This window comes from Rhamphochromis longiceps, linkage group LG10, assembly GCF_057381845.1.
Source record: "Rhamphochromis longiceps isolate RC_006_pf linkage group LG10, R_longiceps_female_GT1.1, whole genome shotgun sequence".
NCBI lineage: Eukaryota > Metazoa > Chordata > Actinopteri > Cichliformes > Cichlidae > Rhamphochromis > Rhamphochromis longiceps.
This window is the reverse complement of record NC_140566.1, coordinates 4105697-4177785: the sequence shown is the minus strand read 5'-3', so window position 1 is coordinate 4177785 and position 72089 is coordinate 4105697. Positions and strand designations below refer to the sequence as shown.

Sequence of the window (72089 nt, the reverse complement as noted above, 5' to 3'; positions counted from 1 at the left end):
TCAGACTAATATTGACATTCTTTTCATTATAAGCCTGACATTAAAATTGCTGGTGTGCAAATACTCAAATGGAGCAGCAGCATATGGCTGTATGCTTCTAACCTAGAGGGAATGTTTATTTGTCACTTGTGTTTTCAATACCAGAAGAAAGAAATGACATTTCACAATATCAAAATATCACAGCTTCAAGTTTTACAGGCTTTTAAATACTTTTTTCATTAAAACAAGTTTGACTCACAAAGGTTGATATAGTCTAAATGGTAACACAGGAAAGGCAGTCCTAATAGTGTATCAATCTCTGGGGTTATCGCATACAAAGAGATGAAAGAGGTAAAACCATGTTGTTTATGCATAAATTACAGTGGCATAGTCAGGGGGGTGAAGTGGGCTGTGGCACAACACTGGAACACAGAACTAGCTAGCCCTACAGAAGAGGAACCAGTACAATGGCAGTAACATTTTTTTAAGTGTCAGGTAATTTAATGTTTCTCCCTGCTCAACAAATATCAGCAAACAAACAAACTTTATATGCAGTTTCTGTCTACTGGCTAAAGGTACAGCTGCTGTATTTCCCAGGGAGAGAAAAGAATGAGAGCTAACGTCATTCAGAGATGGAGAAAGATAAGAAAGACAGGAGAGGATTGCTCAGTGATGTTTGAAAAAGTTCACATGAAAGTTCTCATTCTTTAAATCAGATATCTGTGTATGATGTGAGGTTACGTTTTATTTCATGCTATGAAATTTGAGAGTGGCATAAGACACAGCAAACCTTCAGGTAATGATACCTATTGATGTGCTATCCTGGGGGAATCGGACTACCTGTGCAGCCTCTGTAGGGTCCGGGTATTGCCCAAAGCTACCAGTAGTGACACTGACCCAAATCCAAAAGTAGGCCTACACCTGAAAACCACTCCTGTTTTGGGGCCTTGTCTCATTGTTGCCTCTGTAGAGCACCAGTTGTTGATTGATTAACATCCCCCCTCTGCTACTTAACTGACCAACTAAGTTGATGCTCTTTAAAAAGTTTATCAATATTTTCTGAGCAGCATCTATGAACATCATTAAATCGTTCATATTTAAAGGTATATCAGGCATATAACAATGGATAGTGGTTAAATGTTAAGCAGCTAACAATAGACTCTCAGCTATTTGCTGGTCGGTTGCTGGTGAGTGAGTGGCTGGATGTGTCTGCCTAGACCTCAATAACATTTTTAGGAAACATGCTGCAATATGACAGATATGTTTATACTCACAGTGTAAAGCATTAAACACAAAGGCTGCTGAAAGATGATAACAAACATGAACCAGCTGTTTTATGCTCTGCTAAACGAATTACTGATAAAGTAAGGACGCCACATTTTGACTATCTATTCTGACAAAATGCAACAACGAATATTAATACTTACAACTAGAACATTTCAACAGTGGTTTAATGACTTTTGCAAATAGGAATAGAAATCTTCATTGTCTGCATTGCTTTTGTCTAACCAGCTAGACGTGCATTAACAGCTGTTTTGCATTAGAGTCACGTTCTGGTGGTATAGTAGTGCATTGCATACTGCTGTAAACCGGTGAAAAGAACAGATAAGACATAATTGCATAAACTATTTGATTTTTAAAAATTCATAGCTGAAAATATTTGAAAATGTGAAAATCATGAGCATCCCTAATGGAGCTGTAAATAAATGTATAAAAATCTTATTCTGCAACCATGTCAGAAACCAGCAGATCACCTACACACAAATATATTTACACAAACTCAAACAGCATAGGGTGAGAAGGGTTTGCTTTCACTTCCACAGGGTTCCCAGAGGTTCCCAGGTTTAAGTGAACAGGGCTGTGCTCGCAAGATTAAAAGGTTAGAAAAGACACAGCAGCTGAAACAGAATGCTACACTCACTCAGTGTGAGTCCCAAAGATGAATAAAGAACAGCCTCTTCATGTATAAGTCATGCCGTATGACACGTAAACACTGAAGGCTATCACTGCAGCTCAAGAGAGCACGAGAGTCTGGCTGAGGAGAATAGTGAAGCAAGGAAAAAAGAGCAAAGGCCTTACAGAGAGAGACGTTATAATGTGCTTCAAAACATGTCCAACAGCATTCCTCATCCCAAGAGGTCAAGGCACGATTCTGAAAGCCAGACAGGCTCCGCTGCCATTGTTTCAAAAAGAACAGGTGTTTAAAGACTTGGCGGAGTAACTTGCACCTCAAAGCTAAAACCTGATCTGATTAAAGTCTCACAGTCAAAGTCAATATTAATTAGTTACTAATGAGTACTAATAATTAATTAAACCAATAAATGATAGCATGGTTTTGTAGTTTGTTTTCTTTATAGGAGCTCATATACCTTCAAAAAGACCCTCCTTTTAAATAGCAGTGCAGGCACTACGATATATTAGAGCTGAACATAAAACCATGATCTCATAGATAAGCAGGTATGCAGTAGGCATACTGCATAAGTGGGTGCTGATAAAGCATGGCAGAATGTATTTGGTTTTAGTAGCTGGATAATTAGAATAATCTATTACCAGTAAAGGCTCTGCTGTCATGGTCTCGGGGCTTTTGTGCTTTTTGTGCGATTTGTTTTTTCCGAGATTCTTTGGATTTAAATTTCGAGTTTCTTATACAAGTTTTCTAGATTTCCCCAATGATTACCTTAGTGTTTAGGTGTGTTTCTAAAATTTTAAATTGTTAGTTACATCCTCTTTTATTTTGCTCATCTTTATTCCCTTGTGTCTTTTATTTTGTTTCACTTCTCCTTGTCTCATTACCTTGATTGTTTGCACAAGTCAGTTTTCTGCATCTGTGTCCACGTCCTGTGTGTATATGCAGCTTCAGTTTTCCTTTCGTTCCTTGTCAGACTGTGAGCCTTCCGTGTTTTCCTGTCACTGCTGTGGGTTTCATTTAGCTTTCCCTTTTGGACTTTTTGTTTTGCTTTCCCCTTTGAGCACTTTTGCAACAGCCTAATAAAAAAACCTCCCTTGTGTTAAATCCTGTCTCCTTTCCGTGTCTGCATTTGGGTCCTCAATCTCACACTCCATGCATAATATGCAGATTGTGAGGTGTGCTCCAAAAATCACAGTAAAAATGTACTTGAAATATCTTTTCATTGTAAAAGTGGAACTCTGTATTACGACGTTATGCCAGGTATCATGACGCATCTTTGTATGTGCTATTTGTCAAAAAATCATTTGAGTACTTTGTAAAGAACTGTTATAAATTGCAAGTATTATGTTGGTTAGAATTAATTAAATACCAGAGGGTGGCTGCTCTTAGGCACTCTGGGGATAAAAGCTCGCATCAGCACATTTTACTCACAGTTACTTCACTTGAAGGTAAAGCCACATTGAGGTACCCTGGGCCCTGGGATCCACGTTTTTCAGAGACCCCCTCATTCTCTAACACTGCATGACCAATGCGGACCCAAGTCTAATTTACTGATACATAAGTCTACACATACATAAATATACACAGCTATCGTGCTTTGGGATGCTCATTCAGATATCCTGTAAGAATGCAGACAGACCTATTCAAACAACTTCAATTTTCTGTCAATCCACAGATTTTTAGGCATCGTATTAGTCTGCAAAGATGTTTTAATTAATTGTAGCAAAGTGTAAAGTTGTAAATAGTGCCTTAATTTTGTGCTTGTGTGTGTGTGTGTGTGGGGGGGGGGGGGGTGTTTTGAGGAGGAGGATCAACTTTATTTTGATCTATCTTTCTAGATTCAGTGTCATTCAGCTTCATTCTCTTCAATACTCTTTGTAAAACACTGTGAATTAAAGCATACAAGGAGAGACTCAATATACATAAACAGTGTTCTGTAATTTTGGAGAGCTCCGTGTGAGTGCCTCTGGCAAAGGCAACCATTCCTATTACGTGTTTTTTTTTTTAATTCCATAAAGGAGAGTTTCCTCTTACTTGGTGTGAGATTAGTATTTCTCGCCATGCTGTGTCAGTTCATCTGCACAATGGAAAAATACAGAAGAAGCTTCCAGACCGCACACTTTAGAATAATCCTAACTTTTCTGAGTCTCTGGGTAAATTATTGAGCTTGCATGATTCCATTTCTCAGTTATGATCTAATCATTCACAACTGCACTACAGACCATGTTTCCATCGATTGCATTCCATAACACAGATTTCTTTCAGGGTATTGACTGTTTTAAGACCTTCACCTTGAACCATCCTCCACTGCTATCATATTGTTAGGTGCTGAGATGCTCATACCAGTTATATTTTAACTCCTTTATTTGAATCATGTAGTTGTGTAATTTATATTTTCTCCCAAACATCCATAGCAGTTAAAATAGTAAATAATATCTTTGTGAAGTAATCCATTGTTATTGAATGCATTTGTGTTTTCTTTCTTTGTGTATGAGTAGAGTAAGTAAAGCTGTCTGCTGTAATGTCTGATGGAAGGGCATCAATTGTTGACACGAAGCTTCATGACTGATATTTCATTGGAGCCATCTGGTCATTATTGTGAGTACAAGCATGTTTGACATGAGGAGACACGTGTGAGCAGCAGAGAAGAAAATGGGTCACCACTGGTGAAGGAAAAAATGTCCATCCCGGTTTTCCCTCCAAGGCACGAGCGATAAGCAGAGTTCTGTCCTTTCCTTATAAGATTCCTAATTATTTAAAGTAACACTCAGGTATGCCATTCAGCTGGGTTAGTTACGACGTCGGGAGCAGCTTGGGAGAACAAGGAAACACAGACTGCTTCAGGTTGTCTTCCCAAATCGACTCAAAGGTTTATTTAGTACATAACAGCTTATATAGAGAAAAAAAGGTTCGTGTGTCAGCAAGTTCTCAGTTCAAACCAGTACAGACCAAATAAGGAAACGTCTTCCTGCCTTGTGAGCAAAGAAGTATCCTGTGTGTAGTTTATCAGTTCAGCTACAATTTATGATCATCCCAGCAAAATACACAGAATACAGAGTTCTTTCATTAGTGAATTCTGAAACAAACCACCTGGCCTTTAACGAGCCTTTTTCAGGAGATAAAGAAAAAGGGAGGATGGGAGTAAGGAAGTGGTCTCGTCTCTGTGGTGTTTTCGACCTTGGGGTACCAGCTTGTGAGTCTTACACATTAATTCTTGGGTCACAGAGAAAGAGAAAAACAACTATTAAATGGGCCTTATTGAGTAACTCTTTTCTGTATAATATCACAATAAAACAATATCCTGTAAATGCTACCATGGTATCAAAATATCACAACAACTGGGAAGAAGATTTTGTTGCAGCATACACGCACAAGGACGGGGGAAAGAGCCATGGGGCATCGTCTTGTATGTAAATGCTTCTGCACTTTTAATGACTGGTTTATATACTTTGGATACTGGATTTCCCAGTAGGAATATAAGATAAGATACGAGATAATTACATTCAGACAGCTTAGTCAAACAGCTTTGCCATGGCCAGAAGTGGTTGCATAGACAATATATATGTGAACACTGCAACTACCTATATGGTAACTGAGTATGTTTAGTGTTCATGATTCAACAAAAAAAAAAAGAGATTTCAGACATTTTTTGAAGATGTTCCACCTCTCATCATAGAGGCTTCTTTGGCTCTAAAACCAAAAGGTGGAGGTAGAGTGCAGGTATTTAAACCCTAGTGGAGGTTGAGGGGGAGGTGATCACTGACACACTATTAATCATGCTTGTAATCATGGCAGTTGTCAGTCCTGAGAAGGAATCTCAAGACTGTACTGTATGTGGCAGACAGTTGGTGTCATATGCCACCACCTCTGTTCGCAGTGGCCTATTTTTTATTCTTCTTTCACACCATCTGTCTTCTCAGTCCAAAATGTGAACACTGGCATACTTCAGGTACAGATGTACATTTGAGTCTTGTCCTGTCAAGGTGGCTCTTCTATGTTGTGCCATGCATTTATGGGGAGGCTGTTTGGTTTCTCCACTGTAGAGGTCCAACACAGTTTATGTTTTACAGGTCTGCACTGCACAGCATAAACTATGATCCTAGCTTGTCTTTGATAGAGCATGAGCAAAAGTGGAATTAATGGAATGGTTCCAAGGCAAAAACTGCTGACCACAAAGAACACAAATGATTGTCTTAAATGATTTTCCAAAATGTCCCTGAGACTTTTGGGAAAACATTTTGTGGAGTGATGGACTTTCTGGAAGGTTTGCATCCTGTGACATCCTATGTGGTGTAAAACTAACGTAGCATTTCAAGTTCAACAGTCAAACATGGTGGTGGTAGTGTGAACGTCTGGGGCTGCTTTTCTGCTTTATATTTCAGGACCTGGATGGATTACTATGATTGATGGAACCATGGAGAATATCTTACCATAAGTTCATTCCCTGATGCTCAAGTGCATTTCTATTATGCAGCAGTGCAATGATGAAAGTCCACCTCTAAATGGCTTAAAAACAAATAAAATGAAGATTTTGTAGGGGCCTAGAAAAAGTCTGGATTTAATCCAAGTAAGATGCTTTGATATCAGCTTAAACAAAGTCCTTCATGCTCACTGGTAGCTACAGTTATAGCTGTTTTGTATATATCCCTCTTTATTGAATATATTTCTCCTGTTTGCTATTTATTCCTGTTGTCTACTATTTATATTTTACTCTGGCACAGTTGGTGTGGAGCACCCACAACTTCGTTGTACATGTACAATAACAACGGCTATTCTATTCTATTCTATTCTATTCTATTCTATTCTATTCTATTCTATTCTATTCAAAAAACCTCTTCTTTCCTCTTTCTTTGTTATCATACCATACCAGCTTTATAAAGCACTTTAACAGAAAACCAGGGTTCACACAGTGCTGTACATATACAAATAGCATAAGCAAAATAAAATAAAATAAAATAAAATAAAATTGAATTAATTCAAAAATGCAACAAAGAAAAATGGGTCAAAATTCGACAATAGCGATGTGAAAAACTTGTTATCGGAAATCTTAATTGTAGTTCTTGCTGCCAAAGGTCGGACAATCAGTTATTAGATTAAGGGTGACAATTAGGTTTTGACACAGAGCCAGGTGGGTCTGGGTAGGTTTTTTCCCTTAATAAATAAAAACATTTGAAGTATCTGTATTTGCTCTGCTGTCTTTGTCTAATATAAAAATTTGTTTCATGATGTGAAACATTTAAGTGTGACAAATATGCAGGACAAAAACCTAAAAAACTATAAATAAAGAAAAACATTTTTACTGCACTCTAAATACTACAGGGTTAAAATATTCCATTCAGGTGTGATCGGCACACTTTCAGGCCCTGGAAGACTCAGATGCACTTTATGTTTCATGCAATATTTACATATTGAGAGAAAGATTTTGAGAGTAATGGTGTCTTAGAATATCACCTTTAATATTTATATTAACGGAGTGTCATGATGCTCTTGGTTCAACGCACGCATGTCCATAAGAGATGCATGAGAGGGATCATATTTTGCTGCTGCTTTGCTCTCTGGGGGTTTCCATTCGTGCCACGATTCCTTGCAGATGATAGAAAAATGCGAGGCATGTAGAGACATGCTGATTGTGTTTGCCATTTCTAAAGCTTTAACAGCATGGCTCTTCCAGTACCTTAATCCAGTATATCCCTCTGACGCACAAACAGTGAGCTTGCTCATAGTCAATCTCTTGATTGTTCTGTGACCTTGAACAAACAAATAATAAGAGTGCTTGGTTAGCATGAACCATTCTTTGGCAGAGCCATGTCAAAGAGATGGAGACCTGAGAGGGAAAAATAACTGCCTCATTAAAAGTAAAACCTGTAGATTAAATCAGAGAGGATGTAGAAATTAGCAGGAGCCAGAGTATCTGCGCTATCCAAAAGCAGCATGAATAGAGAAAACAAAAACAGCAGCAAATACATTTTTTCATAAGTGGCCATTTTTAACTACTTGGGAAGTCACATGGTTAATCAGTGGGCCCAACACGGGGGTAAATAATGAAGATCATCAAAAAGGGTGACATCATTCTCAGAAAAAAGTGATTCAGAAAACCCTTTAATGAAAGGAAAAAAAATAAATGGACGATATTACCCAAAATAGGGTTACCAGGGCCCCACCCTGGAGCCAGGCACATGGGACCCAGCCAGGCTTGCCCTCCTGTAGGCTCACACCTGCAGGTGATGCCACAGAAGTCAGGAACAATGTGTGTCTGACGCAGGGCTGGACTGGGACAAAAGCTTAGCCCGGGCATTTTGACTAGAGACCGGCCCCCCATAAAGCCTTTGAATGAAAACAGACGCTGTTGTGACAGTGATGTACAGTCTTGCTGGTATATGTATGATTTCTATACATTTTACGTCAGATAAAAACTTTGGTTCTAATCTTCAGATAATTATAGAATAGAATAGAATTAGAATAGAATAGAATTCAACTTTATTGTCATTGCACATGCACAGGTACAGGGCAACGAAATGCAGTTTGCATCCATCCAGAAGTGCTTTAGTGATATAGATATATTACAATATATATTAGCAATAATATAGATATGTGAGTATATTACAGAAATGGGTCTATTATGATATGTTATAATGTACACGGTATGAAGTATGTTGTGAATATTCTATAACTATAAGTATGTACAGGCTGTAGTGAGTACAAGCTATGTACAGGATATGAACAGGATATAAATATGAAAAACTATACAGAATATGAAATAAATAACTTTACAGAATCTGAGATATACAGCTATACAGAAATGGGAACTATGCAAGTTGTAAACAGTTGTAGGATTAAAGATTATCGAATGTACAGAAAGATTATTACAGAGCTATACAGTAGTGCAGTTAAGATAAGTGAGGGTGTAGATAGTTTCTACAGAGGCTATATAAAGTGCTGGTGGTTGTGAGTGGTGGTTCAGTCCATGTTATTATTGTGTTTGAGGGTACAGTTGTCCATTGTGGGTGTGTGTATGTTCAGTCCATGAGTTTAACGTGGGTCAGATGTCAGGAGGCAGAGTTCAGGAGTCTGACAGCTGTGGGGAAGAAGCTGTTCCGGTACCTGGTGGTCTTAGTCCGGAGGCTCCTGTAGCGCTTCCCAGAGGGCAGGAGGGTGAAGAGTCCATGTGATGGGTGACTGGGGTCTTTGATGATTTTCCCAGCCCTTTTCAGACACCGCCTCCTGTAGATGTCATTTATGGCAGGAAGTGGTTCTCCGGTGATGCGCTGGGCAGTTTTCACGACCCTCTGCAACGCCTTCCGGTCCGAGGCAGAGCAGTTCCCAGACTGTTATACAGTTGGTCAGGATGCTCTCGATGGTGCAACGATAGAAGTTCACCAGGATGTCTGAGGACAGGTGGTTCTTCCTCAGAGTCCTCACGAAGAAGAGGCGCTGGTGAGCCTTCTTGACCAGCTTGGAGCAGTTGGTCGTCCAGGTGAGATCCTCGGAGATGTGGACTCCCAGGAACTTGAAGCTGCTCACACGCTCCACAGCCGTCCCCTTAATGTGGATGGGTGGATGTGGGTCAGCATTCCTCCTGTAGTCCACGATGAGCTCCTTGGTCTTCTCGGTGTTAAGCAGCAGGTTGTTTCTGTCGCACCACTCAGCCAGACGATCCACCTCCTCCCTGTAGGCGGCCTCATCGTTGTCACTGATGAGGCCAATCACCGTGGTGTCATCTGCAAACTTAATGATGGTGTTGGAACCATCAGCAGGTCTGCAGTCGTGGGTGAAGAGGGAGTAGAGGAAAGGGCTCATCACACAGCCTTGTGGTACACCGGTGTTCATCGTGATTGTAGATGAGCAGCGGTTATCCAGCCGGACATGTTAATTATTTAATAAAAGCGAGACATTTTAAATGAGAATAAGAACGTATATCTTTGTGCCCCCCTTTTCCCTGTTAATGCCCTACCCGGCCCCCTGGCAAAACTTTGCTAGACCCACCCCTGCACAGTTACCAGCTGTAAGCGTAAAAAAGGATCCTGGTGTTATTTGTCTCTCAGAAACAGTTCATAACTTCCCTTCAACTCATTCATGTCACCTAAAAGGTAAACCTGTTTGTCCATCACCTGTTCAGTTCTGATGATTCAGTAAGGACATCTCCTGGGACCAGCAGCTTAACAGCTGTGGCTCCAGCAAACATTCCCATATGGAAAAGATATATATAAATCTTATAAAGTTTGTATCTGTCTTGTGTGAAACTTGTATTAAAAGCACATACAAGAGTGAAAACACATGTAAGATCCCTTGAAAAATTATATAATGAAACTTGTATGTTTTGGATACTTACTAAAACAATATATGAAAGTAATGAGAAAGTGGCCACTTTCATGAGTAAATCATATAAGTTTTTACTATTTCTTTTCCATATGGGTCAGCTGATACTTGAAATTTAAATATTAAATATTAAATTAAATAAATTCTAACAACAGCTGATCAAGCTTAAACGTGCTGCTGTTGTTTAACGCGACCTCCGCTGGTTTCCTCTTTCTGGCGCAAGGTGGGCGATAAACAAACAAGAGAGAAAAGCTGATCAGTTGATCATTGATCATCTTAATGATCATGTTTATTGAAGTAGAAACAGGAGAGGGAGGGGAAAGAATGAGCGAAGAAGAGGCAGCTGACAGCGTAAAGACAGAATAACTCCAGCTTTGTGTCTTTTTTCATTCTAGCTGAAGTACGGGACAAACTGTGTTCCTTTTCACCTCAATACGAAACGTGTAATATTTTCTCTGAATGCGGGACGATTCCGTCTTTTTACGGGACGGTTGGCAACTCTACTAACGAACCTTATGAATAAAATAAAGTTCAACATCAGTAACATCATAGCACGCAACCAGCAGTATAGAAACTCCGTCATGCTAGCTAGAGTTATTGTAACTGACTGTAAAAAGTCAGCACAACGAAAATAAACTCCACCTAAACTTGGTTTATATCTGACCCAGATAGATTGCAGGTCATAACTTCTTACCTGAAGTTCAGTTCACCTGACACTCGGACCGGCAGCCGCCTCGGGTCTCTCCTCCTCCTGCCTCCCCTTTCTCTCATCCACCTGCTGGCCTCCACCACTTGCTAATGTTACTGAATCTGTGGAAGTATTTTTACACACTGGCCAGCATCTGACCAATCCACCACCTTTCATTGTTTATACCGTTACCAGAAAAAAAAAAATCATTGGCCCATAAAAATGAAAAATCACCATCGGCCCACCGGGCAAATGCCCGGTATGCCCGATGGCCAGTCCAGCTATGGTCTGACGGCAATCAGGGGTGGAGGCCCTAGTGGTCCAATCATTAGCTGTTGAGAAGGGCTACTGTGACATGGAACATCACCACTCCGGTAGAGAAAGAGTCTAAGCTGGTGCATGAAAGTTAGATACAGTCAGACTCAGCGTAACGCACAGTGTGAGCTCTGGAACCACAGAGGGGCTGGATTCTGTTCAGTCTGGAGTTGCCATCAGTGAGAGGAGGCGGATATTTGTGAGTATCCATGTATCCCCTCAGCTTATTGCCTGTATGTGGGGTTTTTACTGATGATGAGGGTGTTGCGAAGCAATAATGTTACCAACAGTGAGACCTGGTGGGGCATAAATGGGAGGAATAGTCTGTCTGATCTGAACCCAAGCGGTATTCTGTTATTGGACTTTTGTGCAAATCAAGTGAGCACCATGTTCAAACATAAGCGTGTAGGTCATCAGGAGATCCTAGATTGATTTTAGAATTGCATCATCAGATCAGTGGCCCTATGTTCTAAACATGTGGTGGTTAGCTGGATCAGATGGTAGGAGAGGATGCTTACAGGTCTGGTGCTGCTGACTTCAGCTAAGGATATAGACATGTCTTTTGTAGAGAAAGCAGGATCCGGGGACACAGGAGACAACTCGTCCATCACTGGGGGCGAGATTGCTGACGTAGTTCCTTGTTGACGTGGCATCTGGGGTGGAGAATATTTGCCTTGAGTTCTGTAAAGTCCATGATGTTGCAGGTCATCTTGGTTGACATGTCATATGGAGATCTGGGGAGGTGCCTCTAGATTGGCAGACTTGGTGGCATTGCTTACTAAAAGGAATTTTATCAATGTGGAAAGGAGATCCCACTGTGGGACCATTTGAAAACGCATGGCTGGTGGAATTGTGAGTGCTAACTTGATTGGGTGGTGAAGGCCAGAGGGGGAATCCTATTGTGTTCTATGAAGTACGTAAGTATTACAATGTCAGAGTAAATGGCATAGCTGTGGATTCAAACAGATCACAGACAGCTGCTACTGATTATGACTGAGACCAGGCCCTGCAGGTCTGGCACTCTCCACTAGTAATACAGAGGGAGAACCGCAGTAAGCCTGGGCAGGTTGCAAGTCAACTTTTCTTACAGCAAATGATAAAATAGGGATTTCATCATACATAGTGCTGTGATGCATTTTCAATCATGCAGAAAGGGTTAATAAAACAGAAGATATTATGAAGGAGTGGTGAAGTATGAAGAAAAGCTAGATAGTAATGCTTATATAGTTGTTAAATCGTGAGAAAATCAAATTCCTTTGTCATTGTCTTGTTATCATTCATAGGAAAGAAGAGTTCTTGGCACCACGAACAGTGGATAGATGGGGAACCATCTGCATGAAGAATCTGCCAATACTGGTTTATCTTCATAGAGACACATTCTGCCCACAAATAAGAATACCAATGCAAGTTGTAGCAGAGAGGCTCAAAAGAGATGCTGGCATGGTTATGAGTGTGAGAATAAAAAGTAGTGCAAACTGTTTCAATCCTTTGCTTTATTTCTTTGTGTACTGGTGTAACACAATTTTTGTCCCTTGTGGGGTTTTTTTTAACATAAACTTGCTTCTTTCAACCCCTGAATTTAAAAAAAAATGAAATAATATTCTTTGTGGTGACATTTGAATGACCAAATGTAACCACTAGATTCTGTGATTTATTCTTTTCTTATTCAACTTTAACTCACAGAATATATTTGATAGGTGAAACATTGGTGAGGGAGATTTAAAGGCACAGCATGGCACTGTTTAGTCGCTCTTGTGAATTCAAGCTTTAGCACCCCATCTCTTGGCAGAAACCACTGTGAGGCCCTTATGAGGGAGTCGGGGCAGATGGCAACATTTCTTCCTGCCCAGCTATAACCAAGCTTGTAGAGGATAGTGCTTGCAAAACATTAAGCCAGTGAATTCAGCTGCTCCTGCATTCACCACGTGTACCTAAAATATCACAGGAAAGAAGACAGGCAGATGTTTTGGTTTTTGAAATCATGATAAGACTGCAAACTGTGTGTTTTACTTCCTTACACTGTATATAAAACATATGGGTGTTCACTGATATAAGGCAGAGCTACACTTATAGATACAAGTTAACTTAGCTTAGCATGAGGACTGAAAACAGAGGGAAACATGTAACACTTCACAAAAGAAACTGGATCATATCAATTTTTCTCCAGTCTGTAATTATGCAGAGTATGTTTCAGCTATATTTGACAGAAAGATGCACTATTCTGATTTTGTATTAAAGACGTCAGGCTGTATTTTAATGTGCATCAGTCTTAAGTGCATCTTCTAAAAAAAAGCAATTATATGAAAAAGAGACTAGAGATAAGATTTTCCTTGTTTTCAGTGCTATATAGACCTTGGCAGGTCAATTTCTTTCAAAAGAAAAAAATAAGGTTAGGGATGGGAACAGGTAAGAATTGTGCAATTCCAATTCGTTTACCAATATCACAATTTGATTTCTTATCAATTCTCGTTGGGTTCCAATTGGCTCCGCTTTGAGAGTTACCATCACAAGCAGCATATCAAAGACTTTACATTCATGCAAAGTAATTGCATGCTGGGGGTCAAAGGTTTGTGCATTTTGTTGTGATCAGTGTTGGGGTCATTACTCAAAAATAAGTCACATTTATACATATTACACGCTTTTCTTTAAAGTAATACAGTATGTTATTTAATTACTCCAAGGAGAAAGTAATTAATTATATTAGTAATTACATTACTTTTGTAATACTCTGTGAAACAGATGAACCCTATGGTCAGTAACACTGAACTAAACACAGTTAATTCATGATTTAACAAAGGGTGCAAATACATTTTCACCAGGTGGGGCCAGGTAAGTGTAGATAGCACTTTGACCTTAATAATTAACCTCCTAGGACCTGGCGTCCACATATGTGGATGTCACATTTTGGGTTATTTAGACTAAAATATTCAATTTTGCTCTACATGGGCCTGATATCCACTTACAAGGACATTATACTGCTACTGTTCTATCAAAATTTTAAACGAATATCCTTATATATGGCTCTTATTTTTCTAAAAAAAAAAAAAAAAAATCTGGTAATTCTTTGTTTTTACATTCATCGGGCCCCAATATGCACAAATATCAAAGAGAACTGAAAAATGCATGTTGTGGAAGAGTTCGTTAAAAATAAATACATAAATAAATGGATAAATGAACAACATAAAAAAATAAATAAGTTCAGTAATACCCATGTGTCAAAAGCTTCGGCATTAGACTCGAAACGCTCAGTTTAAGGCCCCTTCTTTTTGCTCTTGGATATAGCTGGATATTGCTAATATTGACATCTCAGGCTTGCAGCTTTGCTTGTGAGTGCAGAAGCCTCAACAACCTGCTGTTCACATCTTCGGTTTGTGATTCAGCCAATCAGATAAAAGCTGGCTTAAAAGGAAAAGAGCTGAAACAGCTTCTTTTAAATAAAGGATGAATTGAGGGGCCACACCAAACCACCCACTATAAAGTAAATAAGAATTACTTTGACCTATGAAATATCTAGTCCAAGAATAAAAACACGTCAATAGAAAGGACCAGACTAGGTTTTATTTTAAAGACTAGGAGGGATAATATACCCCTTATGTCATACCAGTGATTTATGGTCCACTGTCCAACTTTTTATGACTTAGGAAGTAATAAATGTTTACGACATATTATAATTTTTATGAAAATCATCAAATTATGATAAGTCATAACTTGGTAATAATCAATGATCACATACCCAAAAAATATGACCATGAAAATGTGTGTGTGTGTGTGTGTGTGTGTGTGTGTGTGCGCGCGCGTGTGCAAAATCATACATAACAGTCAGGTTTACGTATAAATGTCGCTTTCCAGACTGATCATTACACTGTAACAGTATAGTTCTGTACGAGTGCACGAGTAAGTGTTCTGTGTACCTGTCAGGGTTTAGCTCTGTAACTACCCTATGCCCCAGATGCATATCTAATGTTCACATTTATTTTCCCACAATTTTCCTGAAAATACCGTACTAGCATAATAGTTAGAATTCAGAAGTCCGTCATCTACAACACATGCTTCATTAACTCAAATTCTGGTGAAATTTATTATTTAATATATAACAATGATGTAAATTTAAATTTTTTTGGTTAAAAAATATTTTTAGCCCTCCAACTGTGGTACAGAGAGTTTGTGTATCAGTTATTATATGCACATTCCTCACTTTGCTACTGGCTTTGTTTTGATTCAGCATTACAGTTCTCTTGCTGGCTATACTTAATATACTGGCAAGTCAGTGGCTGATCATTCGTCAGTAGGTCAGGCAGCTGAACATGAAACTGAAACAGTCAGGACTTGAATATACTGTTTCTTTTAGTATACTTCAAAGTATTTATTCCATTAAGCTTAGATGCTTCCTGCAGTGGAAATGGCCTCACCAGCGTCCGTGAGGAATAACAAAGCTGCTTTGTATAACAAACTTTGCAGTGTAATATGAAAATCCAACTTTTCATTAATGTTTACTAGTCCTCGCAAGCTTGCTTCAAGCCCCATGTTAATGAGCTCTGGAAACAAATCTATACTGTTCAATTTATATTCGTGCTGTCTGAAAGATCTGGCTGCAGTGGAAACTAGATGTATAATGTTAAAGTTTGAGCTCAACCCACACATTGATATTCACGTTGGCTGACTGTTGAGGTATAGAGAATTAGAAGAAAGAAACGTAGGGGAGAAAAAAAACAAGTCTCACATGAATCATTTTAAAGCAAAGACAGCGAGCTCTGATGCAGATACACGAGGAAGATGAGGGGGAAAGGTGGATGTGCAACGCTTCAGTGGGATAGAGCTTTCAGTTCAGACTTGGAGATAGGGAGCAACTATGTAGTCCTGTCAGGGGTGGAGAGGTCATTGCACTACTGGGAACACAGGGAAAAGAGAGCCGAGGTGCTGAATTCAATATGACGAACCGTGGAGACAGTGAGCGGGGGCTGAAATGGAAGAATTTAGTGTGGATTAAAATGAGACAGGCTGCAGCCTTCTGTATGAGTTGTAGAGGCTGGAGAAAGGTCGGCCGGGAGCTCAGCCAGGAGGGAATTGTCGTCACGCAGACGAGCAGTGGTTGCACAGTGTGTGAGTTCACACCAAGATTATTGCTATTCTGAGCAGAAGAGAGTGTGGAGCTGTCAGTGAAACGGCGGTCTTGTATAGGGATTTTAAAAAATTGTCTTGGATTGATGTGTTTGGCAGATATCCAGCTGTAGATGTTCACCAAGCAGAGGTGCAAACCTTAAGATGCGAGTTGATAGAAGAAAAGAAGAATGTTCTTATCATGCTGTCAGCTATAAACATAACATATTTCGTTTTGCCATGTTTTCTCTGTCATGTACTGTTACAGTCTTAGATCCATCCATCCATCCATCTTCTGCTTCCAGGGCCAGGTCCCAGGGGTAGCAGCCTAAGCAGAGAAGCCCAGACTTCCCTCTCCCCGGCCAGCTTCTCCAGATTGTCCGGGGGAACACCGAGGTGTTGCCAGTGCAGCTGAGAGATATAATCTCTCCAGCGTGTGCTGGATCTGCCCCAGGACTCCTACCGGTGGGACACCATGAACACCTCACCCAGGAGGCATCCTTGTCAGAAGACTGAGAGATATAATCGCTCCAGACTTCAACTGTCCAAATTCTGTACATCAAAATTATGAACAGAGAATTGACAAAGGGCAGCCCTGGCATGCTGGTTATGCAGACCAAGCTCTTGCAAATGTTGTATAGGTGTCGAATGGCTCGTAGCAACGGGCCAGGTGCTCCATACTCCTGAAGCACCTCCCACAGGACACTCTGAGGAACATGGTCGAATGCCTTCTCTAAGTCCACAAAACACATGTAGTCTGGTTGGGAAACTTCCGTGCACCCTCACATATCCTTGAGAGGGTGAAGAGCTGGTCCAGTGTTCTATGACCGGGACAAAAAACACTTTGTTCCATAACATATACCACAGACTTCTGCTGTAGCCATTGTTACTGTTGATGCTTCTGCTGTCAGTACTCATAAGCACTCAAAAAAATTGAAAATGCCATGTAAATAAGACAGCATTTAAATGTTTTGCTGGTTATTTTTAATGGCAATTTATGTAGTATCCAAACATTTTGGAAACAGGACTGTATTTCTGTTTGAGACATCTACACCAACAAGTGCATTAGCTGTGCTCAAAAGCACATGCTGTTGCAGGATTTCTCGAATCCTGACATTTAAAAGAAAGGGTGGCCTTAAGAAGCCCAAGGGTACTATTGCCTCGTTTAGACTGAACTGAGTAAGATTTGTAAGGAAGGAGTCATAGAATTGAAAAGTACAGAGCTGAAGGTGCGCTTACTAATTCCGTTTGCAATTTTATGTCACAGTGGAGTCAAGGAGAAGATGAATGCGAGTGGATTCTACAGCCCTGGGATAATGTGTGAAAACATAGACCCTGGTGAGGGCAGATTAGGAAAGTCAATCGAAAAAGATTCTTTGGAGAGCAAACATGAAAAGGGACACTTGAGGTTAATATGGTTCAAAGCAAAAACAGCCTGAGCTGAGGTCACTTCTGCAAGACATACTTCTCTTACATAGACAGCTCCAACTTGCGGATAACATTTTCTTCAGACCTGTGAACCTGATGAGGTGGAGGTCTACTGCTGAAAGCAACAGTAGGGGAGACTGGGTGGAATAGTAAGAGGGGGCAACTGTAACACACTGTATTTGTCTGTGACTTTTGCACTTTCAGTTTTTTATTGAACATTTCTGTTTTGAGCCTTGTACCTTTTTTTTTTTTTTTTTTTTTTTTTTAGAGATAATTATGGGTTGGTTTCTTCATATTTATATCCTGAGGTTTTACTTTAGTTGTAGTTATCTGGGTTATTTTCATTGTTGTATGGCTGTATTGTGTTCCTTGTTTCCTGTGTTACTGGTGTCAAGTCTGTTTCTGTGTCCCATGTTTGGTTACTTCCTGTTTTATTTTGCTAGTCTCTAGTCTTGTGTGCTTTGATTACATTGCTTCCCCTCTGTCTCATGAGTTTGATTTGGTTCACCCTTGTCTTGTTTTACTCAGCTGTGTTCTCGCTCCCTAATTGCCCCGTGTGTGTATTTAAGCCCTCAGTTTGCCTTGGATTTTGTTGTGTCATACTCAGTGTTGGGTAAGTTACTTTAAATTAGTAACTTAGTTACATTACTAGTTACTTCTATCAAAAGGAACTCAGTTGCTTCAAGTTACACGTTACTTTCAAAGTAACTAGTTACTAGGGAAAGTTACTTTGGTTTTACTCAGAATTCTCTTGTTAATGTGTTGCTTCCGTAACTGGATACCCAGCAAGATTTCCAGTCTTCTAGCTTGCTTACTTGCCACAGTGCACTGTGCCACCTACCAATAGAAAGGAAAAAATAAAATACATATTTCCAAGAGAGAAATCCCACACCTGGACCGTCATTGACCACCAACATGATTCTAGCCTACGTCACAGCGTCATGTGTGCTTTTTACATCCAACACGAAAACTGCAGTCGTGGTGCTTTCGATTGTACTCAGAACTCGGAAATTCTGTCTTTCAAATAGGAAGATGTAGGTAACTCCAGACTGCAGATGAGCTGCATACAGAGCTGGACTGGGACAAAAATCAGCCCGGGCATTTTGACTAGAGACCGGCCGCCATTATAGGAAAAAACAAAGCCTTTGAATGAAAACAAACGCTGTTGTGACAGTGATGTACACTGTTTTGATGGTATATATGCATCAATCTATCAATCGTTTGTTGTAAGATTCAGATAATTATTTTTTAAAAGCTAGATATTTTAAATGAGAATAGGAAAGAAAAGTATATCTTTGTGCCCTACTTTCCCTGTTAATGCCCTACCTGCCCCCCTGGCAACACTTTGCTAGACCCGCCCCTGCACAGTTACCAGCTGTCAGCTGCTTAGAAAAGGATCCTGGTGTTATTTGTCTCTCAGAAACAGTTCATAACTTCCCTTCAACTCATTCATGTCACCTAAAAGGTAAACCTGTTTCTCCATCACCTGTTCAGCTCTGATGATTCAGTAAGGACATCTCATGGTTTCATCTTCATGTTTCTCTCTCACCAGATAACCAAACCGACATCATGACCAGCAGCTTTACAGCTGTGGCTCCAGCAAACATCAGCTGATACTAGAAATTAATATTAAATAAATTCTAACAACAGCTGATCAAGCTTAAACATGCTGCTGTTGTTTAACGCGACCTCCGCTGGTTTCCTCTTTCTGGCGCAAAGTGAGCGATAAACAAATGAGAGAGAAAAGCCGATCAGCTGATCATTGATCAGTTTCATGACTGAAGTAGAAACAGGAGAGGGAGGGGGGAGGATGAGAGAAGAAGAGGCAGCTGTGCAGCGTAAAGACAGAATAACTCCAGCTTTGTGTCTTTTTCCATTCTAGCTGAAGTCTGGGACAAACTGTTCCTTTTCACCTCAATAAGAAACGTGTAATATTTTCTCTGAATACAAGACGATTCCATTTTTTAGAGGATGGTTGGCAACTCTACTAACTAACCTTATGAATAAAATAAAGTTCAACATCAGTAACATCATAGCACGCACCCAGCTGTATAGAAACTCCGTCATGCTAGCTAGTGCGCAGTTCATAACTTCTTACCTGAAGTTCAGTTCACCTGACACTCGGACCGGCGGCCTCCTCGGGTCTCTCCTCCCCCTGCCTCCCCTTTCCCTCATCCACCTGCTGGCCTCCACCACTTGCTAATGTTACTATCAATCTGTGGATAGCCATTTACCATATATATATATATATATATATATATATATATATATATATATATATATATATATATATATATATATATATATATATATACACATATATACACATATATACACATATATACACACATATATATATATATATATATACATAAAAAAAATTCCCCACTCGCCCCTGTGGGCGGCCGATCATTCAAGCTCGCAGTATCTTAGCTGTTCCTAGGACTTCGCTCTTCTGGACAGAGATCTCCGCTGCTGTTCCCGGGATCTGCTGGAGCCACTCGCCTGGCTTGGGAGTCACCGCACCTAGTGCTCCGATTACCACTGGGACCACCGTTACCTTCACCCTCCACATCCTCTCGAGCTCTTCTCTGAGCCCTTGGTATTTCTCCAGCTTCTCGTGTTCCTTCTTCCTGATATTGCTGTCATTCGGAACCGCTACATCGATCACTACGGCCATCTTCTCATGTTTGTTCACCACCACTATGTCCGGTTGGTTAGCCACCACCATTTTGTCCGTCTGTATTTGGAAGTCCCACAGGATCTTAGATCGGTCATTCTCCACCACCCTTGGGGGCATCTCCCATTTTGACCCCAGGACTTCCAGGTTATACTCGGCACAGATGTTCCTGTACACTATGCCGGCCACTTGGTTATGGCGTTCCATGTATGCCTTGCCTGCTAGCATCTTGCACCCTGCTGTTATGTGCTGGATTGTCTCTGGGGCATCTTTACACAGCCTGCACCTGGGGTCTTGCCTGGTGTGATAGACCCCAGCCTCAATGGATCTTGTGCTCAGAGCTTGTTCTTGTGCTGCCATGATTAGTGCCTCTGTGCTGTCTTTCAGTCCAGCTTTGTCCAGCCACTGGTAGGATTTCTGGATATCAGCCACCTCCTCTATCTGCCGGTGGTACATACCGTGCAGGGGCCTGTCCTTCCATGATGGTTCCTCGTCTCCTTCCTCTTTCTTGGGTTTCTGCTGCCTGAGGTATTCACTGAGCACTCGGTCAGTTGGGGCCATCTTCGTGATGTATTCGTGGATGTTCCTTGTCTCATCCTGGACTGTGGTGCTGACACTCACCAGTCCCCGGCTACCCTTCCTTCCGCTTAGCGTACAGCCTCAGGGTGCCGGACTTGGGGTGAAACCCTCCATGCATGGTCAGGAGCTTTCTTGTCTTGATGTCAGTGGCTTCTATCTCCTCCTTTGGCCAGCCTATTACCCCAGCAGGGTACCTGATCATGGGCAGGGCGTACGTGTTGATGGCCCGGATCTTGTTCTTACCATTCAGCTGACTCCTCAGGACTTGCCTGACCCTCTGCAGGTACTTGGTGGTTGCAGCTTTCCTAGCGGCCTCTTCATGGTTCCCATTCGCCTGCGGGATCCCCAGGTACTTGTAACTGTCCTCTATGTCTGCAATGTTGCCTTCTGGTAGTTTGATCCCCTCCTTTCTGACTACCTTCCCTCTCTTTGTTACCATCCGACTACACTTCTCCAGCCCAAACGACATCCCGATGTCATTGCTGTATATCCTGGTGGTGTGGATCAGTGAATCGATGTCTCGTTCACTCTTGGCATACAGCTTGATGTCATCCATGTACAGGAGGTGGCTGACAACTGCTCCGTTCCGTAGCCAGTATCCGTAGCCAGTCTTGTCAATTATCTCACTGAGGGGGTTCAGGCCTATGCAGAACAGCAGTGGGGACAGAGCATCTTCTTGGTAGATCCCGCACTTGATGGTGGCTTGTGCTATGGGCTTGAGGTTGGCCTCCAGTGTTGTCCACCACATCCCCATTGAGTTCATCTTAGCCGCTATGATGCCTGACAGGAGCTCCCATGTGGTGCTGAGGCAGGTTATTGGTCGGTAGTTGGAGGGGACCGGTTCCTTCTGGGGGCCCTTGAGGATCAGGACCGTCTGGCCTTCGGTTAGCCATTCCGGGTGTCTCTCGTTAACTAGCAGCTGGTTCATTTGTGCTGCCAGGTGCTCGTGGAGTGCAGTCAGCCTCTTCAGCCAGTAGGCGTGAACCATTTCAGGGCCTGGTGCTGTCCAACTCTTCATACTGGAGACCCTTTCTTGGATATCTGCTACTGTGATGGTTACTGGACCCTGTTCGGGGAGGTCGCTATCATCTGCCCTCAGATCCACTAGCCACTGAGCATTGCCGTTATGGGTTGCGTCCTTCTCCCATATTCTCTTCCAGTATTGTTCTGCCTCCAGCCTTGGTGGTGTTGTTCTCATATTGTTCCCCTGCCACTGAGAGTACACCTTGGCTGGTTCCGTGGAGAACAGCTGGTTTATTCTCCTGCCTTCTATCTCTCTGGTGTACCTCCTCAAGCGGCTGGCTAAGTCGTTGCTTGGCAGTTTCCAAGGCCTCAGGTATGGACAGCTTCCTGTACTTCTTAGGCACCTTCATCATGACCCCTTGTGGATTGACTTGTCTCATTGAATCCATCAGTCTAAATCCTGATTAACAAACAGATCATGTCTTAGTACTACCAACTACAAAAAGACTGTATTGTAAACACTGTAATGCTTATGGGACAGATCTTCATTGCTTCAGGTAAGTATCCAGGTGCTGTACAGATTTACTGAGGAGAGAGAATCGTGTACAAAATGGTTCAAACAGGAACATAACTGCATAACAGTGATGAGAACATGCTAGTCATTTTTGATGGAAACATTAAAATATCACATCATGGCCACACTGACACATGCTTTCCGGGCCAGAAACTGGTGTTTGAATATTCAAACAATATCAGCTTACTTTGAATGTGTATGCCTCTGGATCGTAGATGTCCCATCATCACTCTGCAGCCGGCATTTGGGTGACGACGCTGAATGTCCAGCACTTTTGCATCCAAGTCCTCATCTCCAATAGAAGAATACCTATCAGATTTTCTGCACATAATTTTTTTTTGTTTTTAGTATAACAGCAAATCTCAACAAAGTTTTCCAATTAATACTGAAAGAACCAAGGATGTAAATGTATTCTTGTTTTAGCTTTACTGAAGACACCAGAGAAAGTATGATATTTAAAATGCTGCTGTAATAGACAAAACTATTTCAATAAACTCGCTATTTAACATCAACTTTGTTATGTGTTATCAGAGAACAATCAGCTGCAAACAGCAATGAAACATTCAACTATGTACTATTTAAAGCACTAATGACCGTGCTGTCTACCAAGATGTGATAAGTAAGTAGACTGTGGAAAGCTTGTGGGTCTACTCTCTGTGTAAAAGGTTCCTACAGGCTCCACTGCCCCCAGTCTCTGAGTTAACACACTAACAGCTAACACTGCTAAACGTGTCTCAACGCCGAGATGGCGCTGATAGCTTTAGCCATAGCTGCCCCACTTATTTAGACAGTCACAATAAAAAAGCAAACGATAATATTTCAATGTCAAACGTCATAATTAAGGTCAACATCTAAATAATGCTGTGTACAGACTCACACAGGTGCTCAATTACAGCGTAAACTTACCTTAGACCTTCCTCCGTCATTCTCCTCCTAATTGTGCTCGGAGACACAGAAAACATATCGGCAATTACCCCGATGGTTATCCCGGACAGCACTAAAGTCCTGAGTGCTGCAGCCGGGATTTCAAGACGTGGACGACCAACATTTGAAGACAGTTCTTCTTCAGAGTATTCCAAACGAACACGGCGCTGAATTGATCTTAAACTTTCGACAATGTTGTCATCGATGCTAAGATCTTGAAGAGCAATTATCATCCCAAGCATTTCAGAAATATCATCTAAACGACTCAAAACAGTATCTACAGGTAAATGATCCCTCTCTATCTGATTTGCTAAAATGAGCAGAATTGATTGAAGTTCACACCAGTCCGCCATCCTCCGTGACTTTTGACCTAGCACATTTTTGCAAGCTGTGGTAGCTGTCCGCGGAGCAGGTATCCAGGAAAACTAGTCGATGGTAAACGATACGCCAATAGGCGCAAAGGTCCAGCCCACTCACACTGATTGACAGACAAAGTCATTCTGCTGAAAAGTCGCATTATGAAATAAATAGGCCACTGGGAAAAACGGGATTTTGAAATAAAGACTGACTTTGAAAAAAGTTTCACAATATCATTGTCACATCACATATATTACATATATCATAGTTATTTATTTCATCATGTCCTATTTATTTATTTAATTTTGAACACTTTGGAGTTCCATATTAATAAGCTTATCTTTTACTAGAGATGCTAGATCAGCTATCAACAGGAACTAATGTGTCCAGATTATGGTCAACTGATCAGCCACTGATTTTTCTAAGCAACTTCAGAAAACTAACCAATCATGATGATGTAGACCATGGCAACAGCCCTCCAGCATGATGAACGGAAGAGGTGTCTTTGGATCGGTTTATACTCCTCCACACTTTTCTCACCATAACTCACATCTGTCCAACATCTATTTTTTTTTTGCAAACTGGAATCAGATCATCCAGAGTCTAACTACAGCTCTGGAATCAAAGGTGACACAAAGATAAAAAGCAACCCTAGGATTTTTTTTTCATTTCTCTAATTAGTCTTTCCTCATATCCTCCTCTTTCCTGCCTGATGACCTGGAAATCAATTTCTGTGCAATATCTTAAATGATTTCCTAAAATGGACCGGAGAGAGGTGTGAGGAGGCTCGCTGGAGGACAGAAAACACACAGCTGTTTTATTCCTGTATTTATTAGTTGTTTTGGTTATTTACTGCAAAACCAACTGCATAATTAGACATTTCATTCAATGTAAATGTGAATATATAGTCACAAACACTGTTATGGTCACCTCATATCTAGGATCATAAAATACAGCATTAGGCTGTAACAGAAGAGGTGATAGTTTTAACAAATGTCATATGTCATTGACATGGTTTCAAAATGACAGCTTGGGAACAAGGATGTCTCATTTTGTAAAATTGTAAAATACCTTCTGCCTTGTCTACTATCTCCTCATGTCTCTTCCTCGCTTTAACCACTCGCATATGTGGGAGGATGGACTAATACATGAGGAGAGGCACTGAGTGAGGATGCATGAGCTGAGAAATCAGAAGGTAGGCTACAGCTCTCTTGTGCTGTTGCTAATGAAGCAATTCAACACACCTAAATAATCACCACACAAATTTCCCAAACATTATGGTGCCGTGAGAGAAGGGGAGACTATAAGATGCTGTAATTTTCTCCTTGCTATACAGAAACATCAACAAATTGCTTTTCGTAAAATTTTACTAGTGCATTTTAACAAGACGTATTGTCTGTTTACCAAATGAAAGCTGTGAAGCACAAAGGCAATTAAATGACATAGAAAATCAAATTGTTTCTCCCAAACAATCTAGAGGGCACTGTTGATAAGTGTTATGATTATGATGACTCCAGATTATGTTTGAACTCATTTTACATCATCTCACACTGAGTTGAACCTTAATGGAAAAGAAGCAGATGGGCAGTGATTGTCTGAAGGGCTGGGGGAAGTCAAGAGTGGATGTGTTTCCCCCAACTAAGGTTTGAGGTTTCAAAACCTTATAGCGGATGAGGAAAGATTGAGATCAGCACTGAAACATTCTGAATCACCGGGGTCAGAGGAGGATACAAGGATGGAGGAGAAAAGAACCCCCAGATGTAACGCATACATAATCCTTTGCCGTGTAAGAGCGGGGCAGAGTGCATAAAGGAGGAGATGGAGGCAAGTTTCCACAGAAATGCTGTTTAGTTTTTTAGGGGGGGTTTTTTTGCTGAAAATTTCCGCTGAGCCAAGCTTTTTTGCCTCTTTGTGACAGCAGCTGGGAGCCTTTTACAATTAATTTTGCAAGGTTTTCAGACAGCCAAGCTTCAGGAAGGAAATCATGACAGTGAAGGTCAAAAGAAGAACAGAGGACGGCTAATGAAGGAGGAGTGCAGTCTGTGGAGGAGTTCTACAGCCTGCAGATTCTGCTAAGGAGACGTGCTGTGAAGTAAAGCCAGATTAAAATTCTAAGTTGACACAGGAATTGGTGGCAAACTGCTGAATACAATGTCAGATGATATTTTTAATATTAATAGAAAGATGATCAAATCAAAGAAGAAAAATTAAAGACTGTGGTAAAGATGAGACAGAATGTTCAATAAATGATAGCAAAGTAGTACTATAATACTTATTCATGTATTATTTACAATATATTCATTATTGTTTTTATCCTTTCACCAAGCAGTAGCTGAGGCTGAGGTAGAGAGATGCCTAAAGTCCTGTTTGCATGTCTATGTGCCTTTCTATGAGCAAGATCATACAACGAGGCTGAATTTCATAAAACAAAAACATAATAACTTAAAAACTGGGCACGAGAAACATATGGAAAGGGAACACTCATCAGAGCAAAGGCCACGACTGTTAATGACAGTGTACCTGAATGTAGCACATATGACTTAAGCTATACATATATATGAACATTAATTTTTATGCTGGTCATTAATTCTTGTAAATAAACAACCACTCAAGCACAGGAGTAACGTTTCGAAAAGTAGGTTTTCTTGTACCTCAAACAGACAAAAATGATGTAAAATAATAATAATAACAATAACCTGCCCAAGGAAGAGAGAACTCAGTGGTGCAAAACCTTATCAACACAAAGGGAAAAACACCACAAGGACAAGAAAGTCGGCACAAAGAAACTCATTCCCCCATGCTGTCGCAGCAGATGGTTCAGGCCATTTCTCTGCATTTCAACCAGCTCCACCTCCTCTTATATTACAGTTTTTTACAGTCGCTAACAAGCGCCTACCCATACTTCAGATACTTTTTCTAAACTCTTAACACAGACCCACACCTACAAAACACAATTGGCCAAATGGATAATATCCTTCCCAAAAATACACTTTGTTAAATATATACTAACTCCTCATTTCAAAATTAGAACACATCTTTCTCTGCACACACTAACTGTACAAAAACACTATAAATCTGACTCAAAATGAAATTAGTCTGTCAAAGAATAACACTTGTTTTCACTTCACAAGGTACATGCAGTCAATCAAAGTACACCAGGTTTCAAAATACTGGCTATTATTGACATTACAAAAACTGCATAGACTTTTATGTTTCAGTTTCACAGGTATTTGCATGCGAAACATGCAATCCACCATATTGACACCAGAAATGTCTTGGTTGGTAACTGTATGTCCACATGTACAGTAATGTTCACATTCAAAAGCATTCCAGTAAAAAGCAAACAAGTTTTTGTTCCTTTACTGTTTACCACAGGAGGTACAGTAGAAACACGGTATGATAGGACAGAGAAAGTTTTACAGTATTGCTTACAGTGAACAAAATATCCATGAAACACACAAGAGCATTCTGAACAAAAAAACAACAGCAAAAAGCCAAGATAAAAAGGGGGGGAGGGGGGCTAAAAAAAGGCAAAAAAGTTGCATCTAATCTCTGCGATCTTCAGGGTTAGGACACATGTTTTCATCAACATCACATCTGATGTCAGCCAAGTCGATGCACCTGGGATAAAACCGCCTGGTATGTCGGATCCACCCTTGGCAATCGTCAACTGTGATGTCCCTGGAGCCAGCATCCATGGCTTCAAGGAGGGACATCTGGTCATGTGGCTGATGGTCATAAACCTTCCACCGCCATGCAGAAAAGAACTCCTCTATGGGGTTGAGGAAAGGTGAATAGGGTGGAAGGAAGAGACTCACCAGTCTTGGGTGGACTTCAAACCATGTTGTTATTGCTTGCGAGTGATGGAAAGCCACATTGTCCCAGGTAATTACAAAGGTCCTCATGTTTTCACCCTCCTGACCCTGCTCTGGAACCAGGCGCTGGTGGAGATCATTGAGAAAGGCAAGCAAGCGCTCTGTATTATAGGGTCCAACCTGACATTTGTGAAGGAGTAATCCTGCATTTGCAATTGCTGCACACATGGTAATGTTTGCCCCTCTCTGTCCTGGCACATCAACTGTGGCCCTTTTTCCAATTACATTCCGTCCACGTCGACGCCTTTTGGCCAGATTGAATCCTGCCTCATCGATGTATATGAATTCATGAGGGGCCTGGTTGGCCTCCAATTCCATAACTCTCTGAAACAAAGTTTATGTAAGTCATGTTAGTACTGTATACCATACTGTACTGTAACCTAGTATTGTGTAGGTTACCTACTTGCAAAGTGCAAAGCTTATAGAACTGGACATTGGATTGAATATACACTGTACCTGGACATATTGTCGTCGTAGCTCCTTGACCCTCTCACTGTTCCTCTCAAAGGGAACAGTGTAGAGCTGCTTCATCCGCACTCTATGTTTGGACAATGTCCGCGAAATGGTTGTGAGGCTGATTCTATCGATATTGTCGAATATCTCATGGTCCGCCACAATTCTGGTTTGTATTTCACGCAGTTTTATTGCATTATTTGCAGTAACCATTTCCACAATGGCAAGCTCCTGATCATTACTGAGGAGCTTTCTTCTTCCCCCAGAGGGTGGAAGACGTTGCATTCTTTAGAAAGACAGACAATTCAACATATGCATTACTGTATGACCATATTGACATGTCAAGTGAGAATAGGAACAATCCATGTAAAATGCAATACTTACCTGTTGGTTTGTTGAAAGGTGCGTATAATGGAGGCAACCGTTGACCGCCTCAAATTGGGCTGCACTCTTTCACCAGCCTCTCTTAGTGAAAGACCATGGTTGATTACATGGTCAATGATAGTGGCACGGATTTCATCACTGACTACTGTTCTTGCAGCCCTTGGAATGCCACCACCACGCATTCTTACACCTCTACCTTGCCCTCTCCTTGGGCCTGCTCTTCTCCCTGGGCCCCTTGCTCTTACTCTTCCTCGACCAGACATTACAGTGTTTTTCTTTTTTTTGTTTCCAAAAACATCACTCCTCAAGGTCTTGCCTTATAAACCCCACTGAGTCTAAGCCAGAATGGAAGAAGCTGTGGTTGGCCCAATTTACCCAACATAAATAAGCTGTGTCTCAATTATTCAGTTGTTTGTTTGTTTACAGCTGAGATATATTTTTGATATTGATATTGTTTTTGTACTGATATCATTGCAGGGGCAGAGGTTTTTATACTGTATCTACGGTTTGGAATATTGTTTTTGCTATTGTGGGATGTTGTGTGTTAACATTCGTAGATACTACAAGAACAGTCCATAGTTTTGTTGGGAGGTATAACTTGTCTGTTAAGAAAATGTAAGCATTGTGGAAATGTGTTCACTGACTGCATATTGGGTGAACACGACATGAAATGTGTGAATGGTATGGCCACAACAGACCGATCCTGTGCTAATTGTGTTTAGAGTTTTGTAAATGTGACAACTGTTTGGACAAACGCTTGTTAGCGACTGTAAAAAACTGTAATCCAGGATGGACTGATGTAGCAGGCGGGTAACTCAAAAGACAGACAAAAAGTAACTGTTGCCATTTATATCCATTGATGACATAATGGTGTAAACCAAATATGTGCCACCATTATTTAGAATACAGAGACCATAGTGAAACCATAAACCTATATGTCTGATTTATGTGCATGTAGAGGGTGAATATTATTGTTATTACAGGTTTGTGATTGGAGATACACAACAATGTGATAAAAACACAAAAAATGTCACTGTTCAAAGTAAAGCTGACTAATCTAAGTCACAGAGACTGAACAGAATAATGGACTGTGTTCAAATGCTGCTTGTTTATGGACCTACTGTAAAACTAAAACCATATTTTCAAAGTGGAAAACACAAGTAGAAAATCCACCATTCTGACATCGGTTTACTGATCCTAAAACTCTTCTTGCTGAATCATCTGAAATACTCAAACCCTCCATTAAAGGCAGCCACTAATCCATACTAAAACCTAAATATTTACTATGCATCTGTGCACATTTTATCCTGCTTTTTAAGCTACAGCAAAGCCATTTGCATACACAAATGCTTCCCTACAAGACTCTGTTTCAAGTACCTGTAAAAAACAAAGATTCCATGATTGTAAAGCAACAGCTTCAAATTAAGACTTAACACTGCTGTCTGTTTGAAAAAGAGGAATGGCAGTGTTCTAGAACAGAGAGCCAGAATTATAGGATAGAGCAGAGACTGAGGCATTGTGCTGCAGAGAGACAGCAGCAAGTGTTTCTGTCTTGTCTGAGGTGATCAATGCCTGTGAGGCAGCACAGAAAGGCAGAGATGAGGGAGATGAGGGAGATGAGCTCCGCTGTCTGGACTGCTGACTGACAGCTCAACCATCCTGTCTCTGTGATGGTCTGAGTGAAAGCGAGCTGACCTTAAGGGTTGAATAAGGTTAAATCGACTGCAATGTTGGGGACAGATGGCTCTGTGTCTCAGAAAAAGCAAGCAGGGGCTGGGAGAAGAGACGGATGAGGATACTGAAAGGGAAAAAAATAATGAAAACAAGCAGGCAGACTGCCGTGGATTTACTCTGTCCTTCCTCAACAGACTCCTGTGGATTTTTTTTTTATAAGGGGGGGGGGGGGGGGGGTTGCAGCTGTCCACGCAAAGAGGACGAGTTGCACAAGTCTGCAGCTCAACAGCAGCTATAACCACAGGGAGAAAGCCTGAGATCAAGCAATATTAATGCTGATTGGAATAATAACAGGAGTGCCTGGCTCGGTGGGGGAGGCACTGTCGCTCTTTATAAAGTGGCACCTGACAACTCAGGGGAACAGCAAGCTAACGGCTTACTACAGCTTTTCCCACTAGAGAACATACCAAGCAAACAGCACGCAGTAGTTTGAAGTCAAATCAATGAAATTTTACTTATATAACACATTTAATTTGCAGTCAGCTCAATGTGCTTTACAACCAAGTGCATACAAACTGGAGCATGAGAATTTATTTAAATGACTACAAGAACAAACACCACAAATAACAACATCCTCTACAAGACACTGATAGACCGCATGGAGATAGACTTTATCTTGGATCAGACAAATAGTCAGACTCCAGCATTTGTCTAAATCCATCTGTTACACAAAGTAGGATTAAATTTAAAAGAAAATTTAAAAAACCCAGCTGAACAAGATAGACCTGCTCTGTCAAATATTTCAGCTCCATTCAGTCCATCATAATGCTTTTGTTTTCTCGATGGGAGCAGCTATTACATTTTACTGGGAAAATTGAGGTGTGACATTACATATCTCCAAGAGACATTAAATCCCAGTGCACTGCAAAATATTCTTCATCATGTTAGAGGCCTCATCATGCCTTGATGACAACAGTGTCTTAACAACTGGATGTTTCCAAAATATATAATACTGCTCTTTCTACAAACAGCCTGTGACCCTGTGGGTGATTTGTCTTCTACAAGCTGTTATAACTCATGTGTTACCAGCACTCTCATGACTGAAGTATCTGCCATTGTGTGATGGTTTGGGTGGGGCAGGGCATAGACCATATCAAAATTCCCAAATCTTTTGTGACGTGGGCAGCATGGATGCGTAGTGGTTAGCACTTTTGCCTCACTGCAACAAGGTCCTGGGTTAGAATCGAAGGTTTAAATGCACCATCAGGCTTGACCCTATCTGTGCGGGTTTACATGATCTCTCTGGGTAATTAAGTGATTTGATGCTTTCTAAGTGACTGTAGGTGAGAATGGATTTCTCTCTCTCTGCGTTAGCCCTATAATAGACTCTTACCTGGCTAGGGTGTAGCTCGCCTCTCGCCCTATAATGGTTAGCGATTGCCTCCCAAATTAGAAAAGTGGAAGACAATTGACGTCTGATTTGTAAAGCGCTATTTCAAAGATTTACAGATGACCATTTGTTGCTCTCATGTTGGTCCCCATAAGCAGTCATATTTGGGTGAGACAGTGCAATGCTAAGTTATTTGCTAAAGCTAGCCAGACAGGTTTTCAAGCTGCATTCATGACCGTCTATATCAGGGGTAGGGAAACTGTCCTGCTGGTTTTAGATATGTCCTTGATCCAACACAGCTGATTTAAATGACTTGAAGTTGTCCAGATTCCTGGTAATGAACTAACCATTTTGATTCAGGTGTGTTGACCCAGGGTGAGAGCTAAAACCTGCAGGACACCCTCCCTTGAGGCCTGGAGTTCCCCTGGTCTAAATGATAACAGACTGCATTGTAACTGCAATAAATATGATCTAGAAAAAACCAACGGCACAACAAGCAAATCATAGAGGTACTGTAAAGCCAGCAACGCTAGCAACTACAGACACCAGCATCCACCTGTTACTTAAAGGATTTCTTAACAAACACACCTCCTTCCAGTTGAAGAAGACGCTGATGTAGAACATAAATGATCTCGACAGAAAAACCATTTGTAAGAACATAAACATATTATGATGGAGGACAAGTACAAAAAAGTATTTATTAATTCATTTATTAGTTCATTTAGGAATTTATGTATTTATAATTCCTCTGTTTATTGTCAGTTAAATGATCAAATAATGAATTGGCCTACTTTATGAATGTGTAGATAACAAAAGAAAAGGTCGTCTGTAAATGAAATTGCAGATTCATATTTTATTGCATAATTCATTAATAACTCACGAAATAGCTTTCCACTATGTGATCACTTTGACCCACCTTTACTACCTTACTCGGTAACTTCACGGGTAAGTGTGGTTGTTTTCTTTACCTTCAGTCGTGAACACAGATACCGTGACATTTAAGTACTGCTTTGCTCTGCATTGTTGGTGGCAGGAACACGGAGGCCAGGCTCTGACTGTGCTGCTGTAGTGCTAGGACGTCATCCACGCTAGACTGACGCGTGAGTCACGGCAGTTCATTAAGTGCTTCAACGAGCCTAACCTGTAGGGCCACACGCGCGGGAACCACTGCATGATTTGTGCTCTGGATCTCTGAGCAATGCTGATATTGTCAGATTCAGTCCTAGTTTGTTTATTTAGACGTGGATCTGATTATTCTGTGGCGTTTTCTGAAACGTCCTTCAAATGGTTCACGCGTGGGGTTTTATTGCCCCGCCGCCCTCTGCATTGTACCTCAATATATAGTGCACTGTGGGCATGGAGCTCAGTGTATGGAGATGGGCTTCAGCATAGCCTTTGCACGCCTTTTAAGGCCCTCCTTATGTGCAGTAAAGCCTGTGGACTGCTGGACACGACTCCCGTTTGCACGGTGGAGGAGCTGTGACGCGTCCACATCACCAATGCAAATGAGACCGACTACCCCTCCTTCTCGTCCCCATCACCTCCTCTTTCTGTATCTCTCTCTCTCTCTGACACACAAGCACATACACACGTACTGCCTGCGCTTTATATCGCCGTGCCAGCCTTTCGGGGCGACGGAAAGCAGCGCTGGCAGAGAGAAAGAGAGAAAGAGAGAGGGAGAGCGAGCTTATATAACAGCTCTGGGAAACGCCGAGGACACACTCGGTGCACAACAAAGCGAGGAAAACAGCGATCTTAACGGCTATAAACTGATAAGTGATCGCGCAGTGGAAGGATGCCGCGCCGCTCCGGTGCTGAAGGTAAGCCGCATGGTCCAACATTCAATACTGTAAATGGTGGAGGCACAGTGAGGGGCTTTTAAGATGGAAGACCTCGGCTTCTTAAATAGGTGATGCGTGTTTACTCTCGCTTGTGATTCATTTGCCTTTCAACCTCCCATCCCGTTCCACTAAATCAATTCAGCCACGCGTCTTTGTTTTTCACCTCGAATACACAACCGCGAGTTATTTTACGCGTAAAAACGTGGAGTTGAACATAACTTGGGCACTTGGACATGATCGGAGACTGTTCACTGAGCAAACTGTTGCTTCTATCATAGGGAGCATCACCGCACCCCTACTTTTTTGAGGGGGGGTGGAGTGTGTCTTAGAAGGCCTGAGATGAAAAGTAGAGCTGAAGGGCATGACGGTGTGTGACGGCCACCGAGACAACGAGGCATTAATGGATCTCATCGGATGTTCACTCCACTGCTCCACTCTTCAGTCAAAGTGTCAGGCTTCAGAGAACACTGCGAACACCACAGTGTTTTTAGCCTACATATTCAGCGATCCTCAACATCTCATCTTTGCATGTTTTCCCCCACTCATCACTTATTCATCTCTCCACGGATGAGGCAAGAGTTTGTCTGCGCACACTGCTATGATAATCCCCATTTCATAAGCACCCATAATGCGCTCTCCAGACAGTTTTAATCACATGATATTTTTTTTCATTGAGATAGTTGAGATTTGGAAGCTGGGAGATAAGGTCAAGAATGCACTTTGAAACCACAAAGGTTCGGTGTCATTTTAAAATCAGGAATCGCAACTTTGGGCAGCAATATGATATAAAAACAAATGCGAACAATGGAAGCAATGGAGCAGCACCATGGGATTTGTTGCAAGACGCTGCAAGACAGAAACACAAGCCGATATGTCAACATAAGCTGTGAATCTAATTCACCAGTCGGGCTCATCTTTTCCTTTTCATTGTGCTGACATATAGAGAAATACGCTTGCATTAAATCTAGCTGCTGCTATTTTTTCTGTTTTCTCCCCCCAGCTTACACCCAAGGATCCCCTTGGAGTCACTGACCACAGCATTGGATATTAAATCTTTCTGGTGTGATACATCCATTGTTACACTGCTGATCTCAGACTCTGTGGCTCCAAAAGGACCAAGACAATGTTTGCACCTCTGCTAGATCCTACAGGTCTTGTCATTATTATGAAGTTCTAAGTAGGCTACAGATCTGCTCTCTCTCCTTACTCGCCAAATGGCCTTCCACTGAGCTGCGAGACAGTAAATGGTATAGGAATGGTGGCACCCTTCTACAAGCTGCACTGCCTCTTGAAGCGGGCTCAAATGCTGCTGCTCTGCTTGGGCATCGCCTATCTGATGGCAGGCAGCATCCTGCTTCTACAGCGCTCCAGCATCAGAGTGGCTCAGCCAAACCTGGCCAGCCTGCCCCCCCTGTGGTCCCTCTCTGCACCTCCTACTGCCCTCAGGACTGCAGGCTTGGGCATGAGGGCACGCTCCAGATGGGTTGCCATTCAGGCTGCGTCTGGAGGGGGAGCCAAGGCAGGAGGGCGACACTGGACTGCTTCCCGAAGCCTAGGGGTCCAACACTTGCATCATCGCTGGTTTCACAGTCTGCTGCCAGAGAGTCCAGAGCAAAGAGTCTCCGTCCAGAGAAGCAGCAGGCACAAAGGTAAATAACTGTGCACAGCTATGAATTTGTCTGCACATTGAGCTGACACTGTCCTGCCTCTATCACTTGTGGCTTGACAAGGTTCACTGCTGTTTTTAGTATAGCTAACTAGCCAGCAGACAAAACAAGCACTGGTCACTGCGTCGCCCTATTTAGATGTATTAGTGTGCCAGTGAAGTGTTAATGCCATTAACGTGCATCATGACAAATGCACGATTCTTTACGTGGAAAAAGATCTTCTCCAATGACTTCTGCTGAGAATGTAGAGCTGGGATTTTAAACACTCTAACACGTTTTAGATCTGCTTTTCTAAAACACCGGGACCTCTGCTATGTCACTGACTTGCACCTGTGTGGCCTTCTCACAAATCGTAGGAAGGCCACACAGGTGACCGTGGCCAAGCTTGGACAACTCTTCTGCCATTAAATTAAAAACATATATTACAAAGTCTATGAAAACACTCTGGGGGAAAAAGTGACAAAAATACCCTATGAGCATATTGAGCCGACGGATTTCCCCGTGAACAACATATCAGGAGCACATATGCATGTTTATTTTCTATTTTTGGGCTTTCTTTTTTGTTCAGATGGCCAGGGGCTGGGAAACCGCACTCTCTGCACAGGACTCACATAGTGCACTCACAACAAGCTTCATTCGACATTTATGAACAGATAATCATGACCTTAGAACATTTAGAAGAGCTTCATTATACATTTATATAACATTTTACATTTGGTTGCTTCAGATCTTGTAGATGAAAGATAGAGCTCACTGATCCTCTCGAAACCAGAAGAGTAAAAAAAAAAAAAAAGGCAGGCGAGCACTAAAGTAGCTTCCAGAAAATAAATTAGTAATTATGAAGCTAAAAAAACGATATAATTTCTTACTTGCACTCTCTGCTAAGGAGCCCTCACCATTACTTGAGTACTTTGAGATATCCATGGATGTTTACTCCATTGTTTAACTGTGCCTGTCAGCGCCTTTGCCATTTTGCTGAAATGATAAATACATTGGAATTACCTTCGGTGGAACATTTGTTCTTTCAGCCCATTCTTGAAAAGCATCCCGTAAAAGCTCTTAATCCTTTTTTTAAACAGACACTACATGACCATTCAGTCACTAAGTAGGGTAATACAGATGAAAAATGTTTGAGGCAAGAAAGAGATCAGTTTCAGTAACAGCCATCTGGCAAAGGGTCTTTTTTAAAAAGTATTACCCAGGACACAGAATTCAATTACCCAAGTCTATTGTGCCACAGGCCCTGTGAAAGTAGCCGGTTGAAGGGCTTAGAAAAAAGCGTATTTTTGACACCGTTTCTAAACCAAGTATATGCATTATTTCAGGATATCAGTCCAGATAATAATGAAGCAATCACTCGAATTCCACAACATGTATTTGACACTGAAATGAAAATCATTTACATGTAAATGCAATATTTAATAAATACATTTAAATTAAATTGTCTTCATATTGCATTAAATCGTAACAAGAGTCACCTTAAGGTGCTTTATCATGTGAGGAAGAGGCCCTCGAGTAACCCAGAGAAAACCCCCACAATCAGACAACCTCCTACACAGCAAATCCAGCATGTCCAAATTAACACTGTCGGATTTGATTTCAACACTATTAAAGTGTCTATATGGGTCCACACCAGAGAGTGTTAATTTAACTCTTTTTGGAGAGTTGGTACGTTAACTCTGATTTAGTGTTAAACACCAAATCTGTCTGGAGTTGATAATTTAATACTTGGTGTTAAGAGTTTATATATTAACTCTCAAAGAGTATTTTAGTTTAACTACGTAAGAGTTATCTTCTAATTCACTCTAAAAAGCGGGAATTTTACTGTTCTGAACTTCTAGAAATTTCTTTTGGAAATAAACATTTACTAAAAAGATGCAATGGTTTTTGAAAAACATTTATTCTGAACTGTGCACCAAGATTTCAAAACATTTTCTGAAAGACGTAACAGTATACATGTTCTCACTTTCATTAGAATTTTGTTTATCAAAAGGTCTGAGCTGGTAAATGCAAATAACAGCATCTCATCACTTATTTCTTCAATACAATATGCATGTCCTTCATTCATCCCTTTGTGGAACTTCAACGCACTTCTGCTCTCCCCCATATTCCATCTTCACAAGCATATCCTGTGCGGAGATCGAATAAAAATTAGTTGACACTAATTAATGGCACAAATAATCCAGTAAACAATTGCAGCACAGTAAAAAAAAAAAAAGGAATCCTCTTTGAGCCATTACTTGTGTAAAGTATTTTCCCAAAAGACAAGGACACAGGCAACAGGTAATACTGAACTAAATGTAAAACCTCAACCTTTTTCATTTTTACCTAAACCGTGTGCACAAAACTCTGGAGGGATCTATGCTAACGTAGAACCCAGTCAGGACGTCAGCTACTGCTGTTTGCTTGTTTTTATGGGCGATCGTTTTCAGGCTTCAAGTAGCACCATTATACCAACATTTCACATTCTAGACATTGTTTTAGGTGTATTTGACCAAAAGTTTGACTGAAAATTCACATGCAAGCTTTTTTTCAAGGCTGTGGTATTTGCCCGCAAACAATACCTTTCAGCTAGCTAAAACAGAATATTATGCTATCAGCGAGCAACATGGCTAATGCCTTTCACACAGCTTTGTCTCAACTCCAAAGAGCCACAGAAGTAAAAGCTCATAATAATAATTGAAACAATCTTTGAAAAAATGACTTACCAAGCATGGCAAACAACTCAAACATGTAGAGCAAAATGTTCTGAAACGGCTTCACTTCAGCTTCGATTGGAGCCGTGCTGGGGGCGGAGTCTGTGAATTTACTCTGTTGGTGTCATAGCCCCTGTAGGAGTTAAGAGGTCAAGAGTTAATGTTTCCATTGTAACACCTCCAGATTTGACAGAGAAACACTCATTTTTAACACTCGATTTTAACTACTATCATTTTACACCTCAGAGTTACATTAAAAGAATGTGACTCTGCTTAGAGTAAAATTAACTCTACTTTTGCAAGAAGACTATTAACACCAAAACATTTAACACTTTTGAATTTGCTGTGTATGAACCAGCACTTGGTGACAGGGGGAAGGAAAAAAATCCCTCTCAACAGGAAGTAACCTCCAGCACAAGCAGGCTCGTGGATGGACAGCCGTCTGCTGCAGTCACTTCCCACCATGACTAACACATTTTTAGCCTAGCTTAACATAAAAACCAGACGCTGGTGGGTCTTGTCAGCAGCTTCCAGCTGCTGTTGCTGGACTTTGAGGCAAGAAATATCTCACTGAACCTCTAGTGGACTGATTCCAAGAAGTCACTGCTTCTGATCAAAAGGCATTTCTGTAAATAGCACCCCACAAAGTCACCGTTTAGTTTTTGTGTTAAGCAAACAAACTCCACCATGATGGCAGATTCACACACACACAGAAAGGTGAAAAATGTTAACTGGAGACCTTACTGATATTTGGCCTTCTTACCTCAAATGAGAACCAAAGTAGCAATCTCCATGCTAGCTGTTTTTACACTAAGCTAGCAGCCTACGGTCTTTACCTTCATATTTAGTGTAGCGAGATAAAACAAGCATCACTATTTTCATCTAAAGTTCTGCAAAAGGAAAATATTTCTGCATAAACCTTTAAATGTGTCATCAAAATAATAGAAAAGCAGAAAGATGTGCTGGTTCCAGCTCCTCAAATGAGATGTGATTGCTGCTATTGTGAATGTTTGTGTACTGGACTACTTGCTGAATAAAGAAAACCTATAACAGTTAATTGACTTGGTAGCAAATGAGTTAATCAAAAGATCAAATTATAATGAAAGTAGGTACAGTCTTAGAGACAGTGTTACATCAATATCAGTTGCAGCACCATGTCTAAAATTATTTAAAAAGCACTTTCCTATTTAGTAGAATAGGCGGTGTAATGGAGAGGGGAAATGCTGCTACTTACTGTGAGTCAAGCAGTAATAAGAAGCTAAATCAAGACTATCATAAGGTGGTTCAGCCAAGGTAGGCTGCCATTAAACAGCTCTTACCCATCCAAAACAGTCTCGTTATCCAAATTTCACGGCTTAAATCTCTGGACTGAAGCCCAAAAGCTTCAGGCCAGCACACATTATCTGAATTTTAAAAATGTGATCAAGAGTTACCGTCCCCTGTTTGTATTAATCACATAATGAAAACAAATACTTACAATAAAAATCCTTTAAAAGAGATTTTTTTTATTTTAATAACAAATGTGAGGACAAGACAGGTGGTTAAACATATCTCTCTATGGTAGCTCATTTATTGGCTGTAATCTGCTGACATATCAGTCCCGCTCCGCTCTGGACTTCCAAAAAGGTGCAAAATCCCAAAAGGCATTTTCATGATTTTAGTCTTTATCCCATCTTTATTCAGTGGCTGCTCTCACACAGAGGGTGTAGCAGTAATAACATCACACAGCCAGATGGAGAAGTTTGCACATGCATTTTCAGTTTCATATATCCATGGATTCAGGAGCTCTACCTGTTCAAACATTTTATAATAAACGTCAGAGATGTATAATACTTTGTATCTGCTGCTGGAAACCCTACACATTGCAGGAATGAGTGACAAATGTATTTATATGTAAAGTACAAATAAGGAGAGATGTGTAGATGGAGATATGACAAAGTATTTGATTCTCTGGCAAAGTTTCACTCAGTGCTGTAAGTGATTTGTACACACAGGTGGCAGCGGTGCAGTGGTCTGTACTCGTGCTTCCGTGTCCTCCCAAAGCCCAAAGGCACATGGAAGAGTCCAAGTTGCCCCTTGGTTTCGCTGGGAGTCTGATGTGAACGTAATAGGTCTCTGCATTAACTCTGTGATGTGACTGGCAACTCTGAACTTCAGACAAAGAAGAAAAGCTATTTCCATCTGCAGTAATTTATATTTTGCACCATGGCTCTTTCCTGGAGCCTTCCATGCGGGTATGTGGAATGTTTGAGTTAGGCAGAGGAGCAGTTCAGAACAGAGCTGGCGTCAGTGACAACAGATATGACACCGAATAAGTCAGAAACAGAAACAGGAGATTAAGTCAGAAAAAGAGGAGCTGGGCAGGAGGTCGGTTACAAGGTGGGTTTGCAGATAAGGAGCTTAAATAGCATGCCCTCTATGAAATAACCATTTGGATATGTGGAAGTGTATCGGATGTGTGCTGCTACTGAAATCAGTTAATCTGCAGCTGAGCTTGACTCTGTGGCTTCCCTGAATTAATGCTGCACTTGATTTTGTCCTTGTTAAATGCTTTCTCACTACTGCAAACACTCGGTTTGGTTCAGGCGAGCAGTGGCGGCTGTATAGAGCGTGCATCATTCTGACACGCAGCTCCTCCGCATAATGTCTAGACAAGTTCAGGGCTGCAGTGTGTGTGTGAAAAAGTCTTAACAGTCTTAGGAGTGTTGTGTTTTTCAGCATCCGACACCCCGTTGAGATGATCCTCCTCTCATCCTGTCTCAGGTCAGCCTGTAATGCATCGAAACCCTCTTTGTTGTCCTTTTTTTATGACGCTGCTCACACTTGTGAGGGTTTTAGTATGTAGATCCAGCAGCGAGGCTATGAACCCCCTTCAGCGGACTTTAATGGTCACACACAGTTGCTACCCGTGGCAGCAGCACATGTCCTCATTCTTGGCCATCCTGTCATTAGCCTCCTCCATCCAATCCTGCGGGGAAGAATCAGCTCCAGCTCAGCCATCTGTCTTGGTGTTTAAGAAAGCAGCACAGTGGCAAGCCAAAAGTGCAGTCGTTTCTATCATGTCTGGGAATTCAGGCTGATTCCCTCCATTAACCCTGAGCTGCTATATGGCTGCCCACTGCTTCACTAAGTGAATGGGTTAAATGCAGAGAGCAATTTCCCCACGGGGCTCAATAAAGTACAATAAAGTACACACTTTCTTTCTATTGCCCGGGGTCTCTTTCTCACTTTGATTAAAACAATGACCTGCACCGCCGGGTGGCTGAGAGGCATAGGGGGGCATCACCTTGGGTGATACCATTTGAGTTTCTTCTTTGGTGGTCCCAGCCTTTCAGTACTTTGAGGCAGCAGCTACCGTTGTACTCCTGCATTTGTTTTTTGGGCGCTGGCGGCTGGTGACTCAGCCTGACTCCAGCACAACAGGCTGGACGAGCTTCAGAAGACATTGCAGACTGATTGAATCACAAATTCGATACGGTGATGCTTGGCCTGCCAGAGATTTCACAGCCCATTGCGTGTTTCTGTCTTGTCTGCTCACCTTGCTGCACATTCCATCAGTCCCCGTCACATGCACCTCCAACACTTATTAAATCCTCTCTTTGACCAGTTGGCATCGGCCTATTTCGCCGCTGGTAGTAAAGTGAAAACAGAAAGCCAAGCCCCTCGTGTCCTTAAAACCTATAAACATCGATACACGTAAATTCATGTTAGGGATTGCAAAATAAACCTAAAAGCCAAGTATGTGCACGCACTCCATCCACCAAAAACTCAGTTCCTAAAGGACTAACAACATCTAGCATGTGGCCTCAAAACATAATAGTGTCAGACTCGAGGAGGAAGATGGAAATTAAATCTGCACACAAAGAAATGCATCAGCTCCCTCGCACGCTGAAAATGAAATTTATAAAGAAAACTTTAATGTGTCAGCTGAGCAGAGTTTGATGTTGCAATGTGGCAAAGACAGGGATTACATCAAAGACTGAATCTGGGTTACATCTTATATGGTGCCTTAATCTTGTCAGCACATCATAATAGTCTGCCGTAGCCTATTATGCGTTACATCCTTCTTTCTGCACGGGTGATTTTTATTCTAGTGGAAGTAAATAGGTTCACAGTAATGCAGAAATACCAATCATCTACATTGCTGGATAAATCAAGCCTTGCCATGTTATAATTTAGTTGGATGTTATGGCTCACGATACATGCTGCTGTGCATAATAACCGTGACTAAGTGATGACGCAAAGGCTGTTTTGGTTCTGCCAGTCTTGGAGAATGTGTCCGGAGCCAAACCGAAGATGCCATATCAAGTTGCAGAGGAGTGTGTCAACATGTGTGTGTGTGTGCAACATGGACCAAACACAAACATGGACATACACAATTTGTCTCATTTCTGTTTGATTTTAAAAAACAAATGTGTTCTAAGTTTGCGAGGCACTACGTAGGACATTATTTAGTTTGTCAATGGTGCTAATGGTGAGTATTTTTATACCTTATGAGTCTGTCACTCAGTTTAATTTGGCCAATAAAGGATGATAGGCGAAAACTAAGGGAAAATTCCAAGGTCAAATCAAAGAAAAAAGAAATGCGTTGCTGGAAATCTGTCCGATTCTTGAATGACAAGTGCCCGATTCCTGTTTTATTATTAGATTTGACCATAAATGTGTACTTTTCATTCAGCTGCCTTGGTTTTGTGATTGCGCACGCTGAGTGCCACCACAGGACTTTTCTGCCTGAATGAATTTTAATTTCACATTTCTTTTCTTCATATAGGAACCTACATCGGATGCTTCCTTCACAACGCCAGCGATCGAGCCCTGGGAGGGACCATGCTTTACGACCTGCGCAAAATGACCAGTTCTTTGTGTCAAGACACCTGCTCGGAAAGGTAATGCGTTCACAGCGGGCTCCTGTGAAGGGACCACAGAAAGCTCGCTGTGTGAGTAAATGCTTTGGATCTCAGTCTCCTCCATGAATGCCTCCTGTGTTTTGAGCTATAGCGGAGAGCCAGGTGGCTGGATGACAGTAAAAGATGAGGGGGTGAGGAGTGAGAGAGGGGAGAATGAAGAGCAGGCCAGGACAGAAGGCTCGATCTGTTGCAGAAAAAGGAAGAAGGGAGGTGTTTGTGTGTGTGTTATAGAACGCTTAATGAGCTGAGTCCAGCAGTTGGTGAATAAATCAGTGGTTAGATATGTGCTTTTCCTGTGGACGTGCTGTGGTGTGGAAGTCTCTGACTGGGTCAGTGTGAGCCGAGTAATCAGCGCTGCCACATCCTCAACAAACCTGTTATTAAACATGTAGAGACAGGTGGAATTTTTCAAACACAACTCAAGGAATGACCTGCTTGAATTATTCCTTTTTATATGTTAGCAGCCAGGAAGCAGTGCATCCCCAGTGAAACGGGAACAGCCGAGGACAGATGGATGCTGCCAGGCGGATAGCTGGCGCTTCCATCTCAAATGCAAACCCGCCCTCTGCCTGTCCACATGGAAGGCAGTCTCGTTACCTGAGCGAGCCAATTACCGCAATGAGCAAAAGTAAAAAGTCAAGGCAATTTATGAGCAAGCTTCAAAGGACATACATGAAAAGGTCAGTTTTGATGAGGTCTCTGTCTTTCCCAAGGAGCCTGGATAAAGGAAGAGGAAAGGGGGATGAGTCACAAGAGCCTTGATATGTAAAGTACAGATCAGAGGTGACTGCACTGCAGCCAGAAGAAGGCATTACACAGTCAGGAGAGTGCAGAATGAAAAGCACTGATGGCTATCACGGGGAAACTGTATGTGTAAGCCCAGTAACTTTGAGTTAAATGATAAGTTTGAAATGTTATCGAAAGTCCTGTGGGAGAGCATAGCCAGAGGGCAATAGCTTCAGGTTATGGATTGCCATTGGCTAGGGCAATAACTATCAGTGTGTGTGTGTGTGTGTGTGTGTGTGTGTGTGTGTGTGTGTGTGTGTGTGTGTAGTGGTTACCAGTTTGCAGGTCTGGAGTACGGAGCCGAGTGCCACTGCGGGAATCGGATTAGCAGCCCTCGGGCTCCGGAAGAGGATTGTAGTCTGGTGTGTCGGGGTGAGAGGGGGTCTCCCTGTGGCGGCGTGGGCCGTCTCTCCATATACAAGGTGGAGGAGCAGCTGCCAGGTCACAGAAAATGTGAGTTGACTTCCCTCAGGGAAGACACGGCACCGTTTACTATTTATACCCTACACGGGCTCCGCAGATGAGTGAAGAAATGACTGAAGTTAAATTCTCAAAACACAACAACACAGAAAAGTTAAAGCTATGCACTCCCCACACCACCATCTATAACGCTGCCACATGCCGCTGTGCAACCAAAGCCTTATACATACAGCACATTTGATTCCTCTGTCCAGGAACTAACTTAGAGAAAGCGCCAACAATCAGATGACTGGTATAGATAGCAGTTGTGTTATTGTAAGGGTTGACCTTACCACATAAAGGACCTTGTTGTGATTTGGTGCTGTATGAATTCAATAGAGTTTAAATTGAACTGAATTTAGTACCACAGGATCCAAAGTTTCTACTGTCTCAACTCAACATTTTCTTCTTTGGTGAATCCAACGTTTCAGAGGTATACTGCCATCAGTTTTTGTTGTTTTCTTTTCTCTAGTGCAGGGTGTCCAACTCCCACACAGCTGAATCAAATGGTTGGATTACCTCTTCAGCATGCCATCAAGTTTGGCAAAGGCCGGGTAACTAGTCATTCATTTGATTCAGATGTGTCGGAACAAGGATGTGTCTAAAAGCTGCAGGACAGTAGCTCTCGAGGACTGGAGTTGGACACCCCTGCTCTAGAGATGTTGTCAAGTTGGTCAGCGTGTCACTTCCACGGTGCATTATTCATATTTTGTTGGTCAGTGAGGATGCATTGTCGATGCGATGAGGGAGAATTGTTTTGGAGACACAACCAGAGAAGCATCTTTCACATTCATCATCTTTTGTCTGGAACCACCCAACATTACTCATATTTTGAAGGTTTTATCGTCATTTACTTCCTCTAAATGTGTCTACATATACTTAACCATAACTTTGCTTTGTCTAACCCAGTGTTGGCCAATTACTTGAATAAAGTACTTAGTTACTAATTGTTGATTACATCTCCAAGAAAATAATCCCATTACTTTACTGATTATTTATTTTCAAAAGTAATTAGTTACTTTATTACTTAGATACTTTTAAAAAACATGATACACAACCTGAATAAGTAATAAAGCATTAGGCCTTTCAACCCAAATCGATCTTTGTCTGCATAATCCATCATATAAAATTGAATCAAATGGAAAAGTCACTTTTAAAAAATTGTTTTATTAGTTTTAAACTTTTATGCATCAAGCAAAAATTAAATTATATCCAACAGTCTCTGATTGTTGCTTATAACATTTAAACCTATTTTCTGCATTTTCCAAGATATACAATAAAATAATGTTCAGAATCAAAGATTCAGCAGCACTAAGTCCTGTCGCTCTTGAATCTATTTTCAGTTGTTTAGCAGGAGTGGGGCCTGTGGAGGTTTGCCCGGAGCCGCTGCGGTCATGTCATGGAGGGGAATGGGAATTTCACATTCCCGTGGTGGCGTGCTGGGTGCTTGATCAGATTTGAAGTTAAATTTTTCGCTGTTCCTGCCACGGACATCGCACGCTCGTACGCCATTGTCATGAGACACTTTCACAAACAAAATCATGGTTTAGTAATGCAGTAATGCAGCGTGCTTACTAGAAAGTAACAGTAATCTATTACTTTATTCCAATAGTAATCACTTACTTTACTCATTACTTGAAAAAAGTGGTCGCATTACAAGTAATGTGTTACTGCCCATCTCTGGTCTAACCTAACCACTCCGGAAAAAATGAAAGCGTCTGATATGAACCAAAGAATCAGATAACTTTTGGGATTCACAGCTAGGAGCAAAGAAGAAAGTTAAGTGAATTACAATGAAAAGCACAGCAGGATAGGATAAGGATTTGTCTTAGTGCACAGTGTTACAGAAGGAAAGGGGAAGGTGTGTGAAACGGTGGGGGCTTTATTCAAGAAAGATTATCATAAAAAGGTATATATCAGCCCGCACATCAACACGCACACACACACACACACACACACACACACACACACACACACACACACACACACACACACACACACACACACACACACACACACACACACACACAAACAGCTTGACTGGCTGAGATGTGTCAGCATTTCTTTGGCTGATGTTTAAATTGACAAATCCTTCCATCGCCGTTCCTGCGGTCATCATATTTGTCTGATGCACACCTAGAAAGCGGGCTGCATTGCTGCGACAGCCATCTGCGAGCTGTCATCTGTTGATGCTCAGACATGCATGAGTGACAAATCCTGTTGGTTCTGGTATTGTTGTAATATTTGTAATGCAAAATAATAAGAAAAATATAACACAGCAACATCCTGTTCTTTGTTATTTTTCATGCCATTGCTTCCTCTGGGAAGATGGTCTTGACAAAATTGTGTTACTGTGTAACTGGCAACTGTGCTTTGTTGTTATTCCACTCCTTTGCTTCTTTGCAGTATTATGCCAAGTGTAGCTTTACAGTTTTTGCCCGTTGCCTGAACACATTTTGCAAAACTTTGCTCATTGTGCCAAAACCCTAAACACAAGTAAACATGACACAACACTGGGAAATATACCATTCACATCTGCACCAAATTGAAACTCTACTCTCAAAACCTAAACTCTGCTATCAAAACCTAACATTCCTTTGTCAAAATGTAACTCTGTTGACAAAATGACACATACTTGCATCATATGCAAACACTTACAGAGCAGGAGGAACACACTAGTCTACTTTATATAAAGCACTGCAGTCTTTGATTTCCATTGTTCATTCAGAAGGCATATTTTCAGGAGACACATTTGCAAACAACCAAAAAAGCAAATAGACCTACTCAATATTGTACATTGCAGTACCATGAATTCAGATAAAGCAAAAAAAACCAAAACAAAAAAACCCCCATAATACAGTAATAGAAAAAACACTATACTGTAAACAAAAAATCATGACAATTGTGCATACGTGGGCTCATGGATCCCGCCGTCTGTTGGGGTCTGGCCACAGGACCTCATCAACATCGCAAGCAATGTCTTCTCCCGCTGGGCACCGGGGAAAATATCCTCTTCCATGTCAAAACCATCCATGGATTGCTGTCACCTGAATGTCGCCGCAGGCCTGTTCCATTGCCTGCAGAAGAGGCATGCAGGCATGTAGTTGGCGGTCATATACACGCCATCTCCAAGCCGAAAAAAATTCCTCTATAGGGTTTAAAAATGGTGAGTAAGGGGGCAAGCATACCACTTCAAGTTGACTTTGGTTGGAGAACCAGGCCTGGACCAGAGCAGCCCGATGGAAACTGACATTATCCCATATCACCACAAACCTGGGCTGATCTGGTCTGTTCTGTACAACTATATCATGGAGAGCATCTAGAAATGTGAGTATGTGTTGGCTATTGTATGGACCCAGTATTGCATGATGGTGCAGAAGCCCTCGAAGGCATATGGCGGCACATAATGTGATGTTTCCCCCGCGCTGCCCTGGGACATGCACAATTGCCCTTTGGCCAATTACATTACGACCCCGTCGTCTTGTTTTGCTCAGGTCGAATCCAGCTTCATCAATGAAAATGTATTCATGAGGCTGTGCAGCTCCATCCATGGCCAAGATTCTCTGAAAAAAAGGGGAACATATCACTGTACTACAGTGCTACACATACAGCACCCTCACCCCATCACACAGGTACCTGTGTAGCTCTCAGAATGGATCCATGTGGTACTGATATGGTACATATTCAGCTGCTACTGGACTTCACCAATACTCTATTGTAAATGTAAGGGACAGTTACACGTACCCGTACATATTCAGCTCGAAGTCCTTTGACCCTGTCACTGTTCCTCTCGAATGGGACTCTGTAGAGCTGCTTCATGGTGATGCTGTGTTTACCCAAGATGCGTCTGATGGTGGTGATGCTCACATGGTCTATGTTGCTGAACACTCGCCTGTCTGCAAGTATTTTCCGTCGTAGCTGGTGGAGACGGATGGCATTGTCTGCCCTCACTAGGTCCACAACAGCAAGTTCCTGCCGTTGTGTGAACAGGCGTTGGCGTCCTCCCCCAGAAGGTCTTCGAGTCATTCTAGAGAAATACAACCACATATTGTCATCGGTTTGCTTATTTTTCTTACAGTACTTCACTGTATATACTGTATCATCCACTGTACAACACTGTACTTCAATATAAGTAATCATGGTATGTTTCACAGAAACTACCACTTTGGCTGCAAAAGGAGCATTAGCACCCTGCAATACCCTGTACACTTGATATGGTAACTGTAGAACAGTACTATGAAAACCATCTGAGTAGAGTAGAAGGCAGTGAGATGAAGACAGACCTGTTTTCTAGTCGGAATTTTCTTATTACAGATGCCACTGTGAAGCGGCTTAGATGTGGGTGGACTCTCTGCCCAGCTTCCCTCATAGTCAGGCCGTGGTTGATGACATGGTCCACCAAAGTTGCTCTTATATCATCAGAAATATGGGTCCGTGCATGGCCTCTTTGACCTCCTCCTCCTCTTCCTCTTGCTCTCCCTCCATCCATGCTTGCAAAGTTCTTGAATTGGCTAAACTGAGGGCTTTTTGTGGTTGGCTAATTGGTGTTCAGTTTTGCAAGTAAGTGCCTTCAGGTGTATATTTGAGTGGTTGCAATTACCCGATGTGTTTTGTATTTTGGATACATGTGTTTTCCAAATGGCACCCTGAAATTTCATTTTTGAACGAAGTGTCTTATGTATGAAATAGAGTGTAGTATGCAGGACCATGTGTGTTGCATAAAGGAGTAAGTGTGTTGCATAATTGCAACCAGAGTGCAAAGCAGCACTTTTGTTTAAGGTATGGGTACATGTGTTTGGGGTATGGTAACAAAAGCTTCAAGTTGTGTTACTTTAGTCTAAGCATGGGTTTATAGTGTTCAAGCAACGAGCAAAAACTGTAAATGGTGATTTTTTTGGAGTCAAGTCCAGTTCTTGGGTTTGTCACCCCCAAACATGTCTCTTTTCATTATGGAGAAATAGCAAAAGTTTTGATCTGACCATAATAGCTTATCTCTGTGATCATCTGCAAATTTCAGTTTGAAGAAGCAAGAATTTCTTTCCTGGTCGACACCGTCTTAGACCATGGCAATGTGAATCTTGCTTCACTGTAGACAGTGACGCTGGTGTTCCAGCGGTTTTCAGTTCATGACAGGTTTGAGCGTTGGTGGTTACTGAATACACCCATTCGATTTCCTCTCATATGCCCACATAGCAAAATTGGAAAGGCCCGGATCTGGCCCACACAATGTGCTTACACATGGTCCACATACTGCAAAGAATGACGGCCCTTTGTTGGCCCAGATCTGGTTTGCCAGAGGTGGCCCACACATTGGCCAGCACAAGGCCAGTTGCAGACACACTGGTGGTCCTGTGCTGGCCCAGAACAGTTTCAGATCTGGCCCCAGATGTCAGCCTAACGTGTACTTGAATCAGCCCATATGATAACAACATGTGCCAGAACATAATAGTGCAAAAGTAACATGACAGTGAATCTTATATAGCGCTTTTCTGCTCAAAGTGCTCTATACAACATGCCACATTCACCCAATCACGCACTTTCTCTAAACTGAGAGCTTCCTAACTGCATTCATACACATTCACACTCTTGACATGCCGACTGGAAGAGCCAGGGATCAAACCACTAATCTTCAATTCAATTCAATTCAATTCAATTTTATTTATATAGCACCGAATCACAACAAAAGTCGCCTCAAGGCGCTTCATAATCTTCCGATCAGTAGGTGACCTGCTCAACCTCCTGACCTACAGCCAGTGTTGGGAAGGTTACTTTTAAAATGTATTCCATTATAGAATACAGAATACATGTGTGGCATGAATAAGGCACGGCGGGACCACGGAGCGACGTTCAGAGCCAACTTTATTTGATTCACGTCACACCACACCACCACCAACCCCTGAGTCCCCGTGTTTTAACACGGCGGGCGTGATTGCGGATGCCGTGCAGGTGCGTCCGCACGGCCCCGCAGACCACGCCCCACCACATACCCCCATCGCCCGATTGAGGCCGGGGAGCAATCTGGCCGAACCTACTCCCCCCCCGCGAACTGGGGCGAGACTCGGCCCCTACACATCGGCGCCCCAGCCCCTGACCAAGCGACGGGGACGCGTCCGTTCTGGTGGCCGCCCGCGCATCCAGCGGCAACGGCGAAGCTGGTCCGGAGGTCGGCCGCGTAGCAAGCGGACACGGCCCCACCGGCATGGCCGTGCGCTCCTGCACACAGGCGGCTGGGCAGACGTCAGGCGCGCAGAATCGACTGGTGGCAGCGAGGCTGGACTAGCCAGCCCGCCGATCCCCGGCCTAGCGGGGCTGTCCCGCTCCTCTGCCTCCAACTCCGGCTGCACAGGCTGCCCTGGAGCAGGGACCTCCGTCTCCCCGCACAGCTGCTCCGCCACCGCCTCCGCCACTCCCGTTTGGAGCGGCTCCCCGCACTGCGCCTCCGCCCCCAGCAGGCACAGCCCCTCGCCCACCTCTGGGTGGAGCGACTCCTCTGCCTCCGGCAGGTGTAGACCCTCGCCCGCCTCGTCCTCGGCCTCCGATTGGAGCGGCTCCTCCACCGCTCCCGGCAGGAGCAGCCCTTCACCCGGCTGCTCCTCCTCCGGCAGGCTCGGACCCCCGCGTGGCTCGTCCACCACCTCCGGCTGCCGAGGTGACCCACACGGCTCCTCCACCGCTTCACTGTCCTCGGGACACACTTGTGGGGGTGGCGCCCAGGCCCAGAGCAGCGCTGCCAGCTCTGCCATCTTCCCCAGGTGGCGTTCGCTCTCCTTCCGCAGCTCTTCCTGTTGGCGACGCACCTCCGCCGCCTGCTTCCGCTGGGTGGCCGCTATTTCGGCCACCCTCTCGGCCAGCTCTTTCCTTTCCTGGCTCTGGTAGGTACCCGCCATGCCGCCGCCTGGGTTTCGGCACCAATGTGGCATGAATAAGGCACGGCGGGACCACGGAGCGACGTTCAGAGCCAACTTTATTTGATTCACGTCACACCACACCACCACCAACCCCTGAGTCCCCGTGTTTTAACACGGCGGGCGTGATTGCGGATGCCGTGCAGGTGCGTCCGCACGGCCCCGCAGACCACGCCCCACCACAACATGCCTCAAAATGTATTCTGTAACGTATTCCGTTACGTTACTCAATGACAGTAACGTATTCTGGATACTTTGGATTACTTAATATATTATCATGCTTTTTACAACTACGTGAATGTACTATTGCTGTGTGATTTATTACTATTACTGAAGGTCCGCGGCTCCGAACCGTAGTAAAGGGACCTCTGGCTAATACGTCGGGTTCGTGTCGGGCTCATAGCCGAAAAATAGCTTTACTTTGTTGTCTGGGTCAACTTTGCTAGCAGAGACAGAGAGAGGCGTTGAAAGGCTCCAATGGAACTTATTGTTTTCGGAGGAAAACACGAACACTGTGTACAGTCGAGTCTTAATAGCTTACTTACAACTGGGCTCGTCAGGCATTCTGTTTGGCTGCAGTGGTTATTATTATATTTACATGCTTCCAGCTCCTGTTTTTGCTCGATGACAGCTCGTACTTTTCCTTTTTCTCCCTCCTCGCGCTCACAGACACATAACGTGTTTGGCAGTCCATTCTCCCTGCAGCACGGACTACACTGCCCATGATGCTACATTCTTTAGAGCTATGCTTGTAGCATTCTGCATGTTAGCTTAGCACAACAACAACAAAAAGGCGCTCTCTCACCCAGGAAACACAGAGAGAGAGCGTCACCCTGTAACCATGGCAACCGTAACGCTGCCGCCTGGAACAACGGCACGTAGCTGTCAAACAAAACCCAAACAGTCCTGACCCGCGACAAAATGAAACAGGGAAGTACCGCAGTGTAATCCAGTTATTTCAACAAAGTATTCTGAATACCACCTTTTTAAACGGTAACTGTAACGGAATACAGTTACTCATGTTTTGTATTTTAAATACGTAACGGCGGTACATGTATTCCGTTACTCCCCAACACTGCCTACAACTACCTGGTGATGAACATGAGTAAACCCTCACTAGGTTTTGGATAAAGTGTACACTCACAAGCCTGTCAAACCTGCATTTGAAACCATACCATAGCAGTATAGTATTGCAACATGGCATTTGGGTCTTCTAACTAAAATAGGAAAATAGGAACATAAATAGCGCCATCATTGCCAGACCTGGCCCACATCTGGTTGACATACACCCTGCCATGACACCAGTCAGTCAGAAGAGCCAGCTTGATGCCGGATCTGGGGAAGACCTGCTTTCTATGAGCCTGGGCCACATAAACCAAACCATGGGCCTGGCCCATATCTGGATGACATACCACTTACCATGCCAGAAGTCAGCCAGCAGTGCCGGCTTGAGACCAGATCCGGGCCAGACCTGTCTGCTATGTGGGTGAGGCTGAGAGTTTAGGTCTTCTTCCATATCCTGGCAAAGTGGTGACACATCTATATAACTTGTACATAAAATTGTTTGAACTGATGATCTTGGAATGTGCAGTTATTTAGAAATGGTTGTAAGAGACCATGCTACTCATGCTGATCTACAGCTCCCCTTCTTGCTGTTATCGCTGTGAGTCTTGGTCAGTCCAGTCACGTCTGTCAAATTAAATCATTTTTGTGCTGGCAAAGAGAAACTACCAGTATAGTCTACCATGATTGCTAGCAAAGAGTTAATTACATTGGTCTTGTTAAAAGTTAAAAATCAGCATAGAACTTTTAGCACCACTTATTAAAATATTTAAGAGTATATATCTACGTACTTCAGCCTGTATGTGTACTTTTGAGTCTGTGTGCATTAGGGAAAATCCAAAATAAATGTAAACTTATTTTTATAGTCATTAAAGACGTATCCTTTATTCCACCCTGAAAAACAAACAGTTCAAAGACATCATTAAAAGCTTCAAATTACCATGACATTCATGCCCATGATGAGTGTACATAAACCTCTGACTGTATATTATTTGACATTTATATTTAAGTAAATACTTAAAGTTGTATTATCTTAGCAGGATGTTGCACAAAGTTAATGTGCCACTTTTAAAATGTCAAGCTTTTAACCTGTGTTGCTGTTCTGGATGGTCCTTAATGCTTCATTTTAAAACCTTTTTGACTGCTCATTACTCTTCTTTGTTTTATGACTAAACTCTTGACTCAACTAAACTAATTGTGTATTAGCCCCACAATGACCACGACAAATCCAGCTATAATGATTATCCATAACTTTTTCTTATAAAAACAGTTTTCACTTGTGTAAAGATTTGCTCCCTCCTCCTGTTGCAGTCAAGGGCGAATCTATTATATAAGCAGCTGATGATCATAAACAATATTAATATTCATGACTGGAAGCTTCGGCGTCTCTGGAGATTTGCAGCTGACTTGTGAATGTATTACACTGTGTACCAGAATTCAGCCAAGTATGGAAAGATAATTATCGCAGAAACCCTTTGCATGTACATTTCTTTGAAAATCTGACATTTGCTACTTGTTTGTATAGAAATAAATGCTCCCCAATGTTGACCAAAGCAAGGCAAACCCTTCAAATGTGTTTTGCAGTCACTAGCAGAGCGCTATTCCTTATCATCCCCGTGTGCGTTTTTCCTCCTTGCAGTCAGAAATGTGCACTACCGGGGTTGCTTCAAGTTGCTGAAAAGCATCATCGGCACCTTCCCCGTCTACTCCTTTCAGCCGAACCTAACCACGCAGTCCTGCATCGAGACGTGCACTGATAAGGTTTGAATTTCTCCTCTGCAAATTACAGCAATGATGATCAATTTATTGCACACTCTACTTGTGGTTCTCCACTCAGGGAGCTGTCTTCTCTCCCTGGAGAACACATGTAGGAGCACAGAGCTCTCTGGATTTTTGCTGAATATTTTAGGTTTAATGTGTCTGTAATGAGATGTAGATACTCTGCATCCTGCACTGAGATCTTACTCTGTGCAGCTGTGTCGCCTCCAAAAAACAGAAATATGGATGGTAGAAATATTGGCAGTGACTGCAATATGATTAATTCTCACCGTGCGGTGTGTGTTTATGCATGCATATCAGTTCCAAAAAAGTTTCACTCCAGTGTCCTCGTGTTGTGACATTGAGCATTCTAACCTCCTGCTACCTGGCAGAGTGAGGAAAAATAAGAGAGTTGGGATGTTCTGCAGATTCAGCTGAGTAAATGGTAAATGGACTGGTTCTTATATAGCACTTTTCTACTCTGTCTGAGCACTCAAAGCGCTTTACACAACGAATTCATTCACCCAATCACACAAGCACTTCTTCTAAGCTCTTAAATGCTCTATCTAACATTCACACTCCGATGGATGCATCGGAGAGCAACATCGGGTTAGTTTCTTGCCCAAGGATATTTGGATTGCAGCCTGGGCTTGAACCACTGACCTTCTGGTTAGTGGCTGACCTGCTCTGCCACCTGTCAGGTGGCATCTGAGCTGAGATGACAGATCACCCTTAGCTAGATTAGAAGTCTTTGGAGAGAAAAATTGGTGTGATGAGTCATATGACAACCTGAAGAACATTTGTGCTTTTGGTTTGTAGGAGCTCCCACTGGCTGTGTTCAAGAAACCCCACTGTTTCTGTACATGGACGTCATCTCTTTTCAGTCTCAACCAGCAGTCGGACAACCAGCAGTGTGTGGGGAACCACACCATCGCCTCTGCACTCACGGCGTCCACAGAGCCTGACCACTACCAAGTTTACCATACCCCTGTGCTTGGTGAGATATTTGTTACACAATGCAAAAATGTGTTAGTCATCTGCACGTGTTTTTATTTGTAAATGTATTATTTTGAGCCCATCCCACTGTGCCGTGTCAGTCATTTTTTGCTGATCATGCAGTGTAGCTAAAGTTCCAGTCTTGCATTAATTCTAAGTCCCAACTGAGAGACTTTCTGTGACCACTGTGTTGTTTTCTTGGGGTCAGATGCTTAGTAAAAATGAAAACAGTCTTCATCCCAAATTTCAGCTCTGATCTGTGACTTGCAATCCTACTGCAATTTGTGCCACGTAAAGAAAAAACTCCATTTCAGGCTCTCTGCTACAATACTTACTATATATTCTCATACATATTCTGATATATTCTGATATTCTGCTGATATACAACAGCTGAAACAAAAAAACTGTGCTTCCAGACTCCAGGTGCAAAGAGAGGATGTTTCTGCCTCAAAGATCCAGTTCCCTTGTGGCTCTCTCTAGTTTTCCCGGGGCAGGCAACACCTGGGTACGACACCTGATCGAGCTTGTGACCGGCTACTACACTGGCAGCTTCTATTTCGATGGCACGCTGTACAACAGAGGTGGGGAGAGCACAGTCCGTGTCCTGAAATGAGAGTTTAAGTGGGTGCTTGATGAAATATTGCCCTACAGCTGACTGTTATCTATTCATTTATTCATTGGTACCAGGTTTCAAAGGCGAGAAGGACTACTGGAAGAGTGGCCGCAGCATTTGCGTAAAGACCCATGAAAGTGGGCAGAAAGAAATTGAGATGTTTGACTCTGCCATCCTGCTGATTCGCAACCCTTACCGCTCCTTAATGGCTGAATTCAACCGCAAGTGCGCCGGACACTTAGGACACGCCACAGATGCCCAGTGGAAGAGTAAAGGTGATGTAGTCCAATAGAATGAAGTGGTTTATGGCTCAGCTGAAGGTTGCTATAGTTACTGCTGCATAATGTCCTACTGTTGATGATACAACAAGAGTAGACAAGAGATGAATGTCGTGAAGCACCTTTATATTTACAGGCCAGCACTCAAGACTCACTCCTGAGCACCAGACAGCCACCCTTTAAGAAAAGTCAAACTTTGTCTAAACTTTGTTCAAAAGTTGTCTTTTTACTTTGTTCCACTAAACAATTATCTGTTGAGTAAAGTCTAAAAAATGGAATGTAGCATTCAGGCATAGCAGACATCAGATCACACCCTTCATTGTGTCTCGTTTGTGGCTTTTTGGGCGAGTCTCTGCATGGTCATATTGTTCCCACGTACTTGGGCGGTATAGCGAGATTTATGGTCGAGCATAGGTGATGTGTTCACTGTCCACTCCAGCCAGGAGACCGCTTTCCAAGCAGATGCTTGCGTTACCTGTGACAATCAGAAGCAATGGGAATCTTGGAGGGCTGGATAGGAGTGGTTGAAACCGTAAACGTGTACGCAGACGGACCTTTGCGGTATCGTAAATCTCGTTATTGGCGCCGCTGCGGTTAGGGTCGTCATTTCACAGGAAGAAGGTTCTTGGTTGGTTGTAGCTTTATGCTTTTCACGTCTCTTTACAGTTTTTCTCAAATGCTAAAACACATGTCACAAACGTTACCACCAGGTCCCCCAATGTCCAAACACAACACCCTTCTCTAAAGCTACATAAACACAACCACACCTTCCCACTGCAAAACTCAAACTCCCACACCAAGAGAGCAGCTCGAAGCTGTCAAAACTGTAAACACTATACACAGCATTACACACTACAGCAAAACAATTGAAAACACAATGCTCAATTTGTGAGAAGGTTCTTTGTTTCATAACTGCCAATGCATATTTTAGAAACTATACAGTAACGGATCGTCGTAGATCTCTGCAGAGGATTAGGCATTTAGATTTGTGAGTTTCATATGAGTAGTATAAATCTATAGAAAATCCTGCATGTACGTACACTACTGTAACACAACTCAATGCAAAAACAGAATCTATTGCACACAACAGTAATCTTGAAAACATGAACAGGGTGTGAAGTTTTTTTATTTACGTTATTCACACCACACACACACCACAATCACTGTGCGGCATCATGTCGCTGAGCTGTTGCTCGCATCTCGTCCGTAATGATGGTGCGAGGTTGTCTTGCTCTCCCTCCTGGACCTTCTCCTCTCCCATGTTGGCCTTCTCCTCTTCCTCATTGGCCTGCTCCTCTTCTTCCAGGGCCAGCTCTTCTCCCTCCTCTGCATCAAATTCCTCTTCCCCTGACTCTGCCTTCATCCATTGTGCTTGTTTGGAATCTTCAGCATACTGTGCACTCTGAACTTGCTTTTACATGTGGGTACAGCATTAGCAACAAGTGTCTTCAATTTTGAGTCATTGTGTGTAGTGAATGACGCCAGGTGTGTTCCCTGTGTTCAAAGATTGGTGACTGTGGCAAGCATTTTGCATCACATGGGCTTTCATTTGAGAATATGAGCAGAGTTGTTTTGCAACATGTGTTTTAGCAAGGAAAAATGTGTTTAGATTTATGAGTACATAGGGTTGTGTTTTGTGAATTGTGTCTTCATGTGACATGTGTTTATGGTACTGGAATATGGTGGCTACATTTAGTAAATGTGTTTAGACTACTGGTCATTTGGGTTACAGGATTGGCTTTTGTGTTTTAACATTTGAGAAAAACTGTAATATCTCTCCTCACAGGTTTTAATTCAACTTTTTTACAAGTCGCTTGAACTGAAATGAGTTTACGGGGACTACATTCACCTATTTAATAGTTTTTATTTGCTCTGAGTTTTTAAATGCCTTCTCTCCATACCGTGGGGTTAAAGAAGACAACATTCATGTTGCTCACAGCACTGAAAATATTTGATTTTCAAAAGACAGTGAAAAAGCAGTTTCTTGGTCCCACTGAAAGCTGTTGACAGAGTGTTCCGAGGATAATGCAGAATACAGATGAGTGTGGACTGAAAGCTACTGCTGTGGCATCATGCTGCTAAACCATCACCATGCTGCACTACTTCTTGACAGTTTTTTTCTTTGTTTCTTACAAAATGTAACTACAATGTCTCATGTATAGTTTAAGAACGTAATGAATGTTATAGAAAAAAAGTTAAAATATCTCATTTCAGTCACAGTCTCAAGCTTAAAAACACCTCGATGCGCTCATCAACCCTTGTATGTGGCTATTGGCTGCTCTTACACAAAAAACGCAAACAAAATAAAACACCAGTTCCAACAACCAGTTAGTTAGAGACCCAACAAAGAGCCAGCCTGTCTATACCACAGGCATATACACACACATGCTGCATTGTCTCCTCTCTGCCTGCTTTCTGGCTGACATTCCAGTTTCTCTTTTTTTTCACACGATGATGAATGATGTTTATCATCTGATTGCAGTGCATGAAATCATTTGATTTATAGTCTTCACCTTGGGAGTAACTATGTTGAAGTTGTACTGCCGTTTGATATCCACACAGTGGAGCTCTCCACAGTTTTTACGCATATTTTTTTCCATAGTTTGTGTCATAACCAGTTGAGTCGCGTCTTCCACATTCACACAGATAAACATTCACTCAGATGATCATTTGGGACACGTACATTTTTTTTTACTTAGTTCTGCAATCAGTTATTCAACACTGACACAGACACAAAAATGAAAATTCTCAGAAGCATGCAGTATATTGATAAAATCCAACGTCTATGTGTGATTCCTGATCAAATTAGCTAAAAATAATCCAACTGTACCCTCTTTCACTTGCAGAATGGCCAGAGTTTGTCTCCAGCTATGCCCCCTGGTGGGCATCTCATGCTGTGAGCTGGCTGAAGTTTGGCCGTCGCCTCCTGGTGGTGCATTATGAGGAGCTGCAGCGAGATCTCCTCCCCCAGCTCCGGCTCATCACAGCCTTTCTAAACGTCACTATGACAGAGGAGAGGTTTCTGTGTGCAGAGAGCAACCAAGACGGGCATTTCAAACGCTCAGGGGCTCAGCGGCCCTCTTTTGACCCATTCACTCCCGACATGAGACAGATGATTGACTCCCACATTCATGCTGTTGACCAGGCGCTGCAGAGCAGGAACTTTAGCGGACTTCCACAAGATTACCTCCCCAGATGATGATGTGAAAAGGTCATGAGGTAGTTCTTTAAATGACTGGTACAGCAGAGGTGTGTGAGAGGAAAGGTTTCCACCGAGTGCTACGTGGGGAGCAGACACACGCTGGCCAATGTAAGCGGCCCACCTGACTCTTTAATAAGCCAGTCACACTGTGAATGCCCGTAGAATCAGAGAAACTCTTTAGAGGTCACTGGAGAAACATTTCAGTTCATTGTGAAATTCTACAGAGAACAGGTATGAAAGCGTCAAGGCCAGGACTGCCTCTATGCAAGCAGCAAATATGATGATTACTCAGAAAGGATTTGTTAGGCAGTAGATCTGGATGTATCTGTATGTCCTTCAGAGGTGCTGCATGCTGTTATATGGACATGAACTCAGAAATATGGTGATGACAATGAAAACTTCTCCAAACTGTATGAAATGTTTCTATTAGCATTTTATTTCATTAAATGCGTTTACTTTGAGCTGGGTGCAGTTGCGTACACTGGCATCACTTGAAACGTGTTTCACTTTATTGTTACCAGGTGAGGACAGGTGTGTCTCCATTTCCAAGGTGACATTGGGAGGGTTTGTGTATCTGCTGTTCAGCTTGTCACAAAGAAAGCAAACACGTGTGTGCGCTGTAGATCTCTTAGCAAAGGACTCAAGTGCAGATGTTTTTCAATCGTTCCTGGAATAACCTGGGAGAACAGTGCCACCTGGTGGTTGAATTTGCACCTATCAGTACTACGAACACTGGTGCAAATTCCTTTCTCTGCATTCACCATTACATTTTTATTTTTTATTTGAGTCACGTTCTTGTATCTGATATTAATATGAAATACACCAAGGAGACATAAATTGAATTAATTTCACCATAGACTGCTCAGAAACTGTAGCACAATCAGCACCTCTCTGACAATGCTAAAAAAATAACACCTCTGAAAATGAAAGATTCATGCAGGGCTGCTGTCACTGTGTTCATTCACTGCAACAGAGATGCAAACAACTGATTCCAGCAACGAGCTAAATGTATGCCTCCTCTATCAGCCACATGTGAATGTAAGCTTTTACTCCAAAATCCAGTCCCTGCTTCTATGAGCTCATTGTGGACTACTAACCACTTAGAACTTTGTTTTTTGTAACAAGTATCCCATTTCACTGCTGACAATATCTACAATCTGGACCTCTTCTTTGTCTGCTGACACTAGATAACCTCACCAACACCTGTCTGATACAGTACGTCAGAACATACAGGTGAGTACAAAGAGAAGATTTGAGACAGTAGAAAGCTTCTAAAATCAGGCACAGAAAAAAGAGACAGAATACAAGAAGGTGGACATGCTGCTGCTAACGAGGTGGTTTTACAGGGGAGATTCTCCAGACAACACAAAGCACAGCCTCACACCAACATCACATTACAATAGAAACTTTGTGTGTTGTGCAATAATTCACACACATACTCATGAAAAAGAAGTCCGTCCAGTGTTCGGATTAGGATGGTATAGACAGAAAGAAAATATGCTCTTTCAGGTGGATACATGCATATATATCCATCTTCTATGAAACAACTAAGTCCCCTTTAGCCACCGTGTGGCTTAAACATCAGCTAGTGTCTGAGATCAGTCTGCTACAAGTTGTTTTAGAAATTCCGTCCACGTGCTACATCTCTCTCAAACCCTCCAACAGTGTGACGGGTTTCAAATCTGCATTGTGACTAAACCAGCCAATGACTCTGCCTTCTTTCTGAACCAGTGTTTTTGTCCCGTTGAACCGTCTACTTCTAGTCCATCTTGGATAGCTTTTACCAGCCTGTTTTTCAAAGGATGTAGGGTTCATAGATGAATAACCAACTGCTGAGTCTCCAAGGCAGCCAAGCAAACCCAAACAAGAACACGTCTATGCTTCAAAATTACTCTCCAGAATAGTTCCCCTTCATTTGAGCCAAACAAGACTGCTGTTATTGTGGTCAAACAAATTTCTCTTTCATGTCCAGACTGCATTACTTCAAAAGGCCAGGTCTTTACCTCCATGTTCACAAAGTGTTGTTCAGCTCCACTGTTCCTGTTGGACAGCAAAGACATTTTCTGGGACACCACTCGTGCATTTATGATCGCGGATACATGCATTCTGATACTAACAGTTACCTGATGGGGATCCTGGAGTCTTCTTTTCACATTAAACAGTAGACTAGTTAGGCTGAATTTCACACAAATTGGCAGTCATTTACAATCCACTTGTAGGTGATTGTCTTTACGGTGGAATTATTCATTTTAAATAATTTGCAGCTCTTTTTCGTATCCTTTGCCAGATGAACAGACAGGTTGAAGAGCTCTTCAGTCCTCGGCATGATGACACCAGACACTTCAAATTCAAAGAGGACATCACTGCCAGAGGTTTGAATATGTCACGTTTCTAACTCAAAGAAAGCTGTACACACTGGAAACTAATCTAAAAGTCACTATTTAAATAATATGGATGATTTAAAAAATCATGTAAAGTTGTTGAATACTGTGTGCCATGTGTTAGTGTACCATCTTCACTGATTTGTTTCAAAGAGGATCAAATGTTTATTTATTAAAATACAAAAAAAGTGAACAATCCATTCAAAATTTCATTTAGTGTTGTTAATTTTTTACATCATCTAGTGTTAATACGTATTTATTAGTAACAGTCAATGACATCTTAATCAATAATATTCAGTGACTGGCAAATAGTTGGCTTATAAAATAACTTTTCAGTAATTATCCAAATGATGTTCAGTATATGATACTTGGGACAGCTCGGTGACACAGTGCCATGCTGTCTTGAAGCAAGAACACCCTGGGTTCATCATACAACATTCAGCATCATTAAAAAAGTCCTGGAAGTCTGTGGAGTTTGCATGTTCTCCCCCTTGCATGTGTGGGTTCTGTCCAGGTAGTCCGCCTACTCCAACTTCCTTTAGCTGAAAACATTGGAAGAGCCGTTTTGCCGACCATCCAAAGGTCCAGCACCCTCAGCAGCTACAGCCTCCACTTCACAATCACCGCAGCACATGTCCAGCTAAATCGCTGCACATGCTGGTAGGCAAGAAGTGAAGCAGCTCATGGTGGTGAGAAGTGACCGTCAAGGGAGAGCAGATGCAACCTGACCACCACCGGCACACTTTAGCGCCGGAGGTTTTCGTAAAGCTTTTATTTTGGTATTTCCGTTGACCCGTTCAATAAATTTGCACGTTAGCTAAATATTTAGTTTCCTGTAACATTTAACATTTAGATTTAAATATTATATTTAGATTTAAGATTTAATATGGTGTTTTAAATATAAGAAGTTACAAACATTTTAGTAAATGTTAAGAAAAATGACTCGAAAAAAACATGTTTTTATAAGGTTTTGAGCTAAATGTGGAAAAATGTTGCCGTTGATTTCAGCGTGTTTCTGTTTACAAACGGTGCCCCATAGCTGTCTCACCCCTGTAGAGGCTGGGATAGGTGTGTGAATTTGATAAGTGGAAGAGAATGGATGGATAGCTAACACTAGCATTTGCCTGCATGCATGACATTCGAAAAGTTTCAACGATTCATTAGTCAAAAACTGACAAGATTCTTCAAGGCTAAATAGAGCTATTAAAAGCTGTTTCTTACTGTCATTGTATTGACACCATATAGAAAATGATTTATGAGGATTTTAAATATCAAATTACTTTGGACTTTTGACCTCTTTTTCAATTCAATTCAATTCAGTTTTATTTATATAGTGCTAAATCACAACAACAGTCGCCTCAAGGTGCTTTATATTGCACAGTGGATCATACAATAATAGATACAGAGAAAAACCCAACAATCATATGACCCCCTATGAGCAAGCACTTTGGTGACAGTGGGAAGGAAAAACTCCCTTTTAACAGGAAGAAACCTCCGGCAGAACCAGGCTCAGGGAGGGGCGGGGCCATCTGCTGCGACTGGTTGGGGAGAGAGAAGGAAGACAGGATAAAAGACATGCTGTGGAAGAGAGACAGAGGTTAATAACAGATATGATTCAATGCAGAGAGGTCTGTTAACACATAGTGAGTGAGAAAGGTGACTGGAAAGGAAAAACTCAATGCATCATGGGAATCCCCGACAGCCTACGTCTATTGCAGCATAACTAAGGGAGGATTCAGGATCACCTGGTCCAGCCCTAACTATATGCTTTAGCAAAAAGAAAGGTTTTAAGCCTAATCTTAAAAGTAGAGATAGTGTCTGTCTCCTGAATCCAAAGAAGGAAGAAGGAAGCTTTCAAAATCAAACTCAGGTCATATTTTGTCATATTATAATTTGCATCCAAATATCATGCCACATTTGACCTCTGACCTCACTTTAACATTTTACATCGCATTTCTTTCAAGATGACCCCAAAACATGTCCTATCTTTAAAGAAAGGGTTGTCAAGAAAAAGAGAATGAACTGCCAAGTTAGTCATGCTACGCTTTTTATTGCCCCACAAACTTCCGACATTACATCTAAAAAGAACAGATGAAACAAAAATGAAACAAAATTAATATATAAAAAAATTAAATAATTGCCCCTTAAAAGTAAACACTACCCAGCGAGTGAGCTGCTGTGGCGGAGGTTTGAGCTCTCTGAGTGCTTCTTGTTTCTGAAGTACACGGTCATATTTCGAATCCTGAAATCCCACCATGTTGTTTCCTACCTTGGTGTTAGCATCACTGCTTATCCACTATTTTTTGCTGAAATAATATTTGTGAAGTTATTTGATAAATATTTGAGATCCAGTTGCACGCAGACGTTAAATAAAGACTGTTTCTGGTGGGGAACCAAATCAGCTGCTAAAGCTGAAGTAGTTCACCGGTGGTGAGTTGACAAGCCTCATCATGTTGATTGTCTGTAACAGTTGTGTTACTCCCAGAGGACTGAATGAGTTTGAAAGTTAGCTCAATTAGCGAAGCAATGCCATAAGGCCTCACAGTCAGCTGTCTGTCATAAACACTGCATGGACTGACAGCTAGACTGGGTTATATTAAGACATGCAGCAACATCTGCTTAAACAGTATGAGATGTCAGAAGTAGTTCCTTTATTGGCTTTTTCTCCTACTGATTTGCAGACATAAAAATCATTAAAAGTGCAAAAAAAAAGAAGATTTTTTTCACTGAAAGCAGAAAATTCCACAGGAAGAAGAAACTGAAGATGCAGCCAGACTGCAGATGCTGTTGCACTCAGTCCGGTCACACAGACACGACCAGGCTTGTTACTTGACCAGCACAGACAGTGGGACGAGACAGTCCTGACAGCTCATGAGGGATCTCAAAGGACATGCAATGTCACTGTCAGTAAGGCTTCAGTGTAGTCACAAAGTACGGCGAGGAAAGAAGAGTTTCTGTGACAATAAAAAGAGTTAATGCATAAAACCCCAAATACTGAAGCCACAAAAGCCTTGTAGTCAACACGGGAAGCAGTGCCCTTTCTACTTCTACATGTGGCACAGCATTCAGCAATAGTAACTATTATATCCTTAAATATATTATACTTTCAAATGACACTTTACACACATATTTTCAACTCTATATTTTGTACAAGAAGCTGATCCTGATATCAGTTATAGCTCATATGTAGGTGTGCTGTGGTATCTGCACCAAGATGTTAGAAACAGATCCTTTAAGTCCTTTAAGTTGCAAGGCGGGGTCTCCATGGACCAAACTTGTTTGTCCAGCACATCACACAGATGCTCAATTGGACTGAGATCTTTGGAATTTGGAGGCCAAGTCAACACCTCAAACTCACTGTTACCAAACCATTCCTGAGCCATTTTTGCTTTGTAGGGGAGAAAATTATCTTGCTGAAAGAGGCCACAGTTATCAGGGAGGTGACTGATGGTCTGATTAAAGTGGTCTTCCACTTGGATCAGTTTTCAGTTAAATTTGGAAACTACATCACATCATGGTTATTTAACAGGATGACGACGTGTGTTTAGGATCTATGGCTACGTTCACTCTGCAGGCAAAAGCACATCAAATCTGACTTTTTTTGACCCTATGCGACCCATATCCGATCATGGTATGACAGTATGAACGGCACAAATCCGATATTTTCAAATCCGATCTGGGTCACTTTCATGTGTGGTGCTGAATCCGAAACATATCCGATGTTTTAGAACGCGACTGCTGTTTGAACGGTCATGTCACATTAAATCCGTCTTTTACGTCACTGACACGACAGACGCCAATTATCAGCGCCGGAAAAGCGCCCGATAAGACATCGCGAACGCTTCTTGGCCATCCAGTGTAGATGTTAGTGAAACTGTTGGGAAGACAATGTTGGAGAAACGTGAACATTTTATTCGTACTGTATAATCTGCAGCTATCCTTTGAAGCACCGCTCCTCTAAAACAGCAATAAGGATAATTATTAATTCAATTCAATTCAATTCAATTTTATTTATATAGCGCCAAATCACAACAAAAGTCGCCTCAAGGCACTTCATAGATACAGAGAAAAACCCAACAATCATATGACCCCCTATGAGCAAGCACTTTGGCGACAGTGGGAAGGAAAAACTCCCTTTTAACAGGAAGAAACCTCCGGCAGAACCAGGCTCAGGGAGGGGCGGGGCCATCTGCTACGACCGGTTGGGGTGAGAGAAGGAAGACAGGATAAAGACATGCTGTGGAAGAGAGACAGAGGTTAATAACAGATATGATTCAATGCAGAGAGGTCTGTTAACACATAGTGAGTGAAAAAGGTGACTGGAAAGGAAAAACTCAATGCATCATGGGAATCCCCCGGCAGTTTTAAGCCTAATCTTAAAAGTAGAGATAGTGTCTGTCTCCTGAATCCAAACTGGAAGCTGGTTCCACAGAAGAGGGGCCTGAAAACTGAAGGCTCTGCCTCCCATTCTACTTTTAAATACTCTAGGAACAACAAGTAGGCCTGCAGAGCGAGAGCGAAGTGCTCTAATAGGGTGATATGGTACTACAAGGTCATTAAGATAAGATGGGGCCTGATTATTTAAGACCTTGTATGTGAGGAGCAGGATTTTGAATTCAATTCTGTATTTAACAGGAAGCCAATGAAGGGAAGCCAAAACAGGAGAAATCTGCTCTCTCTTTCTAGTCCCTGTCAGTACTCTTGCTGCAGCATTTTGGATTAGCTGAAGGCTTTTCAGTGAGTTTTTTGGACATCCTGATAATAATGAATTACAGTCGTCCAGCCTGGAAGTAATAAATGCATGAACTAGTTTTTCAGTGTCACTCTGAGACAGGATATTTCTAACTTTAGAGATGTTGCACAAATGGAAGAACGCAGTCTTACATATTTGTTTAATATGTGTGTTGAAGGACATATCCTGGTCAAAAATGATTCCAAGGTTCCTCACAGCGTTACTGGAGACCAAGGTAATGCCATCCAGAGTAAGAATCTGGTTAGATACCATATTTCTAAGATTTTCAGGGCCGAGTACAATAACCTCAGTTTTATCTGAATTAAGAAGCAGAAAGTTAGCGGCCATCCAGGTCTTTATGTCTTTAAGACATTCCTGCAGTTTAACTAATTGGTGTGTGTTATCTGGCTTCATGGACAGATAGAGCTGGGTGCCATCTGCATAGCAGTGAAAATGTATGCTATGTCTTCTAATGATGCTGCCTAAGGGAAGCATGTATAATGTAAACAGAATTGGTCCTAGCACTGAACCCTGTGGAACTCCATAATTGACCTTATTGTGTGAAGAGGACTCTCCATTTACAAACTGGAGTGTATTAGATAAATATGATACAAACCACTGCAGCACAGTACCTGTAATACCTACAGCATGTTCTAATCGCTCTAATAGGATATTATGGTCGACAGTATCGAACGCTGCACTGAGGTCTAGCAGGACAAGCACAGAGATGAGTCCACTGTCAGAGGCCATAAGAAGATCATTTGTAACCTTCACTAAAGCTGTTTCTGTGCTGTGCTGAGCTCTGAAACCTGACTGAAACTCTTCAAATAAACCATTCCTCTGCAGATGATCTGTTAGCTGTTTGACAACTACTCTTTCAAGGATTTTTGATATGAAAGGAAGGTTGGAGATTGGCATGTAATTAGCTAACACTGCTGGGTCTAGAGATGGCTTTTTGAGTAAAGGTTTAACTACAGCTAGCTTGAAGGCCTGTGGTCCATAGCCGATTATTAGAGATAGGTTGATCATATTTAAGATCGAAGAATTAATTAATGGCAGGACTTCTTTGAGCAGTTTTGTAGGAATGGGGTCTAAAAGACACGTTGATGGTTTGGAGGAAGTAATTATTGAAGTTAACTCAGAAAGATCAATTGGAGAAAAAGAGTCTAACTTAACATCAATGGTACTAAGAGTAGCTGTAGATAATATTACATCTGTGGGATGATTATGGGTAATTTTTTCTCTAATGATAAAAATTCTATTCGTGAAGAAGTTCATGAAGTCATTACTAGTTAACGTTAAAGGGATTGTTGGCTCAAAAGAGCTCTGACTCTTTGTCAGCCTGGCTACAGTGCTGAAGAGAAACCTGGGGTTGTTCTTATTTTCTTCAATCAGTGACGAATAGTAAGATGTTCTGGCTTTGCGGAGGGCTTTCTTATAAAGCAGCAAACTATTTCTCCAGGCTAAATGATGATCCTCTAAATTTGTGACACGCCATTTCCTCTCCAGATTACGAGTCATCTGCTTTAGGCTACGTGTTTGAGAATTATACCACGGAGTCAGGTACTTCTGATTAGAGACCTTAGTTTTCACAGGAGCTACAGTATCCAGAGTCGTACGTAGTGAGGAGGTGAAATTATTAACAAGATAATCGACCTCTGTTGGAGTAGCATTCAGATAGCTGCTCTGCTCTGTGTTGGTACAGGGCATAGAAGATGATAACAGTGGGTGGATTATATTCTTAAACTTAGTTACAGCGCTTTCAGAAAGACATCTACTGTGATAAAGTCTACTCCCCACTGCCGTGTAATCAATTATTGTAAATGTAAATGTTATCAGGAAATGATCAGACAGGAGAGGGTTTTCAGGAAACACTGTTAAATGTTCAGTTTCTATGCCATATGTTAAAACAAGATCTAGAGTGTGATTAAAGTGGTGGGTGGGTTCTTAGGCCATATGTAAATAACAAAATAACTTTATAACTTAAAGCAAAATTGTGAAACGTCCGAAGTCTTTATATTAAGGGCCACCAGTCAAACAATACTGTTCGGTCTGGGTCTAAATAGAGCTCGTTGCGTGTGACGTCTTCTTTTGCGCATGCGGGTTTTGAGGGTTCACACTAGAGCGCGTTTGCTGTCACATTTTATTTGTAGTGTGAACAACCAGACAAAAAAATTGGATTTGATCAAAAAGTCAGAATTGAGCATTAAGACCTGCAGTGTGAACGTAGCCTAAGAGAGTGTGATGGCAGATGTTGCTGAGGTGTGTCTGCTGTGTTGAAAATACAACGCCAAACACTTTGAACCATTTATTTTTACCTGGCTGCTTTAAACAGACATACTAAAGGAGATAATAAAGAACATACTAAGTGCTTAATGATTTGTTTTTCTCTCTGCCACCCAGACACTTCATTCAGTTAGCTAGTTGACTGCAACCTATGTCTCTGTGTGTTCAGTAATTAATAATTGTTATGAGTAATTAACAATGCGATCACTCTGTCGTGTACATCTCTCACCTTGGAGGCACAAATACATAGTGTATGAAGCTGCAGGTCTTCAATAAGCTGGAAGCACAAATACATCTTCAGATCCATGAATGTTTTCTCAAAGAAGGATTAGGCTCACTGGTGCGTGTCATTAATAATGAAATGTGAAAAAAGCTGATGTCAAGATTAAAAGTGTGTGTCATGTTTTTGTCACATAAGACTGGATTTGAGGCTGCTTTTTATTTCACATGAGATCCATTCGGGTAGATTGTTGGAGGGTGTGACTGAAATCAAAGGCCTGCTCCTCATGCTGGAAGCGCGACAGCTGGCAAATCTGGATACACATATCAATCACTCCAGGAGGCAGACTGTCATAACTAGCACAGCACAGCACGTTTAGGTCCATAAAGCTCATTAAAAAATCTCCATAATTTTTCCAAATACTGTTTATTTTGCTGCTTCATTAAATCAACAGTATTACTGGATTACAGTTGTGATTTCCACTTTGTCATTTGTTTTCTTGCCTGTGTTTGTCTCGAAACCCTAAAGAAAAACTTAGATCAGCCAACTGATCTGGCAGCACAGGCCAAAAGGCTCCCTGACACCCATTAGCTCAGCCTCAGTTGTTCCAGAGGACAGTTTGAAATGTGTCTGCTCGTACTGATGTTCAAAACATAATATTGTCTGTAAGTCATCCTGCCCCCTAATGTCTAATTGGATGGACCCGCATTGAATACACTCTTTTATTTTGCTGACTTGTTAATTCACTCCGTTCAGCTCACTCTACAGTGACAAAAAAAAATTGACTTAATAAGAAACAGAGAATCAGTAAAAGCACGAGTGTGAACAGCTGCTCTGAGAAGTTTGTTTGGACTGTTATCAGTTGGAGATGAGAATTCCAGTTGAAGTTAATAAAGGAAAACTAAATTAGATAAATCAGAGGAACTGGTTTAATAATCAAAACAAATAATTGACAAAAAAATAACAAGAAAATAAAACTAGATTTTAAATAGCAGCTTATTTCTAGGCTAGCGTTGGATTGGATGATCGTAAAAGGGGTTCCCAACCAAAAAGTGACAGTGCTTGTTGACCTAAACACATATAACATTTCACTCGCTGGGCCCACGTCCTCATTTTAGGTTTGACAGTGTTTTAGTAGGTAAAGGTGAACGCTTGGATGTGAATTGAGCTGCGCTTTGGAGAAGGCCTCGAAGGGGACTGGCGACGGCTCCCGGGCCTGGCAGATCCCCGTGTACTAAATAGAACTGAAGAAGTTAAGGAATTGAAAACAAGGAGGGAGGGAGGGGCACGTAAAGGAGAATGAACAGCTTGCAGAACTGGGGGAACCTAGATAGATGACAACCAGAAGGAGCGTGTTCGGTGGTCCTGCTCCTGAAATTCTGAAACATATTCTCCTATAAAAAACGTTGTTACAACGGCACCTGTCAAGTGAACACCCACTTCTTGAAGGTGATTTGCTGGAAGAGGAAAAAGACAGCGACAGAACGACCCTGGCTCAGAGCATCATCAAAACAACAGGTGTTCTGGACCGGCCCCTTTATATGGTGGTTTGCATCTAAACCATACTAAGGAAGAAGCACCGAGATGGTGACAGCATCGTGTGCATCCACACGACTGAGGTTTGTTGATCTGATGCATCATTAACCTTCACATGAGTATAAGATTTGAAAAAGGAATATCTCATAGTGATGAACCCACAGAGAACCTGCAGCTGATGATCAGAGATTTCTGGAACTGGTAAGCAGATTGATAGGCTCCGGCCCATCTGGTCGACCCCAAAGATCGACCTGGCAACGAAGATTCGTCTGCTCAACTCCATCGTTATACCCATGCTGGTAAGACATAGAAAACATCAGTGAAAATCGGCAAAAGACTCAACATGACTCAACAGCGACGGCTAAGCAGGATCCTGCGGGTCTCTTACCGGGACCATGTCACTGCCACACGTCCCCTCCATGACACTGTGCCTGAGTGGCGTACGTGCTTTGGAGGTCACATTCTGCACCAACTCCCGCATCGACTGCCCAAGATTGCCATCATGTGGAACCCACCCCACGGAAAAATGCAAACCTGAACAACATGATGAGGACTTTCATCGATGATGAATGCACTTTTGGTCAGCTGCAGCTGCTTCAGCGCCGAACGGTGCAGGAGGACCTAAGTCTAAGTAAGCAGATTGATAACAACAGCTCAGTATTTTTTGCTGTGTTGGTTATTGCACTGCTTTCAGACAAACATGAGCTCTGCTGCTATTTTGCTAGATTCCAGCTAAGTTGGTGGCACCTATATTTAAAGTCACTGACTGATTTGTTAACCCTAATTACATAAACATTAAAAGAGGAAAAATGGATGCATCTGCATTATTGCATCACATCAACATGACTCATTACTAATTAAGTACTATACATGTTTGTTGTCCTGTTACAGGTCTCACCACTTCAGTGTAACTCCTGATGTTTTCATGATTCATCTTTCCAGCATTTGCATTTGAGTGTTTGTAATTGGTGATGTGGACAGCTGGGTAATTGCATGTCATTCACCTGAGGAAGAGATGACAGCCGGATGCCCTACGTGCAGAAGGCAAGTGAACTGGGGCAGTGTGATGCCGTGGACATGCGGCTGGGTTCTGGCACTGAAGTAAAAGTTATTTTCACACAGGCTACTTTCTCTGTTGCAGACCATGTACACCACTTCATGGCAGCAGTATTCCCTGCAGGAAGCGGCCTCTTTTAGCAGAATATTGCACCATGTCACACTGCAAAGTGTGCAGCTTACACAACCTGAACTTCCCAAAACTCTAGATGCCTTATCTCACAGACACTTTGAGAGATTTTGTGGAGTTCATGTCTCGAAGAGTATCCAAAATAAATAAACTCTGTGCAATTTTGCATTATTACATTACTTCTAATTAGAAGGTAATGACTCCAAAACTGTGAATGTTACACTGCATAAACGCCTTTTTTAGGGAAACCACATTTTGTGCATAGTCCAGCAGCGTGACTCTGCAATAGTGTAGTACACTTTTTGTAACATAACGTGCAATTTAGCTCAGTGGGTGAGGAGGTGACTATTACTGCATGGCCAAAATGTAGCACCACAGGTTCAAGTCTGATACACAGCCTTTTTCTGTGTATCTTTCCTCTTTCTCCCTACTGTTGAGTTTGTCTTGTCGGGTCAACTATCCAATAAAAACAAAAACAAAAACACCCAAATAATAATAATAAAAAAACTAATTTGGAGATGTCAGGCAGAGGAAGAATAGCATACAGAGGATTTGTGTGATAGAAGAGGGTGAGATGGTGGTAGGTGATCTGCTGTGGCGACCCCCAATGGGAGCATCCTGAAGCTGCAGTAAAACTACAGCAGTTCCCCAGGCATAGACAAGACCTGCTAACTTGTCTACCTCATTCACGTGGTCACAAAATTATTATTATTGAAAGTCATGAATATGACTTTATTTATAAGCTTTTCACAGACCTCACCCATTATTTTTTGACTTGACATTTGAAGTCTTAGTCAGTTTTTGTCATCGTCTGACAGCCCTCGCTATATATATATATATATATATATATATATATATATATATATATATATATATATATACACACACTGAACAAAAATATAAACGCAACACTTTTGTTTTTGCTCCCATTCCCCATGGGATGGACGTAGAGACCTAAAATTCATTCCAGATACACAATATAACCATCCCTCC

General features: G+C 42.0%; 1 protein-coding gene across 1 annotated transcript; it reads left to right on the top strand.

The window, feature by feature from the left end:
* The first annotated feature begins 33143 nt into the window (after positions 1 to 33143).
* Positions 33144 to 59506, top strand: wscd1b (WSC domain sialate O sulfotransferase 1b). The gene is made up of 9 exons (XM_085419912.1): positions 33144 to 33405; positions 34427 to 35075; positions 42561 to 42675; positions 43751 to 43935; positions 53548 to 53669; positions 54486 to 54663; positions 55079 to 55243; positions 55350 to 55550; positions 58400 to 59506. Exons 2-9 carry the CDS (start codon positions 34682 to 34684, stop codon positions 58750 to 58752), a joined length of 1713 nt encoding a protein of 570 aa, XP_085276038.1. The 5' UTR covers positions 33144 to 33405; positions 34427 to 34681; the 3' UTR covers positions 58753 to 59506.
* Positions 59507 to 72089: the final 12583 nt, after the last annotated feature.

Excerpts from the sequence above, each read along its gene's own strand:
- wscd1b (XM_085419912.1), top strand. The coding sequence starts at position 34,682 with ATGGTGGCACCCTTCTACAAGCTGCACTGCCTCTTGAAGCGGGCTCAA. Across the intron at positions 35,076-42,560 it reads GAGAAGCAGCAGGCACAAAG|GAACCTACATCGGATGCTTC; the intron begins GTAAATAACTGT and ends TTCTTCATATAG. Across the intron at positions 53,670-54,485 it reads TCGAGACGTGCACTGATAAG|GAGCTCCCACTGGCTGTGTT; the intron begins GTTTGAATTTCT and ends TTTGGTTTGTAG.